This window comes from Vulpes vulpes, chromosome 13 (genome assembly GCF_048418805.1).
Source record: "Vulpes vulpes isolate BD-2025 chromosome 13, VulVul3, whole genome shotgun sequence".
In the NCBI taxonomy this organism is placed as follows: Eukaryota; Metazoa; Chordata; class Mammalia; order Carnivora; family Canidae; genus Vulpes; species Vulpes vulpes.
The window spans coordinates 130,566,274-130,638,362 of NC_132792.1; the positions used below are offsets into that span (position 1 = coordinate 130,566,274).

The following is a 72,089-nucleotide window of genomic DNA, read 5'->3' on the forward strand; positions in this document are numbered from 1 at the left end:
TGGGCTCCAACCCTCTATTGGTAAGATGTAAGAATTGGTCTCACAATCCCCAAGGTTCCCCTCAGGTCCTGGGTAAACATCCTCCCTGCATAGGTTTGCTTACTAGTGGCTTGAACCTTGGTATTCTTATACCTGTCCTATAGTCTTCTGTTACACCGGCCCATGGTGATCTCCTATCTCTGTAATAATATAAGATTTCCTGTGTCACTCATTGTGCACTTGATTATAAGCAGCTTTATTTTATTTAGTAAACTTTCCAGATTTTAGTTTTATCTAGAACACAAATCTCCCTGAGTAAAGGAGTGCTTTATACCCTTGGCCTCTTTCAGTGTGTGCCGGAACAACATAGGTGATTAATGATGCCTCGTTGAAGTAACAGTTAGCATTATGTATACAAAACAGTGGATGTGTGAGGTTTTGAATTTAGAACAAGGAGTGATACCATTCTGGGAAGAGCTGAGTCTGGTCCCTCTGCACCAATAATCTACTTGTTCACCTCTTTCCTCCACCCCCCGGCCGCCCCCCCCCCCCCCCCCCACCACTGACCCTGCAGAGACCTGCAAATTTTAGCAAGGCTAACCTACACATGTAGCAAACTAAAAATTCCTTCACTCTGAATTTCTGTAAAGTCCTTCTCCAATGGGAGCTGTGCTATTTTATGCTATGACAGACTTTCAGTTCCTTACCCCTGGAAGCCTGTGGGCAGAACCAATCTGCATGATATTGTACAGTCTCTGTAGGGGACAGGCAGATGTGACTCAGAGTGAGTTTGATTTCCAAGAACTTCTTTCCTGGGGGTATGGCTAATGAGCTCACCTTTGAGTCTGCCAACAAAAGAGGCCTACAGAGACATCCAGATCAGTGGAAATCCACCAGTCATGGACAGGGAAGATACAGGACGCCAGCGTGGTCTATGAATGTCTGCCAGGCAACCATATAAACAGGAAACCACCCAGCTCTGAGAAACCAGTTTTACTGCTTGAGTACAGCTAATCAACAGCTAATTCCACAACTCTTAGTAGGAGAAATAACAAAAAGCAAGGGGCATAAAGCCTACATTCGTGAAGTCATAGTCTATGTTAGGGTTTGTCTTAGGGCTCTATTTTTATTTATTCATTAAATATTTGCTGTTATTCATTAAATATTTGTTGTGCAGGGGGTGCATCAAACAAAAATCATCACTCTACCTCCCTTGGATTCATAGGCTGTTATTAGACTTAAAAATAGCATCTAAATTCATACAGGGCTCATCTATTTTATCAGCCTGAACCCCTTTGCCCCTCAGTCCCCCGGTAACCTCATGGGTATGAGCGAAGCTCTGTGTCATACTCACCAAATGCCGAGTCAGGGGCTGACTGCTCAGATGTTGATTTCAGTACAGTTCAGAGGTTATAACAACAACAAAATTGGCATTCAGGTACCTAGTTTGATGTCATATACTTTCTCAATATGTCAGTGACAATTGTGACTGATTGGTGTGTTTTCCAACTCACTCATCATTAGCATGTAGCTCTTTAAAGGATAAAATTAATGGTCACCTAATGATGCTGGAGAAAGAAAGCAGGAGATGGCATTAACCTTCATCAAAACCACAACATCATTATCACTTTTTGCTTCTTAACAGAAATTCATAATTTTTGAAGTTCTTTTATACATATTTTCAGTTATTGATTACTTAGAGCTTTGATAGAGGTCTAAGTAAAGTAAAAACTGAAAATGAATCAGAAATCCAGATTAATTTTAAAATATAGGTCTTAGATGTTCACTATATATAAAACACCTAGCATTAGAAAGCTACCAGTGAACAAGAGAGACAGGAGAGAGAAGGAAGACAGTATTGAAAGAGCAAGGAAAGGATCCTAAGCAGATCATAGAAGGTGCAGTAAATTTTCTGAGGAAGCTGTTTGCTTGGCCCTGAAGGACACTGAAGACTTTGGTGAGTAGAAGACTTTTAAATGATCGTTTCCCTTTGGCCATCTGACATAGTGAACATCTGTTCCATTGTCTCTGGGGATGGTGAGCAGCATTGGAAAGAGCAGGTACTTCTGAATATTAAATTATAAGCCACCAGGCGGCTGGTTAGATGAAAGGGTTTGGTTTTTATAATCTCTTTCTATGAAGTCACCATATGCTCACCTTTTGGCTGGAACGAGGTCCTAGGGCTGAGCTGTTTGGCAGTTGGTGACTGTTTTTATTCTATGAGATTAAAATTACTTTTCTTTTTTTTTTTTTTTAAATTACTTTTCTTTTCTGATTTTGAACTTAGTCAAAGGCAATGTTTTTTAAAGTTGAGAAAGGCAGAAAAGGAAAGAAGAGCAAAGAAATAAAGAATGATGCCACATGGGGATCCCTGGGTGGCTCAGCAGTTCAGCACCTGCCTTTGGCCCAGGGCATGATCCTGGAGACCTGGGATCGAGTCCCACGTTGGGGTCCCTGAACGGAGCTTGCTTCTCCGTCTGCCTGTGCCTCTGCCTCTCTCTCTATGTCTATCATGAATAAATAAATAAAATCTTAAAAAAAAAGAGTGATGCCACAGTGCAGACATTGTAATAATTTGCATTTTCAACTATTTCTAGTCTAGTTTTTTCACTGATACAGACATGCAGTCATTTACGCTGATAACTGACTCGTGGATGCATCAGTGAGGGAAGAAGAAGGTCACACAATTGTAGATTTCCAGCATCAGCAAGGCACAGCAGAATCTAATACAACGGTTTAAAGTACATGGGGAGTTTTGGTTGGTTTTTAGTTTTAAGAAGACAATGGACATTCCATTCTGTTGAAAAGTTGTAAGTTCCCTGAAATCTGAGCTATGTGTGACTGTATCATTATTAGCCATTAAAAGACTTTTGAAGTAAGTGTGTTTCTTTTTCTTGCTTTACCAAAAGGAATAAACTGATAAAAGAAATTCAGCAGTAGTAAAGGGTAATTCAATAAGTAAAGGATAATACACCCATGTAGACTTAGGCACCGCTTTGTAAAGGTTTCACTTACCTCACTGACTCTGGAGCCCAGAATGGTGACCAGGTTCAGCTATCACTTCTTAACAGAGCATTTTAATTTAACAGGAATAAACAGAAGTGGTTTAATTGAAATTGATTAGGTTTTGTAAGGAGAGTAGATGCTATTGACACAATATGACCTTGGTTATGTTGGCATACCTGTTTGGGTGTGGGCTGCATGAAGCAACATATTCCCCGGGCGGGGAAGATTGGAAGGTTTAGGAGAGAGCCTATCAGGCAAGAGGCTGGATGGAAGACCAGCTAAAGATAGGAAAACCCCTGCATAGCAAGGGTTTGCATTATGTAAGAAAAAAACATGGAAGATGGGAATGCTTAGGTTATCTTTTTGAGTTTGTGCAAAAACTAATGTTTTTGTAAGAATACATTCTTCTGAAGGTTATCTTTTTGAGTTTGTGCAAAAACTAATGTTTTTGTAAGAATATATTCTTCTGAAGCAACTAAAAAAATGTCAAATTCCATGGCTGTGTCAAAACAGTTGATCATAAAGACGGTATGTGCTGATGAAGACCCCACTTAGAGAAAGGACTTCCCTAGGCCATGGCACACTGTATGAGGAAGGAATGAGGGGCAAGGAGGGAACACTTGATGAATTCCCACTTCCTAGATTTCTGGGAGGCCCCAACTGAAATCTGAGTTCCAGATAGAGACAATAAATTGCAATTCATATGCCTAAATAGTGGAATGCCTTATGGTGCTCATGTGAGCTACCAATCTCTCCTCTGGTCATTATGACTGCATGGTGGGCCTCCTAGACTCCATTGGTGATGCCAGTGTGTGCTGGGGAAGATTTCCCAAGTCCACCCAACTTTTTGTGCCTACTTTCATATTGTTTCCATGGCCTGAAATGACACAATCCCCTCTCTATTCCAAACCATCACCACTGTCTACTGAAATGCTGCCTATCCTTAACTTCTCAAACTGGACTGGAGTGGTTTGTTTGTTTATCTGGCTTCCTTAGTGTATAATCCCCTGGAATGCAGGAACAGTGCCTGGAACAGTGGTTGGTATATGATAATCCCTTAATAATTTATAGATTCAATGACTGAAAAAATGAAGAAATGAATGAGAGCAAAATAGAAGCTCTACCTCTTTGGTAAACCATTTCTATTGTTGACCTTTACTAATGTCCACTTGCCTGAGGAATGTTATTTCTAATATATACAATAATATTTCTATTCCTCTTAATATATTTATGGGTACTTATTATGTGCAAGACACTATGAAATCTTATGTAATCCTTACAACATGCTGCAGGTCCAATGATTATCTCTACTGGTAAGAAAATCAATTGGGAAAGGGAGGTCACTGGGCCAAGGTCATGAAGCTAGTAAGTGACAGAGCCAGGATTTTCACCAGGACAGTCTGAACAAGATCCCATATGCTCGTCTACTTACTTCAGCAGTTCTCCTTGTCCCTCAGGGCCAGGTAGAAACTTCCTCAGAAAATTTTCTTACACCTGTGTCTTCATTTTCCATTTTCTCATCTCTTCCCATTAGGACTATAGGCCCTGGGAGGCAGGAATCCTGTCTCTCTTCTTTCCATTTTGTGTGGCCACCATCTTGAGAAGTTGTCAAGAGAGGGGTTCCTGTCCATACCAAGCAGATGAGGAAATAGTGGTCTGGGAATTTGTCTAATCTGACAAAGCCATCCTCTGTCAACTCTAATCCCAGGCTTTGGATCTGGAAGAAAATGCCTTAGCCAGTCTCCTGCTAAACAATTTTGAGTTCACAGAATAGAGTTCTATTCACCAATAGAGTTCACAGAATTCTAGAATTGCAAGAAACCACAACAGTTACCTGAATAAATGTCCTCATGGAATGGGGAGGTGGCTTACCCAAGGCTATAGAGCAAGTGAGTAGAAAGATCGGAGTCATGAGAACACACTTATAGGCTTATAGTTCTTCCTCATTGACATATGTTGTAAATGATTCAGATTTGAACCAAGGCAATAATGTCTTTACAATCATTGTCCTTGGCCTATATGCAAAGGATAGGTTTTTTTTTTTTTTTTAAACTATTTATTGTACTTGGTGCACTTACTGAATTGCTTTATCAGGTTTTGTTTTTTTTTTTTTTTTGGTTTTTTTTTTTTTTTTTTTTGGCATTACTCTCTTGCCATCCCTGGACTGCCCCACCCAGCTACAGCCCTCCATCCAGCATCCCCCCTCCCTGTAGCCCCTCTCACCAGCCTTTTGTTTTCCTCATGGCTGCCTTCCAACTGTGCTCCGCACACCCAGCTAAGGCCATTTCCTGGCTGCCAACCTGCACCAGTGCTGTAGCTGCTAAAATATTAATGGCTCCTTTTGTGAAAAATAACACAGTAAGTCTTGCTGTAAATTAAAATTAGCAAGGAGGTGGAAAACGATGAAATGGAGGAAGTAAAGCAAAGCCATAATGTGAAAAATGGCCTTATAGGGCAAAAGAGGACACCTTAGCTCTGCCTTCTCCTTCACAGTACAAGGATGTCACTGTGGGAAATGCATCTGTACTGGCCTGGATTCACCCTCTTGGCTATGTGGATGAGGTTTATGACAAAGAAGATAGCCCCTGTGGTTTTGCCTGGCTACCTGCTGTCCTGGGTCCACTGGAGGAGAGGAGGCGGGAAGGGCAGCACAGATTTGGGAACAAAAGGTAAACTGTGTGGATAAAGAGAACTGGGGCTCCCAGTGTCAAAAATGCATGTGACATGTTGGTGGGAGGAGGGCTGAAGTATGCTGATGGCAAATTAGGTTACATCCAAAGCCAAAAAATGTGGTTCTACCCTTCGTTCAGTCTTTAGTGAAACCACTTAGCACTTTATGTTTTAATTATTAGATTCGCTAACTATACTCTTTTCTCGTCATCGTTGTTGTCCTGATGCCTTGCACCATGCTTGGCACAAGTCACAATGATAAGCTACATTTTCCTAATGGATGGGATGAATAATTGGAAAGGGGAGGGGTAGAGACCAAAAATTGACCCTTAACATTTGCAGCACAGTGAATATTACCATTTTTATTCCTTTTATGATGAAGAGAGTACAAAGGGCTGGGGACAGAGACATCACAGGTGGAGGAAAGATAGTGTCAACTCTGCAAAATATATCCCTAAATTATACATAGAAGGGAAATAGAGTCTCAGGGCAGCCTTTCCCAGCTAGAAAATTGGGACCTATCCTGGTGAGTTTGCTGATAACTTCTACGGCTACCAGGGCATATGCCAGTATTCCCAGGAGTCCTGAACACATCTCCTGGTGCCAGTAACTCAAACATCCTTTTCTATTCCCAAAGCAACCTGGCCATTCTTTCTTTCCCCTCAAGTTCCTAACTGGAGTCTCATTCTCTCTGTCTTCTTCCTTATTCTTGTCTGACTCGAGCCAGATTTGCATAGGTTTCTCTGGTTTCTGCATCACTGGCATAACTGGGTATGGCTACAGTCTTCTTTCAATTCAGGAAATTCTTCCAATGCTAAGGCTTTCAGCTCTGCCCAGACTCTTTCACCTTTCCATTTTACCTCCTGCCCCCTTCCTCCTGGAGCACAGAACTCTGCACTTTGGACTTCCAAGCAAGCATGGCTTATGTGGAGGGGAAGAGTAGAAGCATGTCCCATTAAGGCTTGATGAGGACCCTGGGTTTCATTCAAATAGACTGACCTGCAAAGAACCTTCATCGCCACCTTCTTTAATTTCTGCCATTCACTTCTTCATAGATACTGTTCAGCCCCAGGCCTACCTGCAGCTCATTTGGTAGTAAAAGCAGTAGTGAAGCTGTGAGAGGTGGCCCAGGAACCAGGCTTTTTTTCTGGCTGTGAGCATGCACGCTGTATATGCAGTGTGCAAGAAAGCCATTGTCAGTCATATAAAACGGTTGCTATGGAATATGTTGAAAGTGGGAACATGATTTAATTGTGGATTTAATTGTAAGTGTGATACTAGTCAGAAAGGCCCAGAAAGCTGGCACTGCAGCCACTAACCAACTCAGGGAGAAGAAAAGAGCAGCAGAAACCGCTTCGGAGCTCCAGCTGATGTTGATGTGTGTGGACATCCTCAGGTCTCCTGGCCCCCTTCCCCTCACCCAGATTTGGTAAGTGGCAGAGCTAAACATTTGCAAATTCACAGTCATAGTCAGTCATCCGGCACATTATGAACTTCCACTGGCGATCCCTGTGGGGAGAGAGTCAGAAAACCAATGCCAGTGAGAAAAATCACTGCTGAGGGAAAAGCAGTGAACAACCTTTGGAGAATTTAGGAACTGAAGGGACACCTTATCTCACTTTGTACTGTAGGAAGTCTCTAGAAAACCATCAGGTAATCATCTGTGAGGTCTGGAGTCCTAGACACCTCCCTCCTCTGTGCAGGTGGCACATTGTAGGTTACTGGCTATGTGGAGGTCCTATTTTTCATTCAGGGTCAGCTGGCACTGCTCTGTCCCACGGGTACCTCAAGGACAAATAGGTTAACAGCTTGAAATAAAAGCATTTATTTAACATTGTCTCCATTCCATTGTAAAGAATCTTCTCTTAAGCAGGCCACCCATTTGCTCACTTATTTTTTTACTGAATACTTACTACATTCTAGGCTCCATATTATACGCAATGTGTTTCCCTTCAGAAAACACTACTGTAGGGAAACTAAGTGAAGGGAAATAACTCTAAAACCTCATAAAGTCAAAAAGAAAATGCCTGCCATTCATGCATAACAGAAATTGAATTGCGCATTAGTTCTAGAGGTCAGGCATGGGTATGAAAGTACATACAATTGCTCAGTTTTGGAAAATGTGGTGTGGATACACTTCAATGAATGTTCTTTGCTAAGGGCAAGCCTATGTTCTTTGTTCACCTATTGAACAAAAATTTATTGAGTGCCTACTCTGCATGGCGCTATTCTGGTGTAATATCATTTAACAGTGATATATCAATTGTAATCATTATTCTGTGAGTGCATTCAGTATATCAAAAACATTGCACTGGTGTCCAGGTTTGCTCATTTACTCTTCACCATGATTCATAATTTGGAGAAGTAGACTTAGAGCAACATGTGACATTCTTTAAGACAATGAAGTGACAATTTCAGATTCCAAGTGTTGACCTGAAATCTTATTCTTTCTCTTACACAACAATATCTCCATCATTACATGCCCATAACCCTATCAGAGGACATGGCTGTGAAATCCTCTGCAAAGTCCCAACAAAGGGCAAAAATCAAGAGTCATTCCAGGTATGATCATGCAAATCCTTCCAAAGCACAGCTGGGTCATTTAATTTTCGAATTAGCCTTCTCCCTTTCAACCTGGAGGCTTCTTCCCAGTTGAGTTTATCCTAACCAACAAGTAATACTGAGAAGGTCTCCATCCAGCCTTTGATCTGGAACATGAGATTGACCACATTTAGTTCTGGGAGATACCTCTTGCCAGCAGCTATGGGACATATTGGTCAGCCTAAATTAGGGTTTGTAGTTCTGAGTCTGCTGCTCCAAGTGATTTATTTAAAATGATTTGGAAGAGCTTCTCCTGGTACGGAGTCCTGAGAGCCTTGGTGCCCAACTATTTATTAGTATTTATTCCTGCAGTTGTCAACAGAGGACATGGCTTCTTTTAGATGGAGATTAGCATATTGGTGGCATGCATGTTTATCAAATGAATTTCATTACTGTAATGAGTCTTATTTATCTGTGTACCAACAGACAGATAAATAGGCTCTTAAGCCAGGCATTCACACTACTCTTTTAAGAGGCTGTTAATTGATGCTGAGCCAATTTTAGACTTGGTCCTAAGAGAACCAAGGGACTCAATCAAGCTCAGTCTTTGATTTCTTTCCAGAACAGTGTCTTTCAAGCAGGGACACTTTTTCTCCCCCGGGGGGTTTTTAGTTGTCACAATTATGGGGGAGGGGAGATTCTACTGCCATCTAGTGATAGGGATCAGGGATGCCACTAAACATCTGCAATGAAGGACAGGCACCAGCAACAGAATTATCTGGCCCGAGATGTCAATAGTGCTCAGGCTGAGCAACTCCATTCCAGGAGGAACCCACTATGATTTGCATATGGAAGGAAGGTCCCTGACCAGTAGGTCCTGGACTGAGGATATTTCTCCAAGCTGATGGCCTTAGTATCTTTCAGCAGAGCTGAAGGAACACATGCTGTGGATCTTTAAGCCATTGATTGTTAATGACAGCAACAAAAATCACATGGCTATGTTCATTTTTTAAAAAAATGCATGGCATGATATCTGTTTTCCAAGATTTGGGGTTAATCCACATAACTGAAAAATTTCAAGCCAAAGGGAATTCAATATTTTAACTATATACATGTAGTAGTAATTTTGGATAGTAGTCTTTATTATATTATTTCCTGCTTTTTTTTTCTAAAGATTTTATTTATTTATTCATGAGATACACAGAGAGACAGAGACACAGGCAGAGGGAGAAGCAGGCTCTCTGCAGGGAGCCTCACATGGGACTCAATCCTGGGTCTCCAGAATCTCACCCTGGGCTGAAGGCAGGGCTAAACCACTGAGCCACCCGGGCTGCCCTATTTCCTGCCTTCTTAACCAGCCAATGCAGAACTTATTTTCTTATTGACTTGGAGACATTATTAAGAATACTGAGCACCCTGCTGCACTGTTATCCAGTCTGTCCTCAGGGGTGACACACCTGTTAATTGTCACCAGGCTCCCACATGTTTTTTTTTTTTTTAAAGATTTTTATTTATTTATTAATGAGAGACACACACACACACACAGAGGCAGAGACACAGGCAGAGGGAGAAGCAGGCTCCATGCAGGGAGCCCGATGTGGGATCCCCAGGATCATGCGCTGGGCCGAAGGGGGCGCTAAACCGCTGAGCCACCTGGGCTGCCCCCCGTGGTTTTGAGTTCTAAAGTCTTTCCTTTCCTTTCCTTTCCTTTTTTTTTTTCTTTACTTTTCTTAAATATATTTTGCATGTGTGCCACATCATTTAACTATTCCTGCTGGTGAAGAAAGTTTCATTCCATGTACTATTTATCCTGTTTATTTTTAAATTTTCTGCTTCTAGAAAATAGGTAACTAGGCTGCTTAAAAATGGATCTAAAGTAAAAATGATTAACGTGTGAGAAATGAAGGGTTGTCTTAGGAATAAACATAAAGGAGTCTACACCATGCAGTGTGCCTTTCAGAGCTGTTAATGTTTGTTCTATTGTTTTGTTCTTGTTTTTTTAAATTCTGGGCCATGTTAACTTCTATTAGGGGAGATATCATTTCATTTAAAAACATAAATATCCCTGAAAAATAAGTCACACTCACATTCATCATAGTCCATTATTTAATGAGTTAATGTAAGTTTTGTTCTGTTTGCAAAACATTTACTATGACATTTCAGGATTTCATGCACTGTGTAAAAGTGATTATCACCTGACCAAAAGTACCTGAATTTATTGAGTAGGGAGGGAGGAAAGTTCTCATGTTCTTCCTATTGTTCTGAGCATTTGGAATAGGATTGGGGAGCTGCTTAGGAAAGGAAGAATTTTGTTTTGCCTTCAGGTTATATAAATCCTCCCCTTTCCTTTCTAAGGAAGCGGAGTCCCTTCCCCTTCTCTTTTCTCCCTCCCTGCAACCCAAGGTAGGGGTTATCTAGAGACCAGCATGGGCACCTGGGGGTCCAATTTGACAGTGGGTACTCCTTTGACTATTTTTGCCCTCTCTTCCTGACACTGGATCAGAAAAAGTGCTCTTTGAAATCGAGTGAAGGGAGCAGAGCCTAGCACATCGCAGGAGACCAAGCTGAGGCTTTCGTGCTCTGAGTGGCCTGGAGCCCATTCTCCTCTCTAAGGGTGAGCTGCTCCATGAAATGGGTTTATGAAAATAGCTCCATTCCCATGGCCTTCCATCACCCAGGCAACTCTCAGTTAATTCTAAACCAAGTAGGAAATAAACTAGGGGAAAAAGTGGATGGAAATTCCTACCAATGTGGTCCTTGCTGGGAGCTGGTCCCTGGCTCCTCCTTTAGCTCCTAGCCCCTAGGAAGGCTCACCTTTCTACTGCAGAGAAAGTGGTGGTTGCTCCTCGCATATAGTAGTCATAATTGTAGGAAATCATGTCCATTTCCTCTCCATAGTGGCCTGGATATTCTGTGGTCAGCCTATGCAGGAAGAATAAAAGTTTACAGGAAAAATATAAAACACAGTATTATTACAAAGAAGAGATGGCATTTGAATATGACAGGATACCCAAGCCAGAGTTAGATGGCCCCCACCAAACCATTCCAGGCTGTGAAAAGATGGGTGCTTTCCTTCTGCTTCTCATCTTTCTTATTCTTGTCGTTAAACTACACAAGATGTTGATAACTCCCCAGTCCTTGAGGAAATATTAATTACCATCAATAGTAGTCCATGTCATTTAAGCCTGCTGGAATCATGTTTCCAAACTGTGGATTATGATTATTAGTGGATCATGAAATCAATTTAATTGGTTATTACCAAATGAGCTTTAAAAAAGAAAAAGTAGAATAGAAAATATCAGGGCATATGCTAAAGATAAGTTCTTGTGTATCTGTGTAAAAATTTCATTTCAAATATACTATATACATGTATTTATGACGTATGTATGGTGTGATAGTTTAATATGGTTTTTTTACTGTGAGTTATGATTAAAGTGTATGAAAAATGAAGTTGTATTTAATCCGCACAAAGGTAGTCTTTTCCTTGTCCACCATTGTTTTGTGGCACCTAAAACAGTTCCTACTACATAGTAAGTATTTGCTAAATAAATAATGGCCTTGGGAGAGTCACTTAATCTCAGTTTCCTGGTCTATAGAAGAATGAAAGCTACATAATAGGTTTGTCACTGGATCTAGAAAAGATATGTGCGGATCATAGGAGCAATTTTGTTTCTTCTTCCCCTTTCCTTCTTTCCCCCTCCAAGATTAAGTTAATCCAAGGCCTCTACATAAGTAAGTTTGCCATGGTCCACCTGGAATAAATCAAGAATCTCCTGATTTTCATTATGGGATCTTTGGGACCAAAATAGTCCTTTCAGTGTGAAATGGATCTGCCAAAGTTGTCTGCTTCTCCAAGGCAGTTGTAAGTGGCAGTAATTTCATCTGATTTGGGTTCACTGTGTCATTGTATATATGTTGTATATATGTTGATGGTAGATGTTCCACTGTGTAAACTTAATATTGCAAGGATTATCATGAAATCTTAAAAAGACTGATTTATAAACTGGACGCTCTCCAAGGAGAATCTCAGTGTTTGGATGCAGCAAGATCAATGGTTAGCTCAAGATAATGTGGAGTTAGCTAGAGCCCTGAATGCCCATTCTCTACCCTTACAATTGTTCCTTCTTCACATGATGTAATTATCCTTGTTTTGGGACTTTTCCCAAGACATAATTGCTCTGGAGCACCTGGGTGGTTCAGTGGTTGAGCTTCTGCCTTTGGCTCAGGTTGTGATCCGGGGTCCTGGGATCAAGCCCTGCATTAGGCTCTCTGCACGGAGCCTGCTTCTCTCTCTGTCTATGTCTCTGCCTCTCTCTATATCTCTCATGAATAAATAAAAATAAAAATCTAAAAAACAAAAGACATAATTATGCTTCATTAGGATGCCAAGCCCAACCCAGAATGCGTTACATTTGTTTTCACTTAATGTGCTCATGAAGGGAAATAAGGCTCTGCTAATTCAGAAATCTATTTTGTGCTTCTAAAGAGACCCAAACAAGGACTTCCTCTTTCTAATGAAAGTGCTTAAATGACTCATAAGTGGACTTAATAGGCCCTTACTTGGATCCCATAGATTTGGATCTATGAGGATGCTGACAAGTGCTAAAGTTTATCCCAAAATGAGGCATTGGTTGAGGCCGTACATAATACAAATTAGAATTTAAAAAAATGGGGTAAGAGGTGTTTTCCCTACTTCAGGGAACATAAAATATTTTCTAGAACTTTGAGGCACTCTTGAGATTCAATGTACAAAAACTAATTGCCAAACATTTTTATATGTTCAAAGGCAAAAATCTATATATGGCAATACTGCACTAAACTAAATCCAATGGCAAAATTATTTGGAAACAATCAGTCTAGATATTTATTTTACTTATTTATTTTTAAAGATTTTATTTATTTATTCGAGAAACAGAGAGGCAGAGACACAGGCAGAGGGAGAAGCAGGCTCCATGCAGGGAGCCCAATGTGGGACTTGATCCCAGGTCTCCAGGATCAGGCCCTGGGCTGAAGGCAGCGCTAAACCGCTGAGCCACCAGGGCTGCCCCTAGATATTTATTTTTTAAGTCTTTGCTGATTTGATGTCAGATTACTTGCTTAGTTAAACAAATTTGGAATAAAGTGGAAAAGAAAGGCTTGCATATAAAAAATAGTGAAGTTTTAAGCTTCAAAAGGGAAAAATTGATCCAGTATTTTAACTGGCACTCTCTATTGCTTCATTTTTGATAGTGATCAGAGATAGGCCCCCAGATCAACTGGACAGTCTGTCTGGAAGCCTCTCTGTGGGAGACTGCTATCAGTACATTTCTAGATTGCCCTGGAGAAGGCATGGTGCATGTTCATTGGTAAATTTCCATCTTGGTCCCAGTTAGGGTTTTGTTTTACTTGATTTTTGGTGGTGGTTGTTGTTCTGTTACAAAACTGTGAGATAAGTTTAGACTATTTTATAGAACCCTGGATTAAGAGGGCCAGGGAAGGAATTTGGACATTGATGTAAATTATGCCTGCTTAATGCAACTAAAAATAGGGAGAAATGGCCCAAATCATTAGTAGAAAGTGAACCTCCCAAAAACCATCCATAGAGGGAACTGCTGTTTCAATATGAGTTTTAGAACCAGATAGGTGTGTCTCCATTTAGTTCCTGATGACATCATGCACACACAAAATGCCTTAATAAATGAAAGCCCCAGTAATAGCTCCTCTGAGAAAACACAGAATTTAAACTTTTAAAGCTAGACACTGAAACAGAAGCATAGAGACTTGTCAGGAAATTAAAAGACGCTACAAGGAAGCAACAGATCAAGGTTTCATAAGCAGTGGCATTGAGCTTCCTGAGGGCGGGTGGGGAAGAGTTCTGTGTGGTTCCAGCTTCCTTGTGAATTACTAGGTCACTCCAGGCAGCTGTTTGGCAAAGCATACTTTGTGCAGAGCATCGCCATATATTCCTAGACCAATTACAACAGTCAAGCAAGGGTTTAGCTTGGCAAGATGAAGGAAAGGGCCAATCAGTAAGATGCCTTTATTCAGTGGACTGAGATGGGTATATAACTGAAGCTCTTCTATCAGGATCTGTATCTACCCCTTTACAAAGAACTGTGTGTGTGTGTGTGTGTGTGTGTGTGTGTGTGTGTGTTCCTTCTCTCACTTCCCTTTTTAAAAGATTTTATTTATTTATTCATGGGAGACACAGACAGAGAGGCAGAGATGTAAGGAGAGGGAGAAGCAGGCTCCTTACAGGGAACCTGATGTGGGACTCAATCCCTGGTCCTGGGATCACTCCCTGAGCCAAAGGCAGATGCTTAACCACTGAGCCACCCAGGCATCCCACCTCCTCTCATTTCTCCATGAGTGGCTACTGGGGTACACTTCCTTACCCCATAATACATTTTCTGCCAAGAAATGTTTAAACAACATTTGAGAGAAGCTTTTTCTGTTCAGTCCAACCTCTAATTCTGTTTTTGCCCATATTTTCTCCATTTCCCAATTAGCACCTTGTTTTAAATATCCTGTTTTAATATCCTGTTACTTCTCAGCACTACATATCTAGCATTTGGTTTAAAAAAAAAAAAAACAGGATCCCGGGCAGCCTGGGTGGCTCAGTGGTTTAGCACTGCCTTCAGCCCAGGGTGTGATCCTGGAGACCCGAGAACAAGTCCCACGTCAGCCTCCCTGCATGGAGCCTGCTTCTCTTTCTGCCTTTGTCTCTACCTCTCTTTCTCTGTGTCTCTCATGAATAAATTTTTAAAAAAATTAAAAAAAAAAAGGGATCCCATAAAAGCATTTTTTTTCATGATGATGACCAGTAAGGTGTGCTCCTTTAAGGGTCAGCGGTACTTGGCAGCATATAAGCCTTAATGAGCTAGTTCACAGTGGCATGGAGGAGAAATTCAGCATTTGTAGAATTGATATTTTGAGGTTGGCCTATACTCTACATCCAGCTGCAAGGAGTATGTCCTTCTCTGACAGGCAAATCAGTGAGGATTTTTTTTTTTTTTTTTTAATAAACAGAATCTGTTCGTGAGCAATGCTCTTGCATACTGCTTTTCCAGGTAAACTAGCAGGAATGGGCATATTTTAGGTTAGACTAATTTGTTAATGGTGTGGCATCCTGAATAGGAGCTACAACAGAACTTGTTTGAATTATTTTTACAAAGATGAAAAAAAATACGGCCCAAATGCAGTTATGTATAAAGGAAAGCATGTGCAAAGGAGCAGCCACTTGGCTTCTCCTCCAGAGAGCTGGGGAACTGGCCCCGTGGAATTGAATGACCAGGTCTCTGTAGCCACCAAAGTGCCCTCCTCTGTGGAAAGATCCTAGACCCCGGGAGGATGAGAAAGAACCTTGTATGTTCATGTCTGTCTTTTTTCAGCCTTTTGGAGATTTATATTTCAAATGATTCAAATATGTATCACAACAGGGAAACCAGTTCCAGAGATATCTCTGACTTAAATTAGAAGGAGGAAAACCTCTGACAATTTTCCAAATTTCTCTCTTGGAACGGAATTTCTAGCTCACCGTCTATGCCTGGGGTTGCTCAGCAAACACATTTGTCTCCACTCCTGCTGGCTTTCATCAGCCACATTACATCATGGTCATCTTGGTCCTAAACACTGATGGGGACAACTCCACCTCCAACATCTCTACTCCAGCTAAAATAACCCTCTCTTTCCTGTTTTCTTCCAGATATCAACTGTGTTGCTACCTGATACTTCACCCCTGTGGGTCTTACTTTCTCCCCTGGATTGAGAGAACCAGGATGGGGCAGAGGGCATGTGGTTGGGAGGCAGATAGACTTGCTTGAACAGACTTTGGAAATTTGAAAGAGTTACAACTTCTGCACCTCGGTTCGCTCATCTGTGTGAAACTATCATATTTTCTGTGTGTGAGAAGGCAAAGAGCTAACACATGAGCACGGGCTAGGTGCTCAATAAATAAAAGTATCATCATCATTATCATAGGGAACAGAATCAAAGTGTATAAATTGTACTTATTTTATATCCATTCACATTGACTGGCCGATTAAATAAATTAATAAATGGAGGAATGAATGATTGTCTCTAGACTCCAGGAAAGGCAAGTAGACTAGCTAAAATGGAGTGTGAGTGTCTTCATCTCTGTCATAACAGCTTCTAACTTGCTTGAGGAACCAGCATAGAAGCTGCCCTTCTTACCAGCCTCTGGGCACAGTGCTGAGCAGGCACCTGAATGGGGGTGGGAGGTTACAGAAACAGCAGTGGAGGTGCCTATGACATCATTCTCGTCCCTGCCATGATTTCATGGGGACTGGTCTTGTTGACCAGTCTTGTATTAAACAATACCCATCTTGTATTAAAATCTGAACCATGAGATGAGGAGTTAAAGATTAGCTTTGATTGAGGCTTTGGGGTGGGGAGAGGGGAGGAGAATGTTCTAGTTGGCTGGTTTTGTTGTTGTTAACTAGAACTACCTAGGAATTAAGAAAAATATTCTCTGGTGTAGGACCTGAGCTTCAGGGGAGATAAGCAGCGGAGAAAGTGGCATTTGAGAGTCACAGGAGCTCAAGGTTGGAGGAAAACTGAAATGTCATCTATGTTGATTCTGAGGAATGACATTATTTTTTTTCCGTCAAAACATAATATGCAACGAATCTAGTGAAGGGCCACAGGTCTGGAGATGAACCGGAAATCGATGCTCAATTCAAAACCATTGGTTCCTGGAACTCTTAGCCTCTGCCTGGCCAGCCTCCCTTGCATGCTGATGGGGGACAGACTGGTGCGTGGCAGGCAGGGGCTGCAGCTGCTTGGAGACTGGGGAATTATTATTAACAGGCTCTGAAGGGTTGTGGCTTCTTCAGTGACATGTGTTTGTGGTTTGCAGAAGACTGGTCTAAGAATTTGAATTCTCATATGTAAATAAATATGTGTAAAATGTATATATGTATCCAATCCTGTGGGGACTGTTTAATGACAGCATGTCTGAATCTATCCGTAATTCACTCTTTTGCCAAAGTTCAGTGAGGCCATACAATCCAATGAGAAACCTCACAGTCTAAAATGAGAGCAGCACCTTGGTCCCCAGTGAACAAATAAATCTTGCACTCATTTGGGAGTTGGTTGGATGATTTGTTTTCTTTTCCTACAAGAGTGGTGCTATTTCTAAATCCTTAAATGTTTGCAAATGCAAAGATGATAGTTGCTCATTTAGCTAGTTCAAAACAGGGTCAGGCTCAGTGCTGCAAAATGGCTTTCAAAGTAGGAGAGAAAAATGTTCCCACCCACATGCGTCCAGTTCCCTGGGAGGTAATTCTAGCCAGTTTAAGTGATGTGAGGGGAAGCTTCAAATAGAAAAGTTATCAGCAGTTTTCGCTGTGGGAAGGTGTGGGAAAACACTTCTCGCTCTGACGGGCTGTTAGAAAGATCAAATAAAATAATGCTTGTGAGAGAATCCTTTCCAACTATAAAACATCATCGTACCAATGTCAGGTTTCACCACTGTTACTGTTCCTATGGGTCTGCAACATTCACTCAAGAAATTTATTAAGGGCCTATATTGTGCCAGGCAATATGCTGAGATGCTGAAGAAATAAGACCTAATTTCTGCTCTAGACGCTTCATGTAGTTTAGAAGGGCATATAATATAACGTCATGACTCAGGCAATTTGAGGATGCCACTAAAATGTCTAGATACCCCAGTGGGATAGTGAGTCATGAACTGCATACCACGGTGCATACTGCAATCTCATTCTGCTGCTTCTCCAAGCTTCCCTTGAAAAAGTACCATTTCCTTGGACAACCGCAGTGGCTCTCAGCTCTGACACCATGAAGTCAGAAATAGATGCAGCTAAACAAAACCTTGCTCAGAGGGACATACTTCCAAGTTGACTTGCTGTATCTTTCTGAGTAATTCTCTCCTCTTTTCCCCCATGGATTCTGCTGGCCATCAGTGACATGTCTGGGTGGTAGAGTCAGGCGAGGGAGGGGGCAGGCTATTGTAGACCAAGGCTAAGGGTCAGTTTTGCCATAGGGCCCTGAATGTCTTGGGCAACTGAAGACATGTTGCTCATCTTGCTTTTTTTCATTTTTAACCTCACGACTTTGTTCTTACATGTGCATCTCCATGTTCATGAAATTCTTAACATCTTAGCAATTGGTGAGCTGCATCTAAGAGAACTTGAGAAGTCATTTCTAAAGTGTGTGAGAGGAAGGACATCCAATACTTGTGGGGAGCAGGAGGAGCCTGGAACCAGCTCCCAAAGGACCAATGGAAATCTGGAGCATCATTAGAAAATTAGTGGAATTTTGAGACATAGAGACCTGATGTCTTTGGGTCTCAGCATTCAAAGAAACAGGGTAAACTTCAAGCAACAATGCTCAGGATAGTGATGCAGATCACAGACTGCATAGAGTATGGGGACCCTGGGAAGATTAGATATTTCTCCTTTATCCCACCCTTACCTCCATTCACCCCCACCACTGCTGTTTGACAATTTTTCCAAAATGAGTGAGCCTCAGTTTCTTGCCTGCCTTATCATCAAAAGCTTTGGGTCCTACGTCCACTTCTTGTTACTGCTCTGTTTGGCCAGAAGCTAGGTGGCCAGCCAGTGACTGTGTGACCACTAGAGGGGCAGACTCTCCCACCTATTTTGGCAGAGAAGTCGGTCCTTACAGTGATGTGACATGCAGGTGTCCCAGGTCTTTTCTCCCTTGCCTGGAGAGCAAAAAGCCCATCACCTCCAGTTACACTAAGTGGACGTCTCTTGTTTCTCTGCACAACCAGCTCAAGTCACTAGTTCTGCTTCCTGATGGGTGATCCCACCCCTGACTGTCATGACCTTGGTTGAGTCCTTTGAAAGACCCTTCAGTTAGTCAGGAGGCTGGGTCTACGCTGCAGCTGAGAAGGTTGAAGGGCACAGGTCCATCCTGTGTGATCAAAGCCAGTGGCAATACCAGACATATATTATCTCATTTTATCTTCGCAGAATTAGAAAGTAGGCCAAAGTTATTCATTCATTCAACAAATGTCAAGTGCCTAATAAGTGCTTGGCATTAGTTAAGGGCTTGGAATATATTAATACAAAGATCTTTGCTTGTAAAGAGCTTACATTCTTAGGTAAGGATGGGAAAGTGGGATTTAAAACCAGATTTTAGAAAAAAAACACAAACTTTTAGAGTTAAGTAAGTTAATTATATTTTCTGGGCCTCTTCGCCTTATTCTGCATGCCATTCGGAATCATTTATTCAAATATGCACTCAATAATTATCAAGCAGATACTATGTTCCAAGCATTACGCTGGGCCCTGGGGATATATGTATCTTCCAGTTCAAATGTAATCCACTAAGTGCTATAGTGGGCATCCATGAGGGGCAGAAAACAGGACCCCCACACACACTTGGAATTCCCTACTGTCCTTAGGCTGTCCATCCTCCCTACCACAGAAGCTCGGGGTTGACTTCTCTTTATCCCTTCTCTCCTGAACATGCTCCTCTGGATCACACAGTGTACTGCAACCCTGATGTATTCTTTTGGAGCCCAAGGGGAAGTCTTGCTAATGTAGTAATGGATTGTTTACTCTTTCAAATAATTTATTTACATTTTAACTGGTTTTTAATGCCTTGCCACAAGGGAGGCAGATAGGGGGAGGCACTTTCTGTTAGCAGCCTGTGGATGGGAAGATTGGGGAAAGCCATGCCTCTCATGTCCCAGGGGGCAGGCTCCTACCTTCTCTTCCCACTCTGTGGGGCCCAGTCATCTTTAAGACCTTCATCTTCTCTTTGAAAACAGTTATGGGCATCTGTATTGCCTTTTGCAAAGGCACCTTTGGAGTCAAGGAATTTTTAGGGCTCAAAAGAACCTCAAAGATCTTTTGGTGGCCTTCAGGGAATTTGAAGGCTCCTGGAAATGCTGTGTAAACTTTTGTTTGAATATGCTGAGGTGCATTTTCTTTTTTCTGAAGACAAGAGCTACAGCATTCATCAGATTCTTAAAAATCTCAGAGACCCAAAAGAGGTTGGCCATCATTTTAAGTGGTGGACTTAAGGAGAGGAGACCTGTCAATACAGAGGCAGGAGCTCAAGTTTATTGTTGCCCCATTGGTGCTTCTTCCACTCCACCCCACCACGTGCAGGCTTTAGGTCTTTGCCTCAGTATCTATCATAGTTCTATCCTAACACCCTGGCCACCCCTGCTCACCTGCCATGGTAGGATGAGAACTGCTTTATGGGGGCAGCTTTGGAGAGCTGGAGCAAGCCCCTGCTCCATCATACAGCTACTGATATTGACTGGCTTTGAGCTCTGAATTTATTATTCATCATTACTTTAAACAGAAAAATGTTAGCTTTTGGAGTTGCCTATGCCTAGAGCCTTTGTGCCCTGTGTGGGCGTCTGTGGAGTAACACTGTCTGGTGGCAGAAGAAAACATAACCCGCAAAGCTCCCCTTTCAAGCATCACACTGCAGAAAGATAAATCACTTGAGTGAGCCAAGCTTCAAATGTTGACACTTTTAGATCCCTTTGTCCAAGGCAGAAATGCCTGGCTTGTTTTTAGACTGAAGAACTTTGGATAAGTTGTGTTGTCAGCACCCAGTGGAAGTTATCAGGGTAAATAAATATACACATATTCTCCTAGTCAGTTTGAAAGCTAGATCAGGGAATATTTGGCATCAGCCCAAGGAGCAGGAAAGGAACAAAATTATACCAACTGGAATTACCAATTGATCTAGAAAACACTAGCCTCTTTGGTGTATAATTATATACTACATTTGCCACTTTGACCTGTGACAAGAAAAAAATAGATTCCCAAACAGGTCCCCCGCAGCATTGGATGTGATGAGAGAAAGAGCACTGTGATGAGTCAATAGATCTCAGCTCTAGAGGTGAAACCCCATAAAATAGCTGGGTATCTTTGGATAAGTGACTTCCTTGTTCTACTGTTCTGTTTGTTTCTTTCCTGCCAAAAGAGGGGTATAGATGTATTGGGTTGATGAGCTGTGAGGTCTATCCCAGTATGATTATTTTTCTAGCCTTTTCATTAATTTTATACACTCATTTCCTTCTATCAGCTGCATGCTGCTTTCCAAGCTTGTTCATGACAACCTAGGCTTATCTGAAGTCAGAAACATGGACCAGAGAACCCCCCCCCCCAAACTCTCCCTCAGCCCCAGGAGTCTTTAGGGGTTGTATTTGGCTACCAGGCTCACCAGCAGGAATATGGACATCTCTTGCTGTAGCGACAGCAGTAAAACTGCCACTCCCGATCCAGCACAGATTCGAAGTAGCGGCTCTGGAACCCTGCCACCAGCCCGTTGTTGGAACATGTCTGGTACCTGAAGAGAAGAGAACCATTCCAAGTGAACTAACGACAAGGATGCCGAAAACTCCAGCTCCCACAGCTACTGAGCCAGGCCATGCTTCAACTGACCTAGATCCTTGACATTTATTACTTTTTTTTTTTTCAAGAGGAAGGGAGAGAGAGAGGTGGGAGGGAGGGGTAGAGGGAGAGAGAGAGAACTTAAGCAGGTTTCACTCCTAGTGCACAGCATGACACGGGGCTCGATCTCAGGACCCTGAGATCATGACCTGTGCTGAAATCAAGAGTCGGACGCTTAACCGACTGGGCCAGGCAGGCACCTCAATTTATCCTATTTTAATGCAAATAATAAAGACTTTGTCATATTTGTAGAAGTAATATATGCTGACCATTAAAAGTCAAATGATTCAGAATATTTGAGCTGAAGGAAATTGGGGAGCACTGCTCCTGATAGACTTCTGTGAATTGATAGAAGAAAGCATAAATGGATGGGTATAGAAGCATCTAGATTTTCACAAATGCAAGATTGTATTATTTATGCCAGTTAAAAGAGAACACAATTTATTTTACTTGCATTTAAAATAAAAAGAAGACAAAGATACGCACAATGAATGGATGAACTTCAAACAACATTTCTTTTGCTCAAGAGCAAATAGAGGGGGGATCCCTGGATGGCTCAGCGGTTTAGCACCTGCCTTCAGCCCAGGGTGTGATCCTGGGGTCTTGGGATTGAGTCCCACATCAGGTTCCCTGCATGGAGCCTGCTTCTTCCTCTGCCTGTGTCTCTGCCTGTCTCTCTCTCTCTCTCTCTCTCTCTCTGTCTGTCTCTCATGAATAAATAAATAAAATCTTAAAAAAAAAAAAGAGCAAATAGACCCTTGGGACTTAGCACAGGACACTTGTTCACTCTAGCCCCACATAGCTACAAAGCCCAGATGGGTGCAACACATTGTCCAGGGTCATGCAGAGGGAGACTGGGACCACATCCTCAGGTTCTCATGACTGTAAGATCTCTGGGGTTAGGGCAGGGTTTGCTTGGATTTATCCCCCGTGCCCACAGTGGGTCCTGGCATATGGAGGCATTCCTTACAGGGTAGTGAGAGGCCAACTGACTTTATCAAACTCCCTCCGGGGATCTTTCACCTTTCTTAGATGATCTTTCTAATTCTCCCAAGAAGGTAACTCTTCCTCTCTGGTCCACAGACCCTCCCTGAGGCCACATGCATTATCATTCTTTCTTTCTAGCTGGGCTGAAGCTGCCTCTAGGAATTGGCCCCTTTTATCTTCACAGCACCTTCTTAACTAAGCATTGGCTTTCTCCCATCCATACCCCATATCCCACTGGTGCCTGAAGGCCGCCACTTTCTGTTGGATGATGAGGATGCTGTTCTCCACTCTACCACAGTGGGCTCCTACATAAGGTGGGGTCTTTCACAAATCCTTCCAAAATAAGTCTTTAGTCCATCAGGTTCTCTGCATTTCCTATCCACCCAGACACTGATCATTTTCCCTCTCATAAGTGAGCAGAGCAGGAGATTGTCTATGTGTAGCTTGATAGCTACTGGAACACAACCCTGTTTTCCAAGTACAGATAAGTTTCCAGAAAATATAACATATAAAGTAAGAATAAGTACTCTGTGCTGATAGGTGAGAGGGACCTTGCTGACACACAAACTATAAAGCCATTGGTGGTGACTGGTTTTGTGTTATTCTTTGTAATAGGTAGAAATGATCTTGTGGATCTGATGAAACTAGATATTAAATACATTTCATGACTCTGATCAGAAAACATCTGTCCTTTTTCTCATTTATTATTCATTTATTCATTCATGCATACCTACATTCAAATATGCATGCATTTATTTGTTCATCCACTCAACAAACTTGTGCCTGGCTACTCTTCTGTATCAATCACAGTGCTTCTGTGTTGAAGGAACTGAGGGATGGGTTTGGTGCTTGGCCAGCCTTGCAGATTAGCCTGAGTTGCCTGTCCCTGGGACTTGGAAGAGGTTCTAATGGACCCTAGAGACCTCAGATATAGGAGATCAGGAAATCAGATTAAAATTAAGGTTAAAGTGTGCATTGAGACCTATGGCCCTGACGTGCTAGTTTTCCTTCTCTACCATTACTTACATCTCATCTGGAGAAGTGCCACTTTGGAAAACATTTGGCATATTTTGGAAGCCACATGATTGGAATGGAATGCTTGGGTCTGGGATAGTGGATAGTCCAAGATAGTCTATTATATCCTAATTCTAGCAGTGTGAGAGCTTTTCAATAGAAAGCACTCAAAGTTGTAAATGATGCTTCTGTGATCTTCCTTCTCACCATCACTACAATTCTGGCTTCCTCTAAAATAGCCCTTTCAGAAACTCAGTAAGCCTGTGGTTTCCTGGTGGCTGTTGTTTCATTGTTTTGGTCTGTCCTGTGCACTCTCATCACCACAGGGGACAGTGTTCCCAGGGTGGTAAGTTCTCTTAAGTAAAAATAAGTGTAGCAAGATAAGCTGACCTGTTTCATGGTGTACCAGTTTGAAGGCAATCCAAGTTCTGTGAATTCTCCACCAGCTGTCAGCCAGGCAGCTGGCCCCACAGTCCTGTATGGGTAGTGTGTGTTACTCCCTCACACACCACCTCAGATAATGCTGCCCTGTGAAGATTATTTGGATACTACAGGCCCAGGGCCTGAGAACATCTGGTGAAAGTTAGAAAACCAAGCAGAGCTCTCTTCACCTAGCTCCTGTCCCACAGTCTTCACATTTTGGTAGAGAAAGCATGCATTGGAGTTTCATAGTGCATGTGGCCAACACAATGAAATTAATTCTTCCAGAATTAGATTTTTGTTGAGGGTACACTCATGTGGGGATTAGTAAAGCAGAAGGGCTAAGAGTACGGGCTATGCTGTAGGACTGGTGCTCTAGTCACTTCTGGCTGTGTCACCTTGGGCAGGCTTCATACCCTCTGTTAGCCTCAGTTTTCTCACTTGTAGAATGGGCACATACTTTGAAAAGTTTTTATGAAGACCACATAATACAATGCATATACATTCTGGTGCTTAATAAATTATTTATTATTTATGTTTTTGATGATTAATAAGCTATTTATTATTGTCATCGTATTTCATTTCATCCACTCTACAATTTTGTGCATACCTGGCCAAAGCTACCTTGGCTCCCCAGTCCTTCAGCCAGAGGAAATCTAATGGACTCCAATGCAGTCCCTGAGCTACTGTTTCCCTAAAACAAAGCTCAGGGAGGTTGGCTGTCTTTGTTGCTGATGCACACCCACTTTGTAGCATAGATACTTTAGTGTATGGTAAATTCCTTAAGGGGAAACATCATTCAGTTTGAATTCTACACAGTGCCTGACACGACAGGTCTAGCAGATGTTTAACAGAAGAACAAATGAATGGATAACTGGTCTGAAGTCTTTTATCACCAGAGGCAGAGTTGACATTGAAAAGCCTATCATTCAGATCCAGAAAGGGCCCTGAGACTTCCCCAAGAGTGAGTGATGATCTCCCCACATCCACCTTCTCCCTTAGGAGCAAAGCTTGCTTAGGCTAAGGGTGAGACATGAACAGAGCTATGGGCTTTCCTCCTCTCACTTCCTGTCCTTTTCAATCTCCTTTTTGTAAAAGCACCTTATTTGACAAGAACTCACTTAGACATTTGGCCACAAGCTGCAACTTTGGGATAACAAGCATGAGAGCAGGGGTGAGGGCTGCTGTGAACACGAGGGGGATGAGGGAAAAGGAGAGGGCTGCATTGCTGAAGTGATTCAAACTCAATTTTTAAAAAGTGGTTAGTGGTGAAAAGACACACCAAAGGCTCTGCTTCACTTCTCAGTGCCTGGTCTCTGCTCCTGAACCACCCCACAAGAGTATGGACCCAAGACTGCAGCTTCTGGGTGGATTGTGACAGACCCCAGTGGAGCCGTGGGCATGGACTCCATAAGAACATCCCCTTGGGGTCTGAGTTCTTGGGGTCCCTGCTTCAGAGGTTATCTATTCCTCAATTCAGAAGGTGTATTTTCTTTCTCACCATCCATCTTTTTGAAAGCTGAAGGCTCAATTTTGTTTTATAAACTGGATCATTGTTGGCCCTGCTCCACCTGCCAGAAGAAACTTTCTAGAAGGCAAATTACAAGGCAGTTAGTTATCTCTTCCCTGACAATATTCAAGGACCTTATCTGAGAGGGTAGTCTTCTGAAAGTGGCTTATCTCGAGGCTGTCACCTGGAAAGCAAAGACAGAAAACCTTTTCCTGTGTCGGCAGCAACAAAACAAGAAAACAACAGGGAATAGGGGAAGAGCTGTTGTTGAGAAAGCAGCAGACCCAAGTTCTGTCCCCACCCTATCTTTACCACACTGTGTGGAACCTCATCTAAGTCACTGCGAGGAATGAATGAAAGAGAACACCCGCCAAACTCTTGGCCGATGTGGAAACTGGAAGAGCAGGATCCAAACGCATTTTTCTGAGGCCAAGGCTTTGTACATGAGCTATCAGGGGGTTGCTCCAAGAATGTCCTTTGCTTCTGGCCCATCCTCTAGCCAGGCTTTTTTCCTGTCTCCTACATCCTTCATTGGGTCAAGAGCCATTTGTCAGGCCAAATGATGGAGGCTGGGACTGGAAAATTTGCACATGTATGGTTTTGTTGGTGAACTCTTTTGTGGAGATTTCGTCTTTCCCTCCAATCTCTGCTGGTTTGGGTCTAAATTTATAAAAAAGTTCAAACTCTTACAGTGATGAGTTTGGTGTAGAACAGTGTAAAGCAGTGCCATCTTGGTCAAGCTTTCATAGTCACATCAAATGGGTGGGCGAGTTGTGCTGGTTTCTTTCCTCCCAGTTGCACAGACATGCAATGTGCTCCAGTCCTGTTAGCCAGTTTCCAACCACACGCAGAGATAGGAAAAGAGCTCTCTGTGTTGGGGAGACGGTATGACACCGTCTTTACTTTACTCCTTCTTTACTCCCCCAAATTTCTCCCCCAATCCAGTTTGACGAGGGCTTAAATTCCACCAAGAGAGATGCATTATTTTAGAGTAAAGCTTGATTCCTATTAATTCTATTTTCCCCAGAGTAATCCTTTGAGTTGCTCTAAGGCATTTATGACATAGTCCACAGGGTTTTAGAATGTTCATTAAATCTCCCAACAAATACTCACTGGAACCTACTCTATACTTGGTACTATGCTTGGCCTGGAATCCTTTCTAAAGGACAGTCCCAGTAAGCACAGACTAAGATTAGACTAGGAGTAACTAAGGGCATAGACTATATGTCATTCACCTTCATGTTCCTGGAGTCTGGCAAAATTGTGATAATAAGCATTTGGTAGTGAATGAGTGAGCAAAAGAACTCACCAAAGACAAGCCACATGATGGAGAAGAGAAGAAAGGAAAACTGTCCTACAGAGCTGTGTTAGCATCAAGGTCAATCTGAAACTGAGAATAGTGGGCAGGAGCTCAGTTTTCCATAATCTGACTCTACTGGAGACGAGGGCTCTGTATAATACAGAGCAATCCTCCTCACCCCGGTTTGTGGTTCTGAGCACTCAGAACATACAGCATCCTCCTCCTCAGAAAGTCTTTCTCAGTTTACCATGTTTAAACCCACATTTCCCACCCTCTACTCCCAACCTGATATATATTTGCTGTAGCGCACTTGTCATTAGCTGATTTGTATTTGTATATTATTTGTCTTCTTCAAAACAAGCTTCACAAATGTAGGGACTTTGTCTTATTTGATGCTGCATAGAGTATTTCCCAGGGTTCATAAATTTAAATGGTCAGCTCTAATAGAAGCTACCATTTAAAAATACCTTCCTGAGATCTTTTGAAGCCCAGGGCCAGGGTAGTAGGGAGGCAGGAAGAAAGCAAGCACCCATAAACAGAATGTTGTTACTTTGAATTCAGGCTCCATGTAAATCTGCCTTGCTCAAAACCAGCCTCATCAAATTCCAGATTCACTAAACTTGTATTGACTGCCTGTGACGTGCATTTGTTTACATTGAGATTTAGGGTTCCTTTATACATTTTTCCCATAAGCACACAGTGACATCCCCTATTGTGAGGTGGGTGCCACACCTTCCTTTTTCCAGAATGACAAATCAAATCCTCAGGACCACAGGGCTGAGAGAGGATAGAAACAGGAGCTATGAATCAAGATTTCCCGATTCTAAGACCAGAGTTCCTTCTACCACATGACAGCTCATGCTCACTAAAAAATTCCAGCTTCACTTTGTTCCACATAGTATCTACATGTCCTATAGCCTGTGCCATGCCAAGTTAGAGGAGATTCCCTGAGAACAGCCTAGGCATGCTCTGAAATGGCAAAGTGCCACTCTTAGGACTCAGTTAAAGCCTCTTGGTGGTCATTAGTAGGGGAGCCAGCATGCACACTCAAATCTGGCACCTGAAGAGGTACTTTTCTACAGAGAAATTATAGCAAACAATAGTGTTATGAGCCACTCAGCTATGCTTGGAGCACCACCTTTCACTTCTTTATTTTCAAAGATATTATTTATTTATTTGAGAGAGGGGGAGAGTGAATGGGAGGGAGAGTGGAGAATCTGAAGCAGACACCATGAACACAGAGCCTGAGGCGGGGCTCAATCCGAGGACCCTGAGATCATGTCCTGAGTTGTAAGCCAAGAGTCTGAGTTTCACCCAGGTGCCCTGTGGAGCACCTTTTAAATCTGTGCTTCAGTTAGCAAATGTCTTTAGTAGATCCTATGTATTGTTGTAAAATCTGTGTTGAGACTCCTCCTCCCTCTTAAAATAAACCTGCAAGCTGATTCATTTATATGAAGCAGCCAAATTCACAAAACTATCAACAACTCTTCTCCCAGGGCAGATTGAAAACTTGCAGCCCATGGGAAGTGTAACTACCCCTCAGCCTATGAGCAAATTCTTTCCTTCCAGATTTTTCACTGAGACTGAAGTCTAAACTCAAAGCAATAATCATCTAAATAAATGCTTCTGGGGTAATTGGTATCAGACCTGGGCAGTTGAGTTTTACTGTAAAGGAGCTGTTTTTCATGTTTGTACATTTTTTTACTCTGTGATTAGCAGAGTAGGAGGCAACAGAGGGTGGAAAGGGGGAAAGAAAATTGTTTGAGTCAGCATAGCCCAAAATGTGGAGGCAGAGGTAAAAGAGTGATCTTGCTTGTCAGCCTCTCACTAGACTCTCATTGGCCAAACAAAATCATGTTATGTCCACTCCCTTCCTTTTTTGCTTTTCTTCAAATAGTCTGGGAGTTAATGACAAACCAGATGCAAGTTGCCAAGTTTAAAACTAAACATCATTTGCCTTCTCTCCCTAGCAGGGATAAACACAAAGATCAACAGAATGCAAGAAAAATCCAAGTGCATTTTCAGGGCCAAACAGAGCATGGGGTATTGGAGTTGTGGATTATTCTGAGATCATGTAGTATGATCACTCATTTTCCAGATGAGATGGGAGCCTAGAGAGTTGAATCCCTGGTGCAAGATCACATAGTCTTGGAAACTGGATCTGAATCCAGTCCTTCTGATTCAGAGCCCAGGGCTCTTCCTTTGGGGTTAAGAAATCAACTCTGAGTGCTGCTTTACTATATGGCTCTAAAAAGGGACATTAGAAAGGGACCCCACCCATATAATGACCCATAGATGAGAGGACAGGGTAGACAGTATACCTAGGTTGGTCCTGTGCTCCATGCCAGGCAATGGGTCTGGCAGTGGGAATCTTTGAGACAAGGCTGGACTCTGAGCTGGCCACCTATCAGAAGGAGTTTTGGATAATTAAATCTGCTCACCAGAGGCCTAGTCTTCCAGGGCTGGGCTTCCACTGTGACCTTGCAGATCCCATCCTCCCAGGATGAAGAACTTCCCTGGGTCCAGTCCTGTCCCCTGGATGGGCTGATGGCCCGCATTAGGTGGGAGCAGCAGGCTCTCAAGTAGCTCATCACTGTGGCCAAGAGCACACACTTTGGAGTAAATTCACTAGATCCAAATCCTGGCTTTATCACTTTCTGGCTGAGGAAACACTTGGGTCTCTAGACCATAGTTTACCAATAAAATGACTTAGATTTGTTTTGAGCATTAATGAGGTAATCCATATAAAGCATCAGCATAGGGCTAGCTCAGGGTAAGCCCTCAATAAATGGCGGCTGTTTTGACTACTCCGAAGTCCCCTCTCTTGCCTGGCTCCTCCACACATGTGTCAGTGTCTTTTCCTCTCAGTGTCTCATCATGGTTCTGTCTGCTGATTGTGTGATCCCCCAGAGTTTGACCACCCCAAAGCTCTTTCTACCACATGCCTGCAGGAATCCTCATAGAGTCCTGCTCTACAGATAGCACCGCAGCAGCCTACCTTGCTAACTGGGCTTCTTCCTCCCTGGACCTGGCTTCCCCAGAGCCTGTCACCCCCAGGGTCCACCTTTCCCCACCCCCACCCCCCTGGGGTCCTGCTCCCCATCCAGGCTGCATGAATAGCCAACCTAGCAGTCAGTAGTACTGGGATGGGCTCCTGACCAACTACTGGGGCTGAGACTGTCACACCCCACAGCAAAGCACAGGCTTGGATCATTTCCATGCCATTGACTGCGGCAGAACAGAGCTTCTCCCTAAAAGTAAACTATTTTCTGGCAGTGAAACCCACTTTAAATTCAGACAGAGAGAAGGACTTTGGTGCTTATGACTGAGAGAGCACATTTTACCAGCACAGCAGAGAGGTATTTAATTTCACTTCTCTTTGCCTGAATTTCTTTGCCTGCTCTCCTCCATTCACTTGTTTTCAAAAACCACACTTCTCAAACTGTCTGTAGTGAGGTAGGTCTAGTCATTTACTGTCCCCAAACTGTTGTGGGCCAGTACTTTTGTAAAACAGTAAAAATAAATTACTACAAAACGAGAATGCCTTCTGGACATTACAACAACCTTAAAATTGCTATAAAGTGTCTTAAAAACTTTCCATTTCTGTACCTATCATTTTGCAGCCTAGAAAACATTTCACAGACCCATGGTAGTCCCTGGACCAAATTGAGAGGAGGGCTGCTTCTGGAAGGAGCAGAACCACAGAGGAGCCCATCTGCCATGGGCACTGCGGATCCTGGGTTTCTGTCCTGTAATGTGGGCTACTGGGCAGCAGCCCTGCCCTCGAGAGAATGAGTTCCTGGTCTAGTCTTTAGAGGCTGGGGTCAAGCAGCAACCCCCCCCCCCCGGGTTAGGGATATGCTGCGATGCCCCCTCCCCCCTTGCCCCCCTCCCCAGAGTGCAGGCTGCCCTTACCACTCCATCCCAGCTCTGTTGATTTCTTCCCACCAGCACTCCGTGGGCTCCCCGAGGTTCTGCGGCGTGGGCATGCAGGCGTAGTTCCACTGTCTGTCCGAGCCTTCTTTCTTGTTGAAGATGCTCCTCACGGCCACCACCACCTGCCCATGGGGACACTGGTAGCTGAAACCCTGCCGGTTCAGATTCACCCACCCGTCGTCACTATAGTCATGGTACTGCTGGTATGGGTACCCATAGTCTCCGTACTGGCCCCAGGCCACGGTGACCAGTGGCAGAAGCACCCATAGCAGAGTGAGGTCCATGCTGCCTGGGCTTCTGGCAAAAAGTGTCACCCTAGGTTTGCTGGGCTGACCGTTTTATACAGCTGCCGCTGACATGTGGCTTCCAGATGTGGGTGAGCAGACTCCAACTGCAGTGTGTCATCGTTTAAGCAAAACTTTTCGGCGTGGAGATCCTGGCCATAAGTCCATCCAGTTTGTTTTAAGGTGGAATTCTAGGAAAATGTAAGGAACATACAAATGAAAGAAACTCTCTGGAGAAAGAACAACCCTGTGAAAAGATTATTAAAGCGAATGGCTTCACACCCCTTAGAAGCCTTCACCTGAGAGGACAGTGTGTTTGCCCCCTCATCACTCAGGACCTTCCCCCTCTCTGCTCCCTTCCCCCAGTAAACCCCTGCATTTGTTCTCCAAACTAGACTTGCAGGACCCCACAGATGCCCAGAGTGATTACAAAACACCAAAATAATAGGGTGAAGGGACAGAGTCATTAAGCTTTCTGCAAGTTTAGATGCCTGGTTTCTTTTAAGTTCTCAGCCTCATGTCTTTTGACTCTGAGTGTACACGTGGCATGCCAGTTTGCAAGGCTACTCTGTGAATTATTGCCACACATGGAAGGGCTGTTGGCCCACAGGGAGAGAAGTTAGGCACTATCTCTGCACTTGAGCATCCTCAAGTGAAATTGGACCTAGCTACGTCTACAAACTGTGCTCTGCTCTCACGTATATAATGAGTTTAATCTGAATAAGTTGAATTTATCCTTTGTGGTTTTTCCCCTTCATGTTGGGGTTTTCTTTTTATTTAAGTATAATGTACAGATAACACAATTCATCTTTTAAAATATTTAGCATATAGTCATTTAACCAGTGCCATAATTGAGACGTAGAACAGGTCCATTAACCCCTCAAATCCCCTTTATGCCCCTTGGTAGTCGAATCTTCCCCAACCCCTTGTTCCTGCTAATCCCTGTTCTATTTTCTATCACTATAGTTTTGTTATTTCCAGAATGTCGAATAAATGGAATCATACGTAAGTAGTCTATTGAGCCTGACTCCTTTCCCTTAGAATAATGCTTTCAAGACTAGTCCACATTGCTGTGTGTGTCAGTAGTTGGTTTCCTCATACTATTGAGTGGTATTTATGGTGTGACTATATACTACAGGCTCTTTATACATTTACCAGTTGAAAGACATTTTCCCCCCAGTTTTTGGTAATTGTGAAAAAAGCTGACATGAACACCATGTACAGGTTTTTTGTGTGTGAATATATTTTTATTTCACTTGGGCAAATACCCAAATGGGATTGCTGGATTGTAAGATTAAGTATACACTTAAATTTATAAGAAACTACCTGATTTCTAACATGGTTGAACCACTGTGCATCCTTACCAGAAAATTGCCATTTCTTTCTTTCTTTTTTTAACTTTAACCATTTTAATGGGGTATTAGGTTTCTAGAGGTATATCAGTGAGGTTTTGATTTGCAGTTCCCAAATGACTAATGATTTTGAGCATTTTTCCATGTGTTTATTGGCCATCATATGTCTTCTTTGGTGATTTAGCTGTTCATATTTTTTGAGCCCTTTGAGTGTCTCCTAAGTGCATAGTATTTCTCATTTTTCATCAGGGTTGTCCTTAAAGAAGTTTCTTTAAATTGTGGTATTAGACCAATTATCTCTTAGGCCCCTGCAAAGCTTATTAAAATGCAGATTCTTGGGCTCTATTCCAGGACCTATTAAATCATAACTTCACAGCGGGTGCCCATGTACCTACAGTCAGAAAAAAATTTTTTCTAGATGATTCTTATTCAAACCAAGTTTAAGAACCACTTTCCAAAAGGAACGTGAAGCTAGAGAAAAAGAAATCACACTGTAAATCTCATGCCTTGTCCAACCTATAGCATCTTTACCAGATGGCATTCAGTCTAGATTAATCAAGGTAACCTGAAGAAGAAAGAAAGTCACACATGGGAAGAAAGCAAATGTGTACGTGCATGCATGTGTATGTGTGTTTGGGCGTGCATTTTGCTCTGAGATTATGGTTACCAAAGGGAGGGAAAGAGGCTCTGGACTGAAAAGGTAAATGAGACTCAGTTTTGCTTTTAGGATCATCTTCTTCCACTTTTTCCCTAAGTAACTCCCCACCGCTGGCAACTAGTATCCTTCAAGCTTCAGGTAACTTTGATTTTTAATATGCTGGAGCAATCATTCTCACCTCCATCAAAAGTTACCATTTAAGGATTACCTGGGGAGCTTTTAAAAAAATATAAATGTCTGAGCCTCATCCCAGACCTTTCAGACCAGAAAATTTTGAGCAGGTTGTGAAACCTTTTGTATGATTCTCACATACAGCCAATGTTGAGAACCACTACTATAGAGGATTGGTTGATTGATTGATTGATTGATTTTTCTCCATCCCTTCCCCATGTAGGCTTTAAATTATAGCATTATGATGCTCATGAGTTCTATCCTGTATTCTGGGTATGGTGTATGAGTAATCCTAAACCTTAAAGAACTTCCAGAGACAAGGCAAGTCATTGAAGCACTTATCTTTTTTGTACATTCATTTTCCAAACTTTCCAGGCCTTGCCTGTTACCTGTTCTGGGCAGACCTCTTTTGTCTTACAGCTTCAAGATGCCATGATTGGACTCTCTGTAATGTGCAGAAGTTAACATCTTGGTAGTTTAGGCCAGTTTGGATGTAGATTCCTGTTACTTAGAGCTAAAAGCATCCCAACTTATGCAATGTCCTAGGGAATTCCAGAAACTGCTGAGGGGTTTGAGAGAGTTGCTGGAAGCCTCACAGAGAATGGCTTTCCTGAGTGGACATTTGGAACCTGTTTAACACATGTGCACTTTACCATTCATTCAACTAGAGAATCTTGCTATCTTTCTCACAATCTTATATTAGTGAGGCCATATTGAGGTTCCTTTTTCACAGATGAGGAAACTGTGGCCAGCTAGTGTTTTGGCTTAGATTCCTAGAGCTGGGAGGTTATGACCTTCAGGATTTTTGATTCACTTCCATGAGTTCTTTCCTTATTTCAACAAGACTGCTGTCACTAGGTATAAATCGACACTTGGAACGAATTGCCACATAAAATATTTATGAGGTTATTTACATGAACACACACACACAACTAATTTGCACTATGGATTTCTGCTGTTATTGACAACATGTGCTCAATAATCTGGAGACTTTCAAGAACTAAATATTAAATCAGCGAAGTGTGGCTCTAGAACCATCAGCATCACCTGGGAACTTGTTAGAAATGCATTTTCTGGCCCCACCCCAGACCTAATGAATCTGGTGTGTGTGGGGGGGTGGTGGGTGGGGGGACCGGCAATCCCATTTCAACAAGCCCTCCAGGTAATCTGATGCACAATGAAATGAGAACCATCACATGGAAGATATCTCAGAAAACTCTACCCAAATTCTAGGAGTCACTTGGTAAGGAGAAATTGAGTGATACAAGGTCTATCTGACTCCAAATCATTCATTTTATTCCAGATCCCACACAGTAATCACTGAACTATCTCATTTCCTAGTAGTAATGAACCTGAGATGTTTTGGAGAGACTCGGCCAATAAACATTCCAAAGCCTGGATGATTCTTTTTGTTTTTCCTCTCTTCCTCTTCTTCCCCCTTCTAACAGCTTTGTTGAGATATAATTCACATACCACAGGATTAATCAGTTAAGGCATTTAATTAAATGGCTTTTAGTGTATTCACATTGGACCACTGTTACCACAATCAATTTTAGAACCTTTTTGTTACCCAACAAGAAATCTTGTACCCATTAGCAATGACTCCTCATTTCTCCCCACCCTGGGTAACCACTAATCTACATTCTGTCTCTATGGATGTGTCTAATCCAGACATTCTTGTACCCATTAGCAATGACTCCCCATTTCTTCCCTCCCTGGGTAACCACTAATCTACATTCTGTCTCTGTTGATGTGTCTAATCTGGACATTTTATATAAATAGAAGCATATGATCTTTTGTGACTGGTCTGCCACTTAGTGTAACTGTTTTCAAGTTCATCCATCTTGTAACATGTATCAGGACTTCATTTCTTTTTGTTGCCAAACAATATTCCATTATGTGGATATACCACATGTTATTTATCCATTCATAACTTGATGGACATTTGGGTTGTTCCCACCTTTGGCTATTATGAACATTCATATACAAGTTTTTGAGAGACAATAGGTTTTCATCTCTCTTGGATATATACCCAGGGATGGAATTGTGGGGGTATGTGGTAACTCATGTTTAACTTTTTAAGGAACTGTCAGTCTGATTTCCAAAACAGCTGAACCATTTTATATCCTTACCAGCAGTGTGTGAGGGTTCCAGTTTCTTTCTTTTTTTTTTTTTTAATTTTTATTTATTTATGATAGTCACAGAGAGAGAGAGAGAGGCAGAGACACAGGCAGAGGGAGAAGCAGGCTCCATGCACTGGGAGCCCGATGTGGGATTCGATCCCGGGTCTCCAGGATCGCGCCCTGGGCCAAAGGCAGGCGCTAAACCGCTGCGCCACCCAGGGATCCCGGGGTTCCAGTTTCTTTACATCTTCACCAATACTCTTATTGGAGAAGATTCTTCTGAGAGCTATAGAAAGCCACAGCCTCTCTGGTGACACTTTTGGGGTCTGGATTGACTCCAATCTGGCCTGATCTCAATGGGGAGCCACCAGAATGACCATAGAATCAACTTAACCCTCTGAGTGAGTTATTTTTATGCTCTCTGAATTGAAATAGACCTTGTCGCATGTTGGCAGGAAAAATGATCTATACTCATGGTGTCACTCTCGAGCAGACTGAATTCACTGCAGTATCCTGGGTATGACCTCTTGGCTCCATGGATAAGCTATGGGAAAGGCAGAAGGCATGGCTCACTGCAGTGCTTGGATGAAGTTGGTAGCCCCAGATGAGCAGATGCTTAGCCTGAAATATTGGCTGGAAATTACAGGAAGATTCCATTTTTGCACGTTTTCTTTTTTCTCCTTTCCCTACTGTCTATAATCAGGATTTAGGGCAGGGATGCCTGGGTGGCTTAGTGGTTGAACATCTGTTTTTGACTGAGGGCATGATCCCAGGGTCCAGGGTCCAGTCTCACATCGGGCTCCTTACAGGGAGCCTGCTTCTCCCTCTGCCTATGTCTCTGCCTCTCTCTCTGTTTCTCTCATGAATAAATAAATAAAACCTTTTTAAAAATCAGGATTCAACTTCATCTCTATGTACAGGGTCTTCATACATACACATACTGTGAGGATTTCCATGCCATGTGTCTGCCAAACCAACCATGTTCTCTCCCCTAAAAAGAACATTTCTCAGCTTCAGAGTTTAGCTGAGGAAGGTCTTAAATAGCCTCTGCATACCCAGGCTGTCCTCTTGTCCCTCAAGCTTGGCACTGTTTTCATGATCCATTGCTTTCCTAAGATCTGTTGTGGGACCCACCGTTATGCCATTTGAGGTCGGTCCTGAGAGCTACCAGAGAGGTAAAAAGCACTGGTATTGTAGACAGCAGGAGAAAGAGTAAGAGTCAAAGTTAAGGGGAATGAAGAGGGAAGATTGGGAGGGGTAGAACACAGTGCACCTACTGTGTGCTAGTTACTCTGCTATGTGCTTTACTTGTGATTGATGAGTTAGTCTTCCCACAGTTCTAGGATAGCCATTTTATGATTTAGGAAAATGAGGTTGAGAGAGGATTGGTAACTCATCCCAATTTTTAGAGCTGACACAAGACACAAAGGGGGCTTGACTTCATCAGTCTGTTTCTTTTAGTGAGGTGATTTTATTATCCCAAGTACCAAATGGTTATAGCAGGACTTCAGGGCAGTGGCAGATGAGTGGAGATGCCTGGCATCCAAATATGTGAGTCCAAATCCTGGTTCTACAAGTAAACTAAATGACATTAAACCAGGGTTTCCTGACTTTGACACTCCTGATGCTTTGGGCCAGATAATTCTTTGTTGTCCTGAAAGCTGTAGGATGCTGAACAGCATTCTATCCACTCACTACGTGCCAGCAGCATCTCTCTTCCCTGTGACGTGACAACCAAGAATGCCTGTAGACATTGCCAAATATTTCCTGGGGGACAAAATCCCCTCTGGTTGAGAGCCACTGAGTTAGACAAAACCTGTTTGATCATCTGTAAGATGCAGGAAAATCACAGTACCTGCCCCTCTCACTGCCATGAGATTGCTGTGAGAATCATACCAAATAATGGACTTGTAAAGCCTTTATGAATTGTAAAGCTTGCCGCAAGTGTAGGTGGTCTTTATCACCTCGGAGAAACCCTAGACACCAGAGCAGAGGGGCTCATCATGCAAATAGGTGTAATGAGCACCTGGCTCAGCAGGCAGCTGAATATTCCTGAGCACATGAGTGCCAGGAGGAATTTGTTTGGGAATGGTGAAGCTAGGAATGTGCTGTTTCACCACTCAGGGGCTCCACTACTCCACACAGATGAGTGCGGATGGCAGAAGTCACTGAGACAGTGAGTCTGCATATGTCAGGAGGACAGGACTGGGCACTAAAAGCAGGGCATGAGGAAGGAGAATTCAGGAGGCCTGGGAGTGGCAGGCAGAAGGAGGAGCCTTCATGGTGGAGAAGGAGATCTTAAGTAATATTCCAAGCCAAAGTCTCGAGTTTCAAATTGGCTTTATAAATGCTCAGACCTGGGTATATAAACCGTGCCATCTAGCAGGTTGGAGGCACCCGGTACATATTTATTCTCTTCTACTTGCAGGGCTCCAACATGAATCAGTTCATCTCTGCATTGATGGAGGTGGTAAAGCTGGCTTCATTACTTCTCTTACCAATTTTGGAAGGGAGGCTTTGAGAGGTAGTATCATGTCCAAAGTTACAGACATACTGGGTGATAGCATGTGGATATAAACTCGTGCCTCCCTGCTCCAAACTGAGGATCCTGAAGTACCCTACATCACTTTGACCATCCCAGGAAGCCCTGCCAGGTTTCTCAGGGCTCTAGAGGACTAGGCAGGGACTCGTGAACCTGACTTGCACGGAAGCAAGGTGACCCATTCTAGAGTGCTTTGGAAGATCCAGTTAGACATATTTACCAAGCCCTTCCCTCTGACCATTCTGAAGGCTATGGGGCTGGGTTTGAGCAACAGGAGTAGCCTCCCTGAAGTGCCCTTCCTCTCCAGAGGAGACAGTATTTCTACTCTTTGCCAGGTGTTTCCCCAGGCACTGCTCCCATCTGCTGCTTCCTCTGATCATGCCTGGCTACCCTCTAAGATCCACACTCTTGCCTCCATTGAGGCAACTAGACACTTGTACTTCCATTTGGCACTACACCTCTAGCTTTGAGTGCTGGACATGGTCACAGAGGAAGCCCACTCCCAGGCCTAAGGACACACACCCACCCCAAATCAGCATTTTTGAGTGAGGTCCACAGCCTGCAGCATCACAGTCAGGGAGGGATGTGCTAAAGTCAGCCCTGCTGAAGCAGAATCCCTGCAGGCTGGGCCCTGGAATCTGCGTGAGCTCTCCTCTGGGACCTTTATGCATTCCAAAGTCTGGAACCACAGGCTAAGGTGCCTTTTCATTCCCTGAGAATGCTTCTGATTTTGTATTCTTCCCAAGTATGAGGCAGACCCGGGCAAGTCTCCTCTGCCAAGTACCTAGCTACTGGTCCAAGTCCACGTGTGCTGCCGGCCCTGGGGCACATGTGCAGTGTTGAGGGCTCTGCACTGTAATCCTGATTTTGTACAGCCCAGACTGTGTCCTGCTCAGCACCACGCAGACAGTGACAGGGCATAACTGAGACCTGCAGCTCCGCCCTCCTCCCATCCCCAGCAACAGCCTGCAGCTGAGCTAAGGACATTCATTTTCTATCCCAGTTTTTTAAGTGCTGCAGTTTCAACACCTACCCAAATAACCCAACTCTCTTCAACCATGGGCTGGCTTCACCTAAGCAGAAGCACAAATAGAGCTGCAGCATTCCTGCTGCTGCAAAAGCCCCACAGTGTGTGTGTGTGTGTGTGTGTGTGTGTGTGTGCATACATGCAGTCATACAGAAATGCACACACATTACTTTTCATCTATCATGAAAATTAAATAAGACAATACATGGAAAGTGCTTGAACAGATTCAGATACTCAAAAAAAAAAAACGAGACTTATCATTTTGCAAGATGTGTTACATATTTTCTATTTCACTTTCTGGATCCCTTTTCTGCACTGTGTTTGGGAAGATTTATGTGCTGGATGGATGTGCCTCTTGTGCTCTGGTTCCTGGTGGGATTTGGCCAATGGGAGGTACAGTGGAATGTTAAAGGATGAGAGGAGAAGGTCAAATTATTAACTCTCCTGGCTCCCTGCCTGCCAAGCCCTAGTCAGCAATGCCTGGGTTTCTCTCCATGAAGCCTTGGCTTCCACTGGCTGGTCCCTCTTCCAAGGCTAGGTTCCAGTAACATCATCTCCTCACCCTGGAGTGGTGTTCAGCAGTTTCTAGCCATTGCTGGACCCAAGATGTTCCACCTGAACCATTCTCCCATCTTTGTACACAGGCCTTTCACAAATTCTCTCCAGTGATCCCTCTGGAGTGTGCAGCTGCTTCCTGCTGAGACCTGACTGGTGTAAGTGATAATGGGCTGGATTCAATACAAGGAAAATCCTGCAAGAGTACTACTGTTCCCAGCACTGGACATCTGTCTCCAGCTGCTGTAGTTGTTAGCTACTCACAGGGAAGAGAATGTTCTCACCAGCTAGGTGATGTCAGGAAACATTGGTATGGTTCCTTCTTCAGTGTGAAGCCAGTCTGACTTCTGCCCATGGTCTTTCCATACTCAACTCTTACAACACTTTATCCAAATGCCCACCTTTGCAACCTGTTCCTTTCAGGAAGTCAGAGATAAGTCTTGTCCTGACAACACATTGTCCCTTCCTTTGGTTTGTCCTTATGTGTGTGTGTGTGTCAGGCTTCCTCATTAGGCAGTCTCTCCTTGATGACCTTCCGGAGCACAGGAAAATGACACCTGGCTGACCTGCATACTTACAGGGGCATATCTGACTGTGCAGAATGTTTATACTTACTATACTGGATGTCATCTTCATACTCTTTCAGGGACGTCTTACCACAGTTTTGGAGGGGAACTTGCCTGAGGTCACCCAAGTCCGTTTGAACACAGAGCTTGTGCTCCCAAAATGAGGGCTCTCTCAGGATTGTATCAGAATCACAGAGAGAGAGACTGCAAGATTCTTGGCCGCTTCTCACTGACTGCTGCAGGCCTGGAGAGGGACTGGCCTGCGAGTCCACAGTGAGCTTGTTGGCTCCCACTGCCCAGGATGCTCTTCCCTCCTGCCTGCTTCTGCAGAGCTTCTCCTGTTAGACCCCTACTTGAGTCTACTTCCTGAGAAAATCTCTTGAGCACCTAGACTCAGAAGATTCCCATCTCACTCCCATGATACGGTGTGCACTTTCTTCACAGCCTTCATCACCTTCACAAGTTCATATTTATTTTTGTAATTTTTGGATAAGATCTGACATCTCCCATTGGACTATATACGCTCCAGTAGAGTGAGTTCTGTGCCTGGGTTTACTCACTGTTGTTTTTTCAGGGCATAATACTGTGCCTGGTACATTGCTGATATTCAACAAATATTTATCAGCTGTCTGTTGACTGAAATCAGGAGACTGGATCAAGTGCTCCCCAATGTCCCTTTCAGCCTTTGACCCTATAAATACCTATAAGAGCAAGGGACGACTTCTTTTTGTCCTATGTCTCCCAAGACATCAAATTCAGATCAAGGCATACCTCAGAAACTCTGGTTTTTCTGACTTATCATTATCTGGGGATATCCAAGCAGCTGCTCTCTGGTGAGCTGGATGACTAGCCAGCTGAAAGCAGGGACACGCTTGTGTGTGCTGAGCCCAGCACAGGGACTGCTGCATCCATGTGGGTGCTGAATCAGCATTTTCTTGCAGGGATGAGGTGAAAGAGGCCAATGGCAATGAAATAAGGCATTCTTCACTCCTCCCTTCTCAAGTCATATTTCTCTTCCCTCAAAAATGCTTCTAGGAATAACTGAAGCAAGACTGAACATCATGTGGCCATCTGGCTAGTGACATTACAGAGAAAATGATCAACAATAAAAGGAACAGCCTGTGGCAAATTCCAAAAGGAGTTGGATCCAGGATAAAATATAATTCGTGGGATGAAGAGACAAACCTGCCATTTCATACTTTGTAAAAACTAAGTAACTAATGGCATCAACTAAAAGAAAAGTCTCCAATTGTACATTAATGCAAAGAGTTTTGGATCTTTTTGTCTGGATATATATAATAATACTGAGAGTAATGTTATATCAACCCCTTTTTTTCTCTCTATCTCTGTGTGTGTATGTATATAAGTATGTGTCCATAACCCACTTAGATGACTTCAACATTAAGATGTCCATTTTTTTGTGACTGTGTGGCTAGATCATACAGCTCATTTCAACTGGGCATGCCAAAGAATATGCACTTTAATTCAAAATTCCTAGCATCTATCAAGTAGTTTATTCTGGTAAGCTTGGTAGACCAAATTATCCACATATTCTGAGGTATTTTGATATTAAGCATTTGACCCTGTGCTTGGACCTTGTTCTCTCTTAGGCAGGTGCATATTTACTCTGTTTATTTCATTCAAACCAACAGCAGTGATGGTTTCCTAAGGTTTGGTGAAGTGGGTTAAATAGTGTCCCCCCACAAATTTCTGTCCACCCAAAACCTCAAAGTTTGACCTTATTTGGAATAAAGATCTTTGCAGATGTAATTAGTTAAGAATCTCAAGATGAAATCATCTTGGATTTAGGGTGAGCCCATGGGCCAATGACTGGTGTCCCTATAAGAAGAGAGAACACACAGACACAGAGAAGAGAGTGATATGGAGAAGGAGGCAGAGACTATAGTGATGCATCCCAAGCCAAAGAATGGCAAGGATTGCCAGGAGCCAGCAGAAGTGATGCAGAAGCAAGGAAAGATTCTTGCCTGGAAGCTTCAAGGCAGCATGGCTCTGATGACACCTTGATTTCAGACTTCCAGCCTCTAGAATGGTGAGATAATAAATTTCCATTGTTTTAAGCAACTCATAGAGTTAGTGTGAGAATCAAATAAGTCAGCAGATATAAAGCACTGCAAATGTGTCAGGTACATGATAAGAGATGAATAATGATGTTACAGGGTATCAGGAGATTTGGGTTTTGATACCAAGCTAATAAAAATTCTCCATTAACCTTTAATCCTTTAGGAACAATCCAATAATTATATAAATATCTTACTTCAAAGATGTCAGCATAAAAAGAAAACAAAAAGAAAGACAAAAGACAGAAAGCTAGCATGTGGGGCAAGAGCTGTTAGTAGCAAAGGACCTGAGAAAGTAAATACTGTTTTTGCTGGGTCTCAGTTCATAAATCTTTTTTTTAAAAAAACCTGATTATCATAACAGAGAAAAAAAATGTCCTGTTCCTTTTCATAGAAGCAAAGGGTACTTGGCTTAACTCTGTGAGTGAGTATACCAGCAGCAACCAGTATGGATGGAAGGGAAGCTGCCATCCACGTGGTTCTGTGCTGGATGCAAGGCTGAGCACTTTATGTTCATCGTCACATTTAATCTTCATAACAGAGGGATTGTACACATTGTGAAGGTAAGAAAACTGACTCACAGAAAGAAGCTAAGAAATTGCCCAAGGTCACACAGCTAGGTCGTAGAGTACATGGGATTTGAACTCCAGAATTCTGACTTCAGAGTTCACAGTCTAGACACCAAAACCAGATGCTGATTATAAGGATGGGAAAGTGCCCAAGGAATAGAGTCTAAAATGTTAATTTCCCTGTAGAAGTAATTTATTCTCTCCAACCACAGGGACACTCTGCAAATGAGATTGCATCATCCGGAAAGGAGGTCTTTGAACAATAGACCGTCCCCAGCACCATTCCAGTGGGGAGCCAGAACCCCTGTCAAAGCCACCACCTCAGCAATAGTGTCCTACTGCCTGCAGAAGTCCCTTCTTGTCTCGGTCTTGATTTGCCCTCAGGGCATAGAAACCCCCCCTTTTCTGTCCTGGTGATGATGACTTAGCCAGTGTGTGGTGTCTGGGTAAGAGCAGTAATTGTCCTGAGGAACAAGAACTGACATTTTCCCATGGTAATCAGAAAGGAACTAAGCACTGTAATGTCAGTAAATCCCTCAGAGCTCCTAGGATAAAAGACATTATATAAGTGTTCATTATTATTGCAGTTGGAAGGAAGAAGAGCTAATACAGTATGTATTTTCAAGCGCTGAACAAAGGCTTTAGGTCAGGGATCATGTGCGATGCCTCTGCTGCTTTCCTTTCCTGGCAGGTGTCAGCACAGGCTCACCTGCAAGTCAGCTCACCGGCCAGAACTCAGACTGATGGACAGTGCCAGGACGAGAACGTTTCCCCCAGGAGGTGTGTCCTTAACACGTACTCACATTCCTTAAAAGTGGGATACAACATGAGTAAGTACACCTTGTGTTTTAGGAGGAAAGGGCTCATATCTCTAACATTCTACTTTTCTATCTAGAATGTACTACAGAGGGGCACATGGGATTTGGACTTCAGAATCTGACTTTAGAGTTCACAGTCTAGACACCAAAACCAGATGCTGATTATAAGGATGGGAAAGTGCCCAAGGAATAGAGTCTAAAATGTTAATTTCCCTGTAGAAGTAATTTATTCTCTCCAACCACAGGGACACTCTGCAAATGAGATTGCATCATCCCGAAAGGAGATCCTTGAACAATAGACTGTCCCCAGCACCGCTGGGGCGGGGAGGGGGGGGTGGGGGGGGGTGGGGAGGAGCCAGAGCCGCTGTCAAAGCTACCACCTCAGCAATAGTGTCTTACTGCCTGAAGAAGTCCAGGGACTTCTGCAACCAACTGGGTGGCTCAGTTGGTTGAACAACTGACTCTTGGTTTCAGCTCAGGTCATGATCTCGGGGTTGTAGGACAGAACCCCCTGTTGGGTTTGCACTGAGCATGGTGTCTGCTTAAGACCTTCTCTTCCTCCTCTGCTCCTTTCCCCGCTCACATGCCTGTGCTCTCTCTCTTAAATAAATAAATAATAAATTAAATTTTAAAAATAGAATATGTTATGGAATAGACATTTACCTTGAATTCCTGGAAGACTTCAGTATCATTGATTTCTAGAGTGATTTTGTTGGATTTTTTTTATATAAATAATCCATTCACTAGCTGAATTGCGGTTGTATGAATGCTATGCCTGGATCTGAAAAAGTATTCACTCTGACAATACATATACTTCCTGTCTGGGAAAGTAATATACTCGTGCATTTACTAAAGCGAAAGCATTTATTAAAGCTTGTTGGGAACCTTGGATAAGTCATCACACCTCCCTGAGCCTCAGTTTCCTCACATGTTAAACAAGGGGATTGCATTAGATGAGAGGCTCTTTCCAGTCTGGAAATATATTTACAATATAATCTTGAAAAAAATAAATACTTTGTTTAGTGTCAACAAAACTTCTGTCTGTAAAACTTTGAAGCCACCAGTAATTTGTTGGTTATGGAAAATAATCAGTGACTGAGGAGATAGGAGATGTCATCTGATGGTCTGTCCCCTGCTTCTTCTCCAGAGCTGAATGATTCAGCCACACAAATGACTACCAGTTATCTAAAATCACTGTGGTCATTCTTATGTCCTGGCCTTTGCACAATCTTTCAGTGGCACAGGATGGACACTATCCATCTCCTCTTCCCTGCTCACTGGCCCCTCCTAAATCACCCTCCAGACTTCAGCTTAGGTGGCACCTCTCTGGACAAACCTTCCTTGGCCCTCCCATCTGGACAGTGCCCCACCTGTGTGTTCCTGTTTCAAACGCCCCTGTTATGTCACATCCCAAACTTCAGTGTACTTGCTTGTTTATCTTAGACACTTATAGATTGCAAGGTAGAAATTTTATATTATTCATCCATTACACCCATTACACCCCATTTCTAACAGAGTATCTGGCCCAGTAACAGGTGCTCAATAAATGTGTATTGTTGCTATTACAGAACTTTAAACTCTGAGTAGTTTTCAATCACTAATAGTTGTGGAAGAGTTTAGTCCCTCTGAATAATATTTTCACATTTGTGGTCGTCAGTTGGTTCCTCCGAGTGCCACTGTCTTTAGAGAGCCACTCCATAAATCACCAGCATGGCATGGTTACCCAACAGGCATTTAGACATTTACCCTACAACCAGCTGAGAAACATGCTAATTTTGCTTTTCTGAGATGGAGAAGGAAGCACATTTTGCAGAGTCTCACCAATGGTCATGGAATCATGGGAGATCTTCCTTGCCTCTTTGTAGAGATGGCCTATGAAAGTGGCCTCAGATGGGGTCTGCTCCAACACTTCAGCAAAGAACTACAAAGGAGGTAAATCCAATATGAAGCTCCCCAAACCCAAGAAAAAAAATATTTTGACTTCAGACTATGAATATAAATAAATAAAATAATCACATTTTGATTAAAACTAATCTCCTGTGAAACGGTTTTGGCCTGATTTGGTTGAAGGAAATTCCCATCACCACTGTTTTAAAATGTCAGGAAAACGGACTTAAGGATTGACCACTTAACAGTAGCACTGTGCTAACACAATCACAAATTCCTTTGTAAAAATCTACTTAGTGAACTGGACCATTTTAAGGATCGATCCAACAGGTCAAACAGAAGACAAGTCAGGTGGGAGGTGAGAGATGACAAGCACTAGAGATTTCAGCAGAGGGGAAAATGTCACAGTCATAATATGGCTAAAGTCTCTATTTGGAGAAAAAAACATTAGGTATCTTAGCACCTTTCAAGTCACATCATTTTTCTACTTAAAAATATGTTCAGACTGTCTTATTCACTTATTTCCAAAGCCCAAGTCAGCATCTGGCCCATTTTCTTCCTGCAAATTCTTTTCTTCCTTACTCTTCAGAAAAAAAATGCCAGAATAGGAAGCAAAACGATCTGTATGTATCTCATCTTGTATTGTGGTGTCTGAAATCCTATTAGATTCACTTCCTTAGATCAAGCTGTTAAGTGCCCAACCTGCTTCTCAGGACTGATTGAGGCTTCATTGTGATTATAATCATTTCCATAATGTGAAATGTCATCTCAGTTTTATTTCTCAGAACTCACTGCGACTGGGGCATGGAAGAAACCAAAAATAGGATGAGCGAGGATAGGTATTTACTGATTTGCATCAGGGAAGGAGGAGACCCCAAGAAATGAGTGAGGACCTTCATGCTGGGATGGGATGTGGTGGAGAGGGCTTCTGGGGCAAGGAGGATGCTAGGAGAATCTGTGCACACAGATTCCTTCCTTTTAGCATCATTCCACATGATTCTGACCGGTTAACAAGAAATTGTATGTATCACTCCCATCTGAATGTGGCAGTTATTTTATTTTGAAAACTTTGCACATGGTAGGCAGTAAAAATATTTGTGGAATGAATGAAATTATCACCAACACCCCTGAGCCATATGATAACTAAGTTAAAAATCCTTCTTGTTAAAATGCAGTTCTAAAGCTGAGGCCCCCTTAGAGCTGACTGACTTTTATCGGTACCAGTGTGGCCATCTGTCAGAAATAAATGCCTTTAAGGTCATTCTCCATACTTGTGCATCTTGTGGTTCTTTCAAGTCATGGCATCTCTGAATTTCATTCTAACACACACACACACACACACACACACACACTTTTTTTTTTTGCTTTTCATTATGACCACATTGATGATAAAACTACTCTACTATTCATCATATTAGTTGCCTTTATTGAGCATCGACTGGCCCCCACGTGTACATTAATAGTATGCCCATTTTGCAGAAGGGGCAGCTGAAGTTCAGAGAACTGAAGGTCATTCTGTTAGGAAGCAGGTCAGCAGGTTTCTATTGCATGCTGTGTGCTTCAGGGTCAGGACTCTGGCACCCTGTGCTGTGCGGCTCATGCTTGGCAGGGAGAGGGCACTCAGTCAAGGTCACTGATAAGTGAGAAACAGGTCACCATATAAATTGCAAATTATGGTAGAGCGGAAGGCTCCCGAGGAATAATAAATGTGAAAGCTCTGGTGTCATGTCAGCTCCATTTAGACTGGAATCAGGAGGCTCTCACTATTCTAAAGCTGTGCGCTGAATACAAGGCAAAATACAAGGAGGTCATCTGGCAGGGGTGGGAACTGCTGTCATGCTCTGCTCAAAACTATGGGTGACCTAGGGAATGCCAGAGGCTTGTAAGAGACCTTGAGAAGTATGTGATTTCCCTTTTACCCCTTCCTAGGCCCTGTAGGATGCTCCAGACACCACCAGCACATTGCTGCTCTCTGCACAGAGCAGGGCTGCCTGTGCCATTTGTGGGGAGGTAATCTGGCCTCAGGCAGTTCCTGTACTCATTGCCTCATTCTTCTAAGTCAGCCTGGTGGAAACTGCCTGCACCAACCAGTGAACCAGAACCACACCCCCTGCCTTCCCACAGAGCGATAAAGGCCAGGTCTGGGTCTGGCTTGCACGGGTAACACCAAACCGGCCTGGGCTGCCCTTGGGTCACACCTCATCCGCCAGCGAAGCAATCTGGCTCTCCAAGACCTAGCCATTCCAGAACTGGAAGGTCAAAAGTGGAGCCCATATATCTATCTGGTCTGGGATTGGCTCTTTAAAAGCACATTCTCATTTCATCTCTGTCACGTTGCTATGAAGATGATCAGAATGTCCCTGATTCCCAGATGGGAAGCTGTGCTTCACAGGTGAAGTAACAGAGCCAAGGCTCACCCTAGAGAAAGTCTGAGACTGACACCTTGTCTGCCCAGCTGTGAAGACCACGCTAGCAGCTTCCTGCCTCTCCCTGATGCTCTCCCTTGCAGGGACGTTCACATGAAAGGCAGCAGTGCCCACTCCTCAAGCTGACGGCTGGGTCCTTGCACTATTCATTCCACTGAGCTGAGGCAGGCCCTATGCTCCTTCCTCACTGGCCTGTGTCCCACTGCAACTCAATGACATTTGTTACGCTAGGAACACCTGGTTATGCAGCAGCCTTCACCCAAGGCAAAATTCACCTGTAACCATGTCCCTGGCACTCTTATCTGAAATCCCCACCCACCACTCACAAATCTTTCAAATGCCAGTGCTATTTTCCTGCCTCTCAGCAGGCTCTTCTAAGCCACAGACCGGAATGCCTGGGCGTGAGATAGTGTAAAGAAGCTGGGCTCTGGGCTAAGACAGCCAGGTCCCAAATCCTGTCACTTAACTGCTGTGTGACCTAGGCAAGTCACTTAACCTCTGAACCTCAGTGTGTTAATATTCACCTCCCAGAGTTGATGTAAAAAGCAGCGATAATGTTTTTCACAATGTTGGTCTAACAGTGAAGGGAATAGTGGATTCTTGATAATTCGTCGCTATTTTAATTATTTCCACCATTTCGTTAGTGTGTGGCCCAGGGGGACTGTGCTGTGCCATGCCTCAGTTTTCTCCTCCATAGAATGGAAATAATCTGAGTCCCCTGCTTGTCTCATTCATTCTTATAAATGATTTATAAGATATTGTACCTGATTACTAGAACTCCCTCGGTAGCTAAGGGAGGAACGTTCCAGCCACCCAGAGACACATCCATGCCCATTACAGAATATGTAACTCCTATTTATCCAGAGCTAATTGTTCTTGATAAGCATCAATTTAGTCATTTTCACATCTTCCTGCTTAGCACCATACACTGAGGACTTCAGGAAGCTGAACCATTGGGAATGCATCACTGCGCTAATAGAGTCCTTTGCTCACACTGGAAGATGCCTCAGTGCTGACCCAAACCTTATTAACTATGATCACTATTGTCTCCCTAGTCTGTGGGTGAAAGGAAGCTGGGATAAGCTGGAATACGACAGAGTGGGGACAGGGCCACCAGGGACAAGAGGAGTGGTGACTTTTCAAGGTCAAGATGAAGGAAATTGAGAAATGCTGTGACTATCCATGAAGCTGGGGACTGTGTTGATTTTGCTCCCTGATGTACTACTGTGTGAAGGAAAGCTGTGAGGCATCACCCAGGCCCTACCACAGGATGGAGACATGCATTTTTCCCAGCTGCTAAGAGTGCTGGCTGCTGCTAGTTCATAGCTCCATATCTCCTCAAGAACTGCCCCTGGCAGAAGAAAGTTCCTTGCCCAAAGTTTTGTCCTCTTTACAGTTGCAGCCCAATGACTGGTCAATATAGTGGTATGAAGTATAAGCTCATTGCCTCAATTTAGGACAACTCTGAAAGACCATCCTCTGTTCCAGAGTACTCTGTGGGGTCAGGTGGGGCCTTGGTTGGCACTATGTCACCCTCTAACTTCTCCTTTTGCCCGACTCTGCTTTCCTTACTTATAGATGCTGAATCTCAAAGCACTTCTCAGTAAGCCTGCCAGCCAATCTATATTTCAGTCTGTTTTCTGAGGAGCTCAAGCTAGATGCTTATTGTAGGATTCATGTAATATTTATGGAAGGCTGAATGAGCATTGGAAGGAGGTAAAGTTGCCTGCAGAGTCAATTCCATTTAATCTAAACACCCCTCAGGGAAGAGAAGGAATGGTGACCATGGCCCCTTTCCATAGTTTCACAGGTGAGTATTTCGTAAGATGTAGGACATCCAGCACTTAATTATGCCGCCATAATTATTTCTTTGAAAGACAAGATTTTGAATGATTGCTGTAAGACACAGTAAACAAAAAAAGTCCAAAGTGACCACAATCCCATAACCATCAGTTAACAAACTTTAAAAATCCTTTAAAATTAGTGATGCTTTGCCACATGTGAAATCCAATAGACCCAGCAATTTTCAAAAAGACATTAAGTTCTCATTAATTTTCATCTGGACAAATACACCAAAAGGAGAGAGGGCCATCATGCTGGCAGATGGAGAATGCTTACTGAACAGCCCAAATACCACTGAGTTTATACTCTTGTTGTTTTTCAAGATTCTATTTAATGACAGTAGTTGGCTCTTTGGTTGAGATTCTCCCTATCCTGCTTATTATTTTCTTTTCAGAGGCAGGTATTTGTACATCAGAGAAAGTGTCATTTTTGCTACTGGATCATTTCTGATTGGGACACAGAATGATATACAAAAGATGGAGAAAAAGATAAATCCCTTTTACCACCACCTCACCCATAATGCAACAGTCCTGTGGACTCCTAATCACGCTTCTTATTCGTTATTCTCACTCTGGGCTGAGTGGGCAGCAGGCCTGCCTGGAGATGGCCAGTGTGTTGTTTTTAAAGCTCTCAGGACATTTATCCCAAGAATTTGCTAATAAAACTTGTAATAACTGCCACTGTTAAATGCCAAGCAAGATCTCTTTGTTCTAGGCACTCTGCATTCATTATTCTTGAGTCTGCATGAGAGTCAAATATGTAGCTCAGTATTATTTATTTATGTTTTACAAATGACAAAACAATTTCAGGAAAGCAAATAGATTACCCAAGATTGCACAATAATTAAGATAGCAGACCTGGTATTCAAACCAGGAATACACTAACAGGCACCATTAGGACATGCTGCTCCTTTACTTTTTATAAGCAATTTCAGCTTGTTGAAAATAAATTAAATACAGGAATCCAAAAGAAGAGTAAGCTTTAAAACCACCAGCTATCCTGGAGCCATCAGCTCATTCCTGGTGGCCTTGGTGACTAGCCATGTTATAGGAACCCACTCAACAAAGAAGGATAAAGAAAGCCAGGATGCTACAGGGTCATCTCATCTACTCTACACAAAAGAATAGGCTAGATTAAGAGGGGAAAGAAAGAAAAGAACTTCACAAAGAGATCTACAAGGAAAATTATCTGCCTTAAACTTAGCCATAGGTGGAGAAGGAAAAAATATTGTTCCCTGAGACTTTTTAATTGAAAGCCTGCCTTCTTGAAGGTTTCGTACCAAATTTATATTACCTACTTAATTAAAAAAAAAACTCTTCACACTGGAATTTTATTTTTAGGTGGTATTCCATCAGCAGCCCTCCATCATCTGGCTAAAGCAACACAAGTTCTTATGGAAGAATATACTTTCAGCAGGACCCTCTTTCCCAGAAAGTTAAATCAAATAAGAATTCACTCAAAAAAGCATGTAAGAAATGAGGTGTTATGAATGAGAGCCAGCAGAAAGATTGTAGAATTAGACTCACAAGAACTTCAGATACTGGATTTATTAATTGCAGTTTTTAAAATATGTATATTAATATGTTTAAATATATAAAAGAAGGGCCAGAAGTATGAGCAAGGAATAAGAGACTATAAAAATGACAAAGGACAATAAAAAAAGAGCATATAGAACTTCTATAGAAGATAGTGTGATACTTGAAACCTATTAATTCATGGGCAGGTGAAGCAGCAGATTCTATGCAGCTGAAAGAAGTGACATAAAAGAGGGGTTTGTAGAAATGAGCCAGGACATTTCTCTGAGACACAGTGGGATGAAAAATGTCAAAGTATGGACAATAGAGACTAGACGGCTAGCTGGGGATCACAGATCCAGAATAGAAATGGAGAGAGGCAACACCAGTTTTAAGAACTGATAATTGATATGAGCCTGCAGGTTCAAAAAGTCCAAATGCAACCCAGGCAAACTTTAGCTTTTGATGTTGCTGTGGTTATTTTCAGGGTGCCACCAGCTTCAGATTCTTCTGGCACCATCCTTGGTGAGGGTTGACCGCCTGATAGTCTTCCTCAGTGTCCCATCACCACACACACACCTGCATCTCTTGCTTTTCTGTGTGCTTGTGCATCTGAGAGGACCTCTCTCCTTGCTTCTTCCTCATCCCCAGCACTACACTGCAGCTGATTGTTGCCACGAGCTGTTAGGCATGCCCTGGGGCTTACGTTGTTGAGGTTGACCTTTCTCTTTGGTTCTACCCCCATCCCCCAGCGGAGGGTGTTTCTACTGATGTGGTCCAGGGATGCTTTCTTTTCCTTCACCCAGGGGTGGAGCTTTTATTCCCTTCTCCCTAATGGGTCTTTACTTTTGATCTGGGGGTGACAGGGATAGCTGCCCTCCCACAGGCAACTTAAGGATTTTGTTCTTTAGGGGTAAGTGATGTCTCATGCTTTGTTGGTAGCTGGCCTGTACCACTAAGGGATGCTCTCTGGTCTCTGGCCCTGCCTCAGGTCCTTCTCATAAGCCCCCAATAGTTCATAGTGAAGAATCCTGAGTGGGTGAAAACTGCTAATGTCTGTGTTTCCATCTTTTATAGTAGCCTACACTTGACCTCTAATGATTTATTAAAGAAACATACCTGCTTTCTTATACACACATTAGGTAGCCCCATCTTCCTCCTGTGCTCTGCCACAGGTAACTCAGGGCTCATGTACCATCTTTCCTGGCAGGCCCTCTCTTCAGCTCCCATCATTCCAGGATTGGTGAGAACTGAGCTAGCTTCTTCAGCATGCCTTCTCCAGACCTCTTTCCTTTGTCATAATGCAAGGTGACTTTACTGTATGAAGGAACATTTGGGGGATTAAGAATGAATGCACCCAAGGGAACAGATAAAGTGTTATTATTTTTTTAAACACAAGTCCTGGGCACACAGCAAAATTTCAATATGTAGGAGTTAAATGAATGAATCGAGAGGAGATTGCTATTGCTTATTTAAGCTTTTGGAAGATGGAGTATCAGAATGGTTAAGAATTCTCATCTCTGAAGATAGAAAAACTGGGATTGGAATTTAAGGTGTCATTACCTGGCTGAGTGACCTTGGGTAAATTACTTAAGCTCTCCAGGCCTCAATTTCCTCTGCTGTGCAATAGGGCTCACAGCATTGTTAAAAGATCAAAAGAGGTACAGTATGTGAAAGTGTTGAGCACAGCACCTTGTACACAGTAAGCACTCAATCAGCGTAGCTATTATCAACTCTCCTGATGTCAGTGTCTTCCTACCGTATATTGGTCTTGCAAATAACCCACAGCTGTCCTTCAGGAAACAAAGGATGAAAGATAGTGAGCAGAAAGGATCAAATCACTAGCCAATGGGGCTTTGGGACCTAAAGCAAATGATGCTACTTTAAAACTATACTAGATTTGGTGCCCACCCATTACATTTGCCTTGTTTTCCCCCTTTGGAATGTTGAACAGACATACACATGAATGTCATGGGTTGTAGAAGCTGCAGGGTTAAATAACCCATCAAAAATCCACTACTCAGGTCTGTGCTTACTTCATTCCTGAGCATGGTTCAGGGCTAACTTAGCTAAATCTTCTGTGGAGAAGAAATTCTGGGGAATGAATACAAGGTTAGCTGCAAATGTCAGAGGAAGAGAGAAGATGTAGGGAAACAGGAGAATGCAAAGAAAGATTTTGTGGGCACCGCTGATCAATCACTGTGACCTGGTTTCTTGGAAAGACTCTAGAGAAAGACAGATGATGAATTTGCTAACTCATGGACAGTTACAGGTGTTTATAAAAATAAACCAGCTTTTAAAGCCATTTTATTATAAAAGGATGCAAACCATTTCATGTAAATGGTTTAATATTCTTCTGTGGCAGGTTGATGAGCTACATAGATAAAATAGGAAATAAATATAGCTTATCTTATCATCAATAAGACATGACTGTGCCACAGCAAACTTGCAAAGAAGCTAGGAAAAGTTAGTTTCTAGAGACCATTTAAATTTGAGGTGGATGCACTACTAATCCCTCTTAGAGTAGTCTTGGTCACTTGACTTGAAAGATGCCAAGTGTGCTCCTATCTTTAGTTCATCCTGAGTTATAAGGAATAACTAACACCTTGCAGCATAAAATGAGAATTCTGAATGATCTTGACAGATTGGAGAAGTAGCCTTAGCTGAAGTCGCAGACATGTGATGTCATAGTAGTAGAAAGAACACTTCCACAAATACATGAACAGGGAAATAAATGCCTAAGAAACAATGCAGTAAGAGAAGAATGTGAGCCCTGTTATGGGGGAACTATAGAAGGATCATTTGCTATAAGCTGTTTAAAAACCATAGGCTTGGGAATTTGGACACTGGAATTGAACCATGGGTCTGCCACTTCTGAGATGTGTCCTCTTGGGAAGCTTCTTTACTCTTCTTTCCATGGTTTCTTCATCCATAAAAAAAAGGAGGTGATAATCCTTGCCTTGCACAATAGTTTGAAGGACACCTAAAGAAATCCTGCATAGCAGACACTATTGGCTGGCTTTCCAACATCCATTTCTTATTTTCTACTTGCCCACAGAAACTAAACTTTCTATAGATGGCTGGATATCCTCCTGGGTGGTGTCCCCACACCAGCTCATCCTATTGCTGGAGTCTTCTCTCTGCAGACTTCTTGATATTCTCATAATTTAAATCAGGATGTTCTAATATTCATTGATTAATGAATTCATAAATTCGGGAATTTTCGTGGAAGAGTTCTGAAGTGCCTAATACAAAACTACTACTTGAAAGAGGGATTATTTATAAAGTTTAGTTATTGTTCATATTTCTGAAGCATTTGGCCCTGTTGGTTACCTCCTTTTTATGCATATTTCTTCTCTTTTTCCTTAGATGCCTCTCGTTTTCCATTCAAGTCCTATGATACTATTTCTCAGTCTTGGAGGTCAGTTACCCTTTCCCTGTCTACCCCTTCTATGTTCTTCTTCCTCAGAGGTCCATCCTTCATTTTCGTGATTTCATATATTCCCTTGGCTTCATGGTCCTTAAATAATTATCTCCAGTTCATATCCCTCTTTTCAGCTCCTGACCATAATTTCAGTGGCTGCTGTGCATCTCCACTGAGATGTCCTGTTGAACTGAACTCAACATTTCTGCCAGGTTGTCACTTATTCCTGCTGCTCCTCTGCATTTCTCTCCTTGGAAAACCACACTGGTTTGCTGCTGTTTCAGGCCAGAAACTTGCATTCACCTGTAGCTTAACCTTCCCCTGACATCCCACAGGCAATCTGTTTATTATCTTCATGTTCTCAAATTTGTCCCATCCCCTATGTCTTTATTGCTATTGTTCTGGTTCACCATTTCTAACCACCATCATTTCTAAGCTGGATTATAGCAGAGACTTCTTCACCTGTCTCCTACTTTCCAGTGTCTGCTTCTCTGTATCTTCCAGACTGTATAGGCAAAATATTTCTCAAATACAAATCTAATCAAGTCATTGCCCTCTATTAAATCTCCCTTGATGTTTTCAAAATAAAATGTAAACTTCTTAGCATTGTCAACAAAGTTCTTTCGTGACTGAGCTTAGTAGTTCTTGCCCTGACATCTTGGGGTCACCTAGAACGCTTTAAAAAAATACCGGTGTGGTGGTGCAAGGCAGAGGTAAGAGTTGTACACTGGGTATTTGGTTCACCAATTTACAGGCCTCCATGGTCTGGCTGCCTGTATTTTGCCAAAAGTCATGATAGGTGCTTTATGTGAACTGTTTTTAATCCTAGTAAGATCGTTCTTAAGAAATGAACAAACAGGCTCAGAGAGAGTAAGTTCCCTGAGCTGATCCCAGATAAGTGTCGATCTCTCTGATTATAAAGTATGTACAATTTCCACTTTGAGATACCATGTCTATGACAGTAAAATAAAATTAATAAATGTGGTCCATCTGTGCTTCTTTTGTCTTGGGTTGGATCCTCCAATATGGAGACATGGACATCTGTGTGCAAGAATTTTACTGGGGCGGGTCCTTGAGATCAAGACCTGAGACAATAAAGGAAGCAGAATTGGGTAAAGGAAGAAGAGGGAGCCACAATGCAGTCTCAAACAAAGGCTGGTCCCAGAGGAGCTCTGGGCTGAATCAGCCCTTCCCGGTTATCCTGAACTGAGGATGGAGAACCAGGCTTTGCACTCTTGCACCAACCAGTCATTCCTAATAGCCTGAAGTTAGTTTATGGAGAAGCCTGGAGAACTAACCTGCCCAAGTATTTTATAATTTATTATCACTGCTTTATTTACTTATTTTTTTAATTTTTATTTATTTATGATAGTCACAGAGAGAGAGAGAGAGGCAGAGACATAGGCAGAGGGAGAAGCAGGCTCCATGCACCGCGAGCCCGATGTGGGATTCGATCCCGGGTCTCCAGGATTGCGCCCTGGGCCAAAGGCAGGCGCCAAACCGCTGCGCCACCCAGGGTTCCCCTTATCACTGCTTTATAGCAACCCAAAGATGACTATCTTGAGTGCAGCAATTATTTTAGTAAACATTAAAAGTTTAGTTCATTAGTGCAAGGTACAGTGATGGGTACTTTAGAGAAACAGAAATGTATTTAAATCAATACCATGTTCAATACCATGTAGCTTAAATTTAGGAGTGAAGTATACAGAAGCAAATCATCTGTAAAATGAGGATAATTGTAATATCTAGCTCATAGGATGGGTATGAGGATTAAAAAAGGCAGCGATAAGATAAAAAAAAAAAAAAAAGTACCAATGCTCAGGTCCTACCCCCAAGAGATTTTGATGTTCTTCATTTGACTTAAGGGAGAGAGCTCTCTAAAAGCTCCCAGGTGGCTCCCATGTGGCTCTAATGTAAATCAGGGCTGAGAACTGCACACAATAAATTCTCCAGTCTCAACAGGAGCTATTTGTCTCTTAGTAGTTGCAAATAATTTGTATTTGGATGAAGGGAGGACCTTCTCTGATTTCTGCCTTCCCAGTTGCTGCAAAGGCCTTTCTCCATGTCTTCTGATACCGGGTCTCACCAGTCCTTCCAGTCTGTCAGCACTTGTGGCAGAGGGCAAACCCTGCAGGACTGGGTAGCATGTCTTACTTCAGATTTCCCACCACAGTGTGGGCTTTTTGCTAGTGCTGTCTTCATGCCCATATGCTGTCATCATCCAGACAGTCTTTGCTCATATATTGTGATTCTCCTCAGGTCACAGATTTTATTTTTGTATCACTTCAGTCAAGAATAGTCCCAGCAATAAGCACTTGAAGGAATTAATGGATCCTTGCTGGAGCAACATGATGAATGAGACAAAACACTAAACTAAGTTTGACTCCTTGAGTCTTAAAGGAGGCAACCCTTAAGATGATCCCCAGTAACCCCTGTCCCTTGGTATTGACAGCCCTCTGGAACCCTTCCTTCTTGGGTATGGCCAGATTTACTGACTCCCCTCTAATGAATGGAACACAGAAGAAATGACTGATGCCACTTTCAAGACTAGGTTGTAAAAGACCGTGGCTCTGTGTTGGGTGTTCTCTCTCACTTTCTCACTCTCTGGTGGAGACCACTGCCATGTTGTAGCATATCGCATGGAGCTGGCCACATGGCAAGGAACTGAGGAAGGCCTTTGATGGACAGTTTATGAGGAACTGAGGCCCTAGGTCCAATAGCTTGCAGGGAACTAAATGCCACCCCATTCTGACCTTGGAAACCAATCCTCCCTGAGATGGGCCCTCAGGGATAGTTAGACCAGAGCCTCAGGATAGACACTAAATCATAGGCCCCCCAGCTCAGCTATGTCTTGATTCCTCACATACACAAACTGTGAGAATAAATGTTTGTTGTTTGAAGCAGCTAAATTTTGGGGTAATTTACTCATCAGTAAATAACAGATATACTGGCTGTATATACTTAAGCAGTGATTTAATTCACTACACTCCAGTTTCTGTCTCTATAAAAATGAAGATAATACCACCCACTCCACAAGGCTGTTGTGAGACTCAAATGATATGCAAGTTAAAGAGATTTGTATTGTAAAATGTGACACAAAAGTAAGATATCCACTCCAGAAACATCACAGTTCAGATACTTAGAGACTTCAATCTTAACAGTTTAATATCAAAAATTATGAGCCCCTAAATCAATGAGCTAGAGGTATATAGCTAACTTCATTATATCTGCTGGGATGGTGCTATAGTGCCCAGCTGCGCATTTAATTAATTTAGCAATAAATGCCTATAAAAACTTACCTTTTTCATTTGTCAGCTGATGATTAACTCCTGTAGTAAAAATTACAGCATTCTCCATGGGTGTTTTAGTTCTCTATTTATGTTAAACCTAAGGGCTGCTTTTGTCAAAAAAATTCAAACAAGGAGAAAGTAGAGTAGGCCCTGAATCAGAGCCCTAGCCCTATTTCAGCCTGGAACCCAGGATGTTGCATGGGTAGCATGATTATGGTTAGCAACAGACCCTCATTGAGGGCCTTCCCTTGCCCCTCACCCTGCCAACCCTGGAGAATGTGAAGAACTGTAAATGAGAACTCTGTTCTCCTGGTGCTGGGTGTCAAGTGGGGGTAATAGAGCCTCAGAAGGCTCCTGTGCAGTGGAACCAAACAGTGTGTAATGGATCATACAACCTATGGTCTTTAGAAATGGAGAAAAACATCAGAAAGATCTCAAGGATTGAGATCTGTTCATTGCTTGAGGCAGTGGGGCACAAAATATATGAGAGAAGATTCTATTCCCAAAGAGAAAGAAGTAACAGCACCACCACCACACAAAGTATTGAGAGGCAGGCATTGCATTTAAGGACTTTTGTCACTGTCTCCTTTTATTTTCACAAAAACTTTAATAGGAAGGTAAAAGCGTTGCTATCAAAGATGAGGACTTAGGCTCAGGAGAGGAGAGAGAATAATGTTTCCCAGGTTATACAAATAGAATTGTCCTTGCCAAGACCTGAATCAGGACCTTTCTCTGTACCTTGCCACCTAGCCTATCTTTACTGTGGCTGTTGTAGTTCTACAAAAACATCTTTACGCCATCTAATTTTTATGACAAATCTCTGACTTAAAAGTGAGAAAATAAGGCTCAGGCAGCTTCAGTGACTTTTCCAGGGTCAGTCAGTGAATTTGTGGCCACCCCAAGATTTAGTATGAGATTCAGGCCCAAGATTCAGACCTGAGCACATGAGAGTGTTAACAACTTAAGGAAGGAAACCAAGGTCAAAGGTAAGGTCAGAAGGCAGCCTGCAGGTACTACAGAGAGTGAGGTAGAGGGATCATGATGGGAGGAAATGAGAGGTCATCGTTGGAGGGGTTGTGTCTTTAAGGATGGAAACAGCATGTAAAGAGGTACCCGGGGGCTACTCCTATGGGGGTGGGCAGGGTGAGGGTGACCCTGCTGAGGAAGAGTCTGAAGATCCAGGTTCTAGAACCACCCTGCACCCTCAGAGTCAGCTTCTTTATATCTAATACAACATAATGAAGTTTATGCCCCCATAGCCCCGGTGTGAGAGCTTGAGGGATAAGGTAGGAGTAATCTGAAAGATGTGAAGCACTTTACAAATATCAACCCTTCTTGTCCCAATTTTAAACAAGATGAGCTTGAGGTTTGAGTCTTGAGGAACTTGTCCAGGATCACAGAAAGAGCCCAACAAGACCCAGGCATCAGCACTAAGCTCTTTAATGACCGGCCAGCACTGCAAGCTTTGAGTCTTGGGATATTTGGAGAGACACCAACTGCTGAAATTTCTGTCCATGAAGACCTGCTGCTTTCTGGGATCATGAATACCTAAGCTAACTAAAGAGAGAAATCTATCTCATTGGAGCAAGGTAGATGGAAGAAGCTTATCAGAGATGGTCTGAGGGTCGGGCCGCCTTGCTCTGCATATGTTGGCAGCTTTACCTTCTCTGTACTCCAGCCCCAACTTGTAGGAAAATGTATCTCCAAGGCATGGCCTAGAGTAGGAGTTCTCAAACTTTCTATGGTAAAGCCCTCAGGTTCACCTCAATAATGTTTCAAATACATAAAATAAACTGCATAGGATTACAACAGAGACAAATTATATTCAAATGCACTTACCAAAATATTAAAATATTTGTGATATAGTAATATATACACATATGCTTCTTTATTTAAGTATTAAATAGAAGGTCTAGCAGCTGGTCCAATAACTATTATATTCCCAAGTATACATAAGCATAAATGATATTTTGAAATATTTGTAATACCTGAAAATAATATTCTAAAATCTGCAATTTCTATTGGTGACAAAGTTAGATGTTTCTAAATATACTATGGTAGTTTGTTGGCGATATTTATAACTGAAAAATATTACATTTCAGTTAGAGGCTGGTGAAGCAAAAATGTCATTTTTTTTTTCCTATTCAAATTCAAATCTATATGTATCCTCCCTTTTCCACCCCAGAATTCTATCCATGAACCTTTGGGACCCAAGATTAAGAATCCTCAGTTTAGAGGAAATAAAATAAGGCTTTTAAGTAGATTACAATAAGTTATGGAGGAAATAACACTTATGATATGATTGCATTTACTGTTAATTGTTTTTCCTTTATTAATAATATACCATGTTCCATTATATTTCACTGCAGATGCCAATTATATAAATTATTTCTCACCATAAATATTAATAAAATGCATGGCTGGACAATTAAGCAAATGTATGTTTTTAAGTCACAAAGCTATCTCAGCTGTTACCTTAATGAGTTAACACTCTGCCTTAGTTTCCCCAGATCATAGATGGTTAGCATAACAGTAACAAAGACTACAATGTGAGGGTCAAGAGTATGGCATCTGGAGTCTGAAATGAATTGGTTCTAGCACCACCATGCACCAGCTGGGTGGTCATGGGCAAATTGCTTGACCTCTCTATTCTGTTTTAATTATATAAAGCAGAAGTAATGATAGCAAAATTTGAGGGTTGTTTGGAGGATCAAGTGAGATGAGATATTTAGAAAGCATTTGGCATTGCATCCTACACATACTAAGTACTTAACTAGCAGTTGCTATCACTGAAAGTACAATTATTATTACCTGTTCTCACGGGGCATGAAAGTCAATATCCCTGACCCATTACACCGACAAACTATGGGCTCCTTCTCGCAGAGTTTTCAGCAGATTGAGAAATGGTGGGAAAGCATCAAAACCTGTACCTTGCTTCGGTACCATCAGCTTTAGCTAGAAAAATGGCACAGAGCACAGCACTTGTGCGAGTGGTGAGATTGGAAAAATCGTTGTGTTTACTGAGGAGAGTCTGTTATCACCCTTCCCAAGTGTCTGCAACTTTTTGTTGCTATCTCTTCCAGTGTCCAGCCATTTCTCCCTAACATTCCACGGAGTACATGTGTAAGACAGGAAGAGGAAGGGATTTTACTGACTGCTCCTCTCCTGTGTGCTGGCCGCTATGTGGCTCTCCTTAAGTGAGGAGTGTCCCAAGTGTGGGAGCCTTTTATTTATCAGTGCTTCACTCTTTCAAGGTCTTGCTTTTGAGGCCACATCTGCCTAATTTGGACCAATGAATAATACCAACGTACTGAGGATGACCGAGTTTTCAAAGTGCTGCATAAAATACATCTGCATCTTAACGGAAGCTTTTAAGACCAATATGAAGATGGTGTGAGGCTCTACACGTGGACCTAAACACACCTGAGTTGCCTCTTGGGTCTGCTGTATCTTAGCTGTGTCACCTGAAGCAAGGCAGGAACCTCTCTGATACCATTCTTTACTTGTAAACCGGGAATCAGAGTAGCTAATTAGCAGTTTTGTTAAAATTGTGAAATGAGATTTTGTTTTATAAACAGCATACACTAAGATACTTACAATGATTAAATAATAGAATTAATAAGAATAATGGGACTTTCAGCTTATTGAAGAATATTGGATGTGGAATTGGCAGGCCTTTGGAGGCCTTTTGTCTCCTCGTGGAGGAACCTGCTTGCTCTGTCCATGACTCGTGTTTCTCCCACACTGAAAAGATAAACATACTTCAGTGTTCTCACAAACACAGCACTCATAAGGAAAATTTTACCCAACTAAACATATCCAGTATGGAGGTAGGATAAGATCTAAAACAAAAACATGAACTACCCTGGGTAATGCTCCACCTCTTGCTTTTGAAATCCTCCTAAGCACCTTGGCATCCTGTAAAAGAACAAAAATCAAAGGCCAGCATCCAATGGCTGAGGGCTACCACCAGCCTCTTTCCCTCTTCAACGCATAAAGGCTTGAAGAGGCAGTCAGCATAGCCTCCGGGTCCTCCTTAAAGTTTAGGGCTCTTCAGCTATGGAATCCAAATTACTCTTCTGGATGCTCGCCCAGAGCAAAGCTCTGGCTTCGAATTCTCTGGACGGCAGCCATGGTAGAGACATTTGCTACTGCCAGCATGTAAAGGAAAAACATGGTCTCTATCACTCAGGCAAGGACACAAATTGAATGTTTCTAGGATACCTCAGCCAGGAAGGAGGTTTGTCACCAGCGTCTCCGGATAGAGAAACCATTCCCTCTGCTCCCCACATGGCTAATCTTCACTAGTGTTGCAGAATGGAAAAGAACTTCCAGAGACTGAAGAACACTCTGGAAGAATCATGAATTTGAGAACAGACTCAATCTGCATTTTCAATCCCACGGGGCTCACATGTTTCCACGTGCTCAGGAATAGTGTCTACTGAGATCCAAGAGTGCCTTTGGTAATACTCTGTTCTGTATTGTGTATGTCTACTTTTTTTTTTTTTTTTGACTCTTTGGGTTTTGAGTGCAGAGCTTTGATTTAATCAACCACCTCTCTCAGCTAATGGTGCACTATATGTTTACTCCCATGAAGTCTCTTTCTTATTTAATTTCAGTTTCTCCTTCATCCCTCATTTGCCTTTACTATTGATTACCATTAAGTAGGCACCACCCCTATGATGTTTAATAGATGTTCTTGATACATATGTATCTGTGAGACACGTATAGTGGTATTTTGTGTATGTATGTGCTTTTAGCTTATATAATAGTGTCTCATTATACTTCTTGCTTCTAATATATGCTGACTGGTGTTTTGCTTCTGTCAGCTGTGTAATATTCCATTTGATAATGGACAGCTACTTGCTGCTACAAATAAATCTGCTGCGTACATTTTTCTTTGCAATGTCTTATGGGCTAATGCAAGATTTTCTTATGCAAGATTATGCACGTTCTCAGGAGAGAGACTGCTGGATTATAAGATACCCAGACACTAATTCCCCTCTGAGCTGCCAGATTACTTTCCAGAAAGACTATACCAGTTCCATTTGCCAGCTAAACACATGTGTTCTGGTTTCTTCCAACTTGTTGAAATCTTGCAGTCCTGTAATTTTAAAAATTTTCCAATTGAGTGGATATTAAGTGGCCTAATATTGTTGTTTTAATGTTGATGTTTCTCATTATGGATGAGAATGAGAATCTCTTGAACATTAGACATTCAGGTTTCTTCCTTTTGTGCATTACCTATTTATATACTTCACCCACTTTCCTATTTTTTCAATGATTAATAGGAATTTTATTTCTTTTAAAGAGGAAGAGCACAAGCAGGGAGTAGGAACAGAAGGGGAGGGAGAGAGAGAGCAGGCCCCATGCTCAGCATGAAGCCTGATGCAGGGCTCACTCCCATACCCTGAGATCATGACATGAGCTGAAATCAAGAGTCGAAAGCTTAACCAACTGAGCCACCCAGGCACCCCAATAGGAATTCTTTTTTAATCTAAACATTAATCCTATTGATTTTAAACTTTGAACATTCTCTTGGTATGGTACACACCTGTTAACAACCACTTTCTGTGCCCATGTTGAATAGAGATTTGTAACATTTGTGTAGTCAGACCCAACACTTTCCTATCTTGTGTTTTGTGCTTATATGGTCTTGTTGCAAAAAAATATTTCCACCCTGTGGGCATATTTTCTCCTACCAGTTTTAAGGAGCCAACTTTCCTAGCATCATCTACTAAACAATTTATCTACTCCCCATCTCTATTGGATGTCTTCCTTACACACATCTCTGATCCTGGGCATTCTTCTGCTACTGTGCTGGTATACACTCTCCTTCCCTGCTCTTTTGTGTGTGTGTGTGTGTGTGTGTGTGTGTACATAAAATTGACAACTATTTGTGAAACTTAATTCTTCAATGTAGAGTTTAGATTCAGTTTGTCTCAAAAACTTCTACTGGAGTTTTTGTGAACATATGGAATATATAGATTAATTTAGGGGAGAACTGACAGATTTATAATATCAGATAATTCCATTCATTCATTATTCATGTCTTCTTCTATGCCCTTTATAGAATTTAAATGATTTATCCATAAAATATTATGCCTTCCTTTTTCTTTCTATTCCTAGAAACTTGAGAGATTCTTGATGTTCTGAATGGCAGCTCATGTTCTATTACAGTTCCTTGTTGATTACTGATGGTGTAAATTGGATTTGTATCTGGCAGCCTTGTTGAACTCCTACTAGTTCAGAAGTCTATTATGCGGTGGATTTTCACTGCATATCTGACTCCTTTTATTAGGTGGTACCCTGAAGCCAAATGCATGCTTGCTCTTTACATTTTTCATCATTCAATCTCCTTAAAGCTTTTTCATGCTGGTTGACCTGCAACAGAAAGGCTGGAGATCATTTTTCAGCATTTACTAAGTTAGATGCTTGGTCGGGTATCTGACTCTAAAGCCCAGACCTTTGAAGATGGCACTGCTCTAAGTCTGGGCCTTCGACTAGTTTATAATGAGCAAGGTAAAGTCTGTATTATTCATTAATACATACACTTTTATTAATGAAAAATGAGTTCAGTTTTTATAATTTTGCCTATGCTATGTTTGCTCTGATTGCATTTATTTAACTCTAACATGATTATTAACATAATACATTTATGTATATTAACTGTAATAGTAAGAAATTAAAATTGTCTCCAATAGTAAATGTATAAATGGGGATTGGTATTTTGCATGTCTTGATTTTTGCTTATTTTTCTGATAATTTTACTTTTTTTTCTTATTTTGTTTTATAAAGGTATCAGTGAGATTTTGAAAATTAAAAAAAAAAAGCAAATTGATTCTCTACCATAGATAGTTTCAGAAGTACTGATCTTCAACACTTTCTCTTGCTGAGTTAAATGCCTAAAGATGTAAACAGCAGAACAAAAGTTAAGAACCAGTCTATATGTCAGTTCCCAGTTGTCTCAATTGTTTTAAGTAGGTGATTTGTATTTCTGAAATGCTCCAATTGAATGAGAGCCACCTTGAGAAAGCCCCTTTCTACAAAGAATGGCTGAGAACATTTCTTTATGGTGTCTCTATCTAGCTCTCTCTCCTACTTCAGACCTCAGTGTGTCCAATGGATCTGAGGCAAGAATTTACTGCCAGGAAATACCAAGCAATATCTGAACTTTAAGCTAGGAAAAAGTTTTTTATTCTAACAGGCAACTTCTAACCTTTAGATTCAACTCTCCCCTGTTTGGAAAAAGAATATTATGAACTTGAGCATAACAGTATTGGGATGTTAATTATGTGGTTGCTGATGAGGTTAATGAAACTCTTTCATTTAGAATACAAAAGTATTCCATTTGAACATAGATTGAAGTATTTAAGCCATTGGCACAGGTAAGCTTATACAGTAATATTGAGATATAGCATTGAATCTGTGAAGGAATATTTGATAGCTGTAAAGTACTACAGAATTAAAATAACATTTTTAAGATCAAATCACAGTTCTTGGAAAAAGTTGTATAGGATAGTCTTCTGACATCATTTAATTAGAAGGGCAATTCGGTGTATTTACAATCTGGTTGCTTTTTAAAAATAATTATCTGGCTGTATTTTTTAGTGTATAATGCTACCAGGTTTCAAGCATAATAATTAGCAGAGCTAGCAAAAGTAACATAGCTTTTACATTTGGGTTTTAACTTTCTTGGATGTCACTTGTACAAAGATTTTTATAGCAGCCCTTTTTAGCTCATGGAAAAATAATGGGAAAAATCCAAATATTTAACAAAAGGAAAATTTTTAGTAAGCCAGCTTTATAAATATAGTGAAATAGTTACTGAAAAATCTTTAAAAATAAGTAAGCAGAATAGATCAATATATAACAGTGGCTCTATAGAGTATGCGATATAAATGACAACATAGCAAATGGGGTACAGGTAAGAATTACAACTGAATAAAAACATGTTCATGTGTTCAGAGAAAGAATTGGAATTAAGCCAGATGGAAAGTATTGCGTCTTTTTTATCTGTAAGGTTATGATTAAAAAACATTGAAAAGTACATTTTTATGTTGTGTTTTTAAGAAAATCACATAAATGTATAAATAGGGTTTTTTTTAATCTTTTAGATTTTTTTTCAAGTTTTTATTTAAATTCATACATATGGTAAAATTGCTTTCAGGTGTAGAATTTAGTGACTCATCACTTACATGTAACTCCCAGTGCTCATCTCAAGTGCTTTCCTTAATGCCCATCCCTCCTCCAGCCCATCCCCCTACCCACCCCTCCATTCCATCAGTTTGTTCTCTATCATTGAGTCACTTTTATTTGCTTCCCTCTCTCTCTGTCTCTTTCCCCCTTTCCCTTTGTTCAACTGTTTTATTTCTTAAATTTCACATGAGGGAAATCATGTGGTATTTGTCTTTCTCTGACTGTCTTACTTCACTTGGCATAATGCTCTCTAGCTCTATGCATATTGTTGTGAATGGCAAGCTTTCATTTTTTTGATGGCTGAGTGATATTCCATTGTATATATAATGTATAGATAGTTTATGCAAGTTTAAGAACTTTCTTAATGCTCAGATAATGGTAATAGGGAGTACATAAAAACTTTTTAGGGCAACCCAGGTGGCTCAGCAGTTTAGTGCCACGGTTAGCCCAGGGCGTGATCCTGGAGACCCAGGATCAGGTCCCATATCGGGCTCCCTGCATGCATCCTGCTTCTAACCTCTGCCTGTCTCTGCCTCTCTCTCTCTCTCTCTCTCTCTCTCTCTCTCTGTCTCTCATAAATAAATAAACAAATAAACAAATAAATAAATAAATAAATAAATAAATAAATAAATAAAATCTTTAAAAAAAATTTTTTTTAAAGTGGTATTTTAGAAATCTACCTGGATCAGGGCTCAACAACCCATGGCTCAGGCCAAGTCCAGCCTGCTGCCTGTTTTTGTAAATAAAGGTTAATTTCATCACAGCCACATGCATTTATCTAGGCCCTATGACTGCTTTCCAGCTACAAGGGCAAAGTTGAGTGTTTGCAACAGAGACCATTTGGTCTGAAACCTTAAAGTATTTACCATGTGGCCTTTATAGGAAAAGTGCCAAGTCCTAATCTAGATATTCACTTGTGGAGATATGAATCAGAATCTATTCTCATTCCTGGGATTTCCATTTACATAATAGATAACAAGGAAAGATCCAAAACTGCTTCAAATAATTTAGGTCTAAATCTGCAAGGAGTTCTGATTGATTGATTACACAGGTCCAAGAGGGTTTGGGAAACAACCAGGACACTATTTTCAGAGTTGAGAAATTTTACAGCATGGGTTTTTCTTTCTAAGTAAAATAACCATAAGTGTAGCAGAGTTATGAGACCTGTGTGTGGATGAACAGAACCTTCATGGTAGTAGGAGTCACCTGGGCCTGGCAAGGCTCTCCTGTAGGATGCAATCTCCACCTAGGCACACACAGGGTTTCTATGGCAGCATCAAATGGGAAAAGAAAAACTTGGCCTAGCAATTTCCTGAAGGTGTCAGAGCAAGAAGTCCTAGGAAACACTCATAAGCAGTAAGCAGGGGGACTCACAAATTCTACTTTTTTGTTTTCTGCCATTCTCTGCATCCTTTCACCTCCCACTCCCTCATCCCTGCAAAGAAGGCTGCAGGTAAGTGGTTTATTCCCAAATGGATTTATACCTTACATTCTGAGATAGGTTAACAGAAGCTTCACACCTGACCGTTCCTTTGCCCTAGGATTTTGGAAAATGTGTCAGGTTGCTTCCAGAACAGCAGTTAACTCTGTTTTGAGGTGACCTCTGTGGGTATAATTTGTTTTTTTTTTTTTTTTTAATTTTTTTTTGTGGGTATAATTTGAATCTTTTGTGAGACAAATGAAGTTTTTCAGTTTAGAAGTTGAGGGAGAAAATTGGTAGTTTTTAGCAGCTACTGAAGTGAGATGAAAGGCACTTTCTGAGCTCTTTTTTCTCACTGATCGTTCTGCACCAGATCACAGGTAAATATTTGTAACACAACAGAATTCTAGAACACTCTCTATAGGCTCAATAGTTACTGTGCACCACAGACTTGCTACATACTGGAATGCTGGGTGGGTACACACACGCACACGTGTGCGTGCACACACGCACCCACACACCCTGTGGGCCCTAACAAGGGAGGACGAGATGTGAGAAGCACCACTACGGCGGGGCTAGAGATCCTGTCAGCGAAGGCGTTTGACATCCATGTCTCCCCTCCCTGTCTCTGTCCTCCCTCTTTGTCCCCACAGTACCCCAACCCTGCAGCTAGAGCGCTTAGACACCTTCTCCTGTGACTAAAGGAGTTTTTGGATTATTTTATACTAAAGTATCAGTGACTCGGGTAAGATGCTCTCAAGGCTGTGTACATGATAAAGAAAATGAAAAGGACCAGGGGCAGGGACAGCTCGTTGCTGAAACTGTGTGTCTCTGACAGTTGTGCTCCCACAGCACGGGGTCTGGTGGGGAAGGGAGTCTCCAGCAGGAGTGTGGGGAGACCATGTCCCTCACATTGCACTGCCCGTGGTGACCTAACTCCTTTGCTCCCCTCCTCCCCATGCCCATGGTTTCTGAGTGCTGAGGGGACTTACTCCCTGGCCAGAGAACACCAGGCTCTGAGGCCCACTGCCCCCCTTCCCTGGCATACATCTTCCAGACTCTAAAACCTCCAGAGGAAGCCCAGCCCACCAGCTGGTCGAGAGGTCCTGGCTCTGCTTTCTTTTTTCTCTTTCCTTTCACACCCTCTCTGAAGAGAGACGGGGTCTAGGAGAAGCACAGCCTCCACCAGATCGAAGAAGTCACTGGTGAGAGGCTGTCCCTGGGCAGAGAAAGCTCTGGAGAAGAGCCTCGGTGAGGGAGATGGAGGTGGGGGAGAGCTGGACAGTGGGAACCCCTGGGGAGAGAAGGTGATAGAGCTGAGGCTGGTCCAAGGCTGAACCCTGAAGTGAAGTTTATTTGGGGCCCTCATCCTTCCTAAGCTTTACTGTGTTCTCAAGCTGGCAATTCCCTCCGGTGCGTCCCCTGGCCTGCCCCCTGGATGCAGATGTCCCTCAGCCTCTGCCTTCAGAAGGTACTTGTTCTGAGGCAACCTTCACCTATCCTCTTTTTTTTTTCTGTCTCTTTCTTAGATTCTTTCTCTGAAGGGGGGAAAAAATCCATGCTGAAGCTTTAGTTAGTAATAATGAATTAATTAATAGACTTTCTCAAATAAAATATTTACATTTTGAAAGGGGCCACAGAAAAGTTAGAATTTTAAAAGAAGCTCCTAAAATTACCTTCCCACCATCCCACCATCAGTGTGTCCCTAAGGTAAGTTCTGGCCCTACACCTATCTTGCTTGTAAGTATCCCTGTGACTTCCCTGCAGGATCTTTTTAAGGAGCACAAGATTTTGAGCTACAGAAACTATGAATTATCTTTGTGTACATTTATAGGATATTTGCTAATGCCTATAGGAGCTGAATTTTAAACATAAATAAATTAAAGTTATCTTTTTAGTGACTTTAAGCTGATTTTATTTATTTATTTTTTATTTTTATTTTTATTTTTTTTTTAGCATGGATCACCAATTCACATTCACTGAAGAATTACAGTTACGAGTTGGTTGGGAACAAGAGCAGGGAAATACACAAAGGAAAGGAAAAGAATTAGTAGATGGTTGAGTTTTACTAAAAAAAGTCTCCTGAACCCAAGTCTGAGGGAATCAGTTGGTCATTTACTCTTACTTAATGCAGATGGATTGCTTGAAAAAGCTCTTAAAGACCATTTCTTTTCTCCTAGTTACCATTATTCCTTTGGCAGCAGAGACCATAATTGCCAGGATTTTTCCCGTCAAGAAGTGAAGCCAGTAATTGAGAACACATTGGGCAAAGCTTACTTTTCTCCTATGACAGTAGAAAGAGCTTTCACATAGGTTAAAGTAAACTAGACTCTAATTCATATACCACATCTGCACACTCACGCCTCTGGAAGGAGGTAGCATGAGCTATTTTTAGATTTGTTTGGTGGTTAGAAGCAGAGTTACTCTGAGGGGAAGAAAAAGTCATTTGGACATTAGTTTATGGCACTTGTTTTCTAATACTCATGACAGTGACATAAATTTGGATGATCGTAAATACATACATACAAAGAAGATTCATTGAACCAGTAGGAGGTTGAGAAGGGACTTACAGCTGTGTTTCTGACCACAGGAGCATCCTGCTGGTCATTATTGTGCCTCAGCCAGTGCACTGGGCCACACCAGGCTCTCCGGGTTGACAGATCTTAAGTTCCTCCTGGGTACAATGTGAAGCCGGGGACATTAGCAAATTGGACAGCAAGCTAACATATTTGGAAAATTTTCACTAGAATAAAACAAACCTTTATTAATTTTTCCATATGACCTATGATTTCTTTTTTTTTTTAATTTTATTTATTCATGAGAGACACACAGAGAGAGGCAAAGACATAGACAGAGGGAGGAGCAGACTCCCCACAGGGAGCCTGATGTGGGACTCGATCTCAGGACCTCAAAGATCATGACCTGAGCCAAAGGCAGACGCTCAACCACTGAGCCACCCAGGTGCCCCACCTATGATTTCTGTTTGTTATTCTGCATTCCTTCCCTGCCTCTAGAAAGAACTGGCCCGCCACTGTGAAATTAAGCCAATATTTACCTCCATTCTATGCCTAGTGTCCTGAAGCTCCCATACTGATGAAGCACCGAGGAGAGTTATTACTATCAATCTAATTTTCATGTCCAAAGTCAATAAAAGAACAAGGATATCCTCCTCTTAGAGAGGAGAGATAAAACACTGATTAAACATGAAGAATCTTTGGAATACTTTGTAAACATCTTCAGGAGTCAAATCATCTGCAAAAGGCTAACAGGCCCACCTCCTTTGAAAGTTTATTTCTTTGCAAAGGAATTTATCACCTGTTTATGGAGGTCATTGAGTACTGTTGTGTAGCTTCATCAAAAGCATGCCCTGGTTCCTCATTAGCACAGGTTCTCTTTCTAAAGATATTCCATTTGATTCTTCTACTCTCTAAAGCTTGTTTAAATTGTATTGTCTCTATTCTCTGTCATTGTTTTGCATAGCAGAAAAGGAAATTGTAATTGTGTATTTATAGTCAACCTCTAGACTGCTGGATTAATTCATGCATCATTTCAACAGTTCATTTAATAAGTATTGATTAAAATCACACTTGTGCCATGCACTGTGATAAGGATACAAAAACTGAATAAGACATTTTAGAAATAGATCCTGGCAATGGTTACACAACATTGTGAATGTAATTAATGCCCTGAATTATATATTTTAAAATGATCAGAATGGAAAAGTTTGTTACATATATTTTACTGCAATAATTAAAATGTTTGACAAAACAAAACAAAACAAAAAAACAAAAACAAAAAACAATCCACAACAGCACTGAATAAGAACAGTCCTGGTCCTCAGATTGCTCACAGTCTAGTAGGAAAGACCACACATGCAATACAATGTTGTTGGTGAGAAGATAGAATACAGAAAGGAGGTGCTGAATCAAAGTAAGAAGCTGAGAATGAAATTTAAACTTTGTTTTTATTTTATTTTCTATAAATTCAATTAATTAACATATAGTGTATTATTATTTCAGAGATAGAGGTCAGTGATTCATTAGTTTTATATAATACCCAGTGCTCATTACATCACCTTAATGCCCATCAACCAATTATCCTTGTCCTCTCACCCCCTCCCCTTCAACAATGCTCAGTTTGTTTCCTATGGCTAAGAGTCTCTTATGGTTTTTCCCCTCTCTGATATCGCCTTGTTTTATTTTCTCCTATGATCCTCTGTTGTGTTTCTTAAATTCCACACATGAGTGAGATCATACGGTAATTGTATTTATCTGATTGACTTATTTCATTTAGCATAATGCCCTTTAGTTCCATGTTGTTGCAAATGGAACAATGAAATGGCAAGATTTCATTTTTTTGATGGCTGAGTAGTATTACATTTTATATATATACCATCTTCTTTATCTACTCATCTGTTGATGGACATCTGGGCTCTTTCCATAGTTCGGCTTTGTAGACATTGCTGCTATAAACATTGGGGTGCAGATGCCCCTTAGAATCACTATGTTTGTATCTTTGGGGCAAATACCTACTATAGTGCAATTGTTGGGTTGTAGGATAGCTCTATTTTTAACT

General features: G+C 42.0%; 1 protein-coding gene across 1 annotated transcript; it reads right to left on the reverse strand.

Moving 5' to 3' along the window:
• Window positions 1–5,990: 5,990 nt before the first annotated feature.
• Window positions 5,991–31,172, reverse strand: DPT (dermatopontin). Its single transcript, XM_026003282.2, has 4 exons — window positions 30,749–31,172; window positions 21,373–21,498; window positions 11,011–11,118; window positions 5,991–7,164 (listed from the first exon to the last, which is right to left on the reverse strand). Exons 1-4 carry the CDS (start codon window positions 31,051–31,053, stop codon window positions 7,098–7,100), a joined length of 606 nt encoding a protein of 201 aa, XP_025859067.1. The 5' UTR covers window positions 31,054–31,172; the 3' UTR covers window positions 5,991–7,097.
• Between the last annotated feature and the right edge of the window lie 40,917 nt (window positions 31,173–72,089).

Excerpts from the sequence above, each read along its gene's own strand:
- DPT (XM_026003282.2), bottom strand. The coding sequence starts at position 31,053 with ATGGACCTCACTCTGCTATGGGTGCTTCTGCCACTGGTCACCGTGGCC. Across the intron at positions 11,119-21,372 it reads AGATGTCCATATTCCTGCTG|GCTGACCACAGAATATCCAG; the intron begins GTGAGCCTGGTA and ends CTTCCTGCATAG. Across the intron at positions 7,165-11,010 it reads ACTTTCTCTGCAGTAGAAAG|GGATCGCCAGTGGAAGTTCA; the intron begins GTGAGCCTTCCT and ends CTCTCCCCACAG.